Source organism: Heterocephalus glaber, unplaced genomic scaffold, assembly GCF_053883595.1.
Source record: "Heterocephalus glaber isolate CG9 unplaced genomic scaffold, H.glaber_assembly_v1.0 deba00001068, whole genome shotgun sequence".
Taxonomy (NCBI): Eukaryota; Metazoa; Chordata; class Mammalia; order Rodentia; family Bathyergidae; genus Heterocephalus; species Heterocephalus glaber.
Genome location: NW_028258188.1, coordinates 205,376 through 277,464, shown reverse-complemented (window position 1 = coordinate 277,464; position 72,089 = coordinate 205,376). Strand labels below are relative to the sequence as shown.

General features: G+C 36.7%; 2 pseudogenes; one reads left to right on the top strand and one right to left on the bottom strand.

Moving 5' to 3' along the window:
- Nucleotides 1-23,962: 23,962 nt before the first annotated feature.
- On the bottom strand, nucleotides 23,963-31,459 carry LOC147828463 (thymosin beta-4-like; annotated as a pseudogene).
- A 13,214-nt stretch (nucleotides 31,460-44,673) lies between these two features.
- LOC106008487 (DCN1-like protein 1 pseudogene) lies at nucleotides 44,674-45,571 on the top strand (annotated as a pseudogene).
- Nucleotides 45,572-72,089: the final 26,518 nt, after the last annotated feature.

Here is a 72,089-nt window from a genome sequence, read left to right as displayed (position 1 = left end):
CCTGCTTGGTTGCCATAGAGATGGCACATGTTCTGGCCCAGGAAGTTGCCTTACCCGAGGGGCATGACACCATCCAGTCCACTAAGTCCAGACAGACATCAGTCACCCAGGTGGGTGACCAGAGCATCCAGACCCATCCTTTCCCAAAAATGTCCTGCTTCCCTATTGAATTAATATTAGCTAAGGAGCTATATTTGTAATCTTATTGGGTGATTATAATTTGACTCACATTTTACTCGCCTTATGATTCTGTACCCACTTCATGATTTTGCTCTATAAAACATTAGAGAAATGACCTCAGGGGCCAGGGATTTAGCTCAGAGGTTTCGCCGCCTGCTGCGCAAGCTCAAGGACCCGAGTTCGATCCCCGGTACCAAAAATAAATAAATAAATAAAAATGACCTCCATGGCAACCCACTTTTGTGTCCCCTCCTGTCTCTGAGGAGCTATCTCTCAACAAATCCTTCCTACTCTTTTTTTGTTTTTGTATTTGTTTTTGGTACTGGGGATTGAACTCTGAATCTTGCACTTGCGAGGCAGGCGGCGGCACCACCGAGCTAAATCCCGGCCCTCCTTCCTACTCTTAACCTCTATTGTTCCTTAGAATTCATTCTTCAATTTCAGAGGACATGAACTCAGTGTACCTGACATCTTGCAGGCTGGGAGTTATATATTCTCCTATGGCACTTGATCTTGTGGTGATCCTCCTGCCTCAGCCTCCCAAATCCTGGAATTACAGGTGTGCACCACCACACTTGGCTGATAAAAGTTTTAAATTAAGCTTATTTTTGAAAAAAGGAAGAAAATAAATTTTACTAAACATAGTAGAATTAATGAAGTATATTTTTTCTCACAAGAGAATGGGTTTTCAGTATCTGGAGCGGCGGCGGTGCTCACGGGGATCCAGCGCAGCCTCCCTGCCCCTCTGAAAAGAAAGGCCGTGTGCGGGCGAGCTCACCACGCCCCACGCCCCGCGCCCCGCCCCGGCCCGCCCCGGCCCGCCCCGGCTCGGCTCGGAGCTCTCTCTGTTCGGTCACCCGGGCTTCAGAGCAGTCAAGCGCAGGCAGAGGAGGACGCTGGCCAAGTCGCATGCGCGCAGGGCCTCTCTCGCCGCCACTCCCTCCAAGCTTGGGGCCCATGAGGCTGCGTTTCTGCCCCAACCACGGGCCTCGGTGCGCGGGGCGCTCGGGCCGCGCTGTTCCTGGGGGCGCTGCAGGTGCTGGCGCTCGCGGGGGCCGCCCAGCCGCCGGCATCTCCAAATACAAAAATTCCTGTGCCTCTGCACGACTCCAGTGGTAACCTATCGGAGACTATGCCTTTCAGCAACGCAAGCACATCTAACAGCAGCAGCACCGTGAAACCATTAACTGCAGTTTCCTTGGTCTCAATCAACGTGACAGCTGTCACCATGAAATCTACTTCTAAAATGGCAACACCAGGAGTCTCAACCAATACAACAACTCCCACCACCTCAAAGTCTACAACTAAAGTAACGAGTATTTCACAAAACGTATCCCAGATGTCAACACCCATGATGACCACAACCCACAGTAGTTTGGTGACACTGCTAACCACAACTGTTCATTCTAAAGAAAATAGAGGATCAAAATTTGATACTGGCAGCTTTGTTGGTGGTATTGTATTGACACTGGGAGTTTTATCTATTCTTTACATTGGATGCAAAATGTATTATTCAAGAAGAGGCATTCGGTATAGAACCATTGATGAACATGATGCCATCATTTAAGGAAATCCAAGAACCAAGGAAAGAAGATTGATGCAGCTCTATAATTTTGGTTTATTGGTTCATAACAATGTTCTCTTAAAAGTAGTATAAAAAGACCATGTATATGATGTATTGCATAAAAATATGAAGATTCCTCATCATTACTAAAGGTAAAAATGTCTTAAACATTTAAATGAATATTTGAAGCTTACAAATAATTTATACAGTGATTATATTCACATTTAGCAAATACATCATGGTAAGACAACTACTATCTCATGGTTTTGTGGCATTGGTCACACAGGACCAGTAATTGAATCATATCACTGAAGGGCAAGATGCCATCTGTGTTTACAATTAAGGAGCTCAGTACAGCACTCGGAATTTTGAGTGTTTGTTGGTCACACAAAGAACTTCAGTGCTTTTCAGAGCTGGATATACCCTAATTACTAATGCCATAAGTAGAAATTACATAATTGAGTAAACTAGGTCTGAAGCATAATTTAAGAAAGCTTCAACATTTTATATATTGAAGTACGGTATTTGGTCTAGACACAGAATCTTCCAAATAAAACCCCAACCAGTACGTGTCCTTTTCTGTAATAGAGACCCAGTGGAGCATTTGAAAAGCTTGTATTTTTATTAATAACTTCTTTTAAGATTTCAATGTTAGTTGATATAATTTTCTTTCTTTATATAATTAAGGCAAACTGCAATGTTAAAAATGGTGTTTTAAGAATGCAACTGTAGATACGGAGAAGAAGTGGAATCAGCCCACTGCAGACAAGCAGGTCTGTGCATGCCCTACTGAGGTCCCAAGTCTCACAGAACACACAGAATCAGCCCTCACCCTGGCAAAAATCCACTGGACCCCCACCCCCGCTCCTCTGTAAAGCCACCTGGTTCCACATTACAAAGACACAGAGGACACCAGACCACCAGACCATGGTACTGAGTCCCGCTGCTCCCGGCCCAGAAGTAGGGGCTTCTGAGCAGCCATCCCACTGCTCCTGGTCCAGAGGAAGGGGCTTCCTGGCCACCATCCCTCCCACTGCTCCCAGCCTTGAGGATAGGGCTTTTGGGTCACCTTCTGTCCCACCGCTCCTGGCCCAGAGGAAGGGGCTTCTGGGCCACCAGCCCTCCCACCACTCTGGCCCAGAGGTAGGGGCTGCTGAGCTGCCATCCCACTGCTCCTGGACCAGAGGAAGGGGCTTCCCATCCACCATCCCTCCCGCTGCTCCCAGCCCACAGGAAAGGGCTTTTGGGCCACCATCCCTACTGCTGCTCCTGGCCCCTGTCCCACCTCACCCAGCTCAGAGGAGGGAATCCGTGCAGGAGCTAACAGCCCCCCACCCAGTCGAAATGAGAAAACACATAAATAAATTTCAAAACCAGACTTCCAGATCACCTACAGCAACCCCAAAGAGAAATGAGATGGAACACTCTGATGCTCAACCACCTGGACCCACTGAACTGGCAACAAAAGGGGATCTGGAAAAAATGAAATCAGAAATAATTTCTCAGATAACAGGAGAAATTGTGCCCCTAGTGCAAGACATGATTAATAAATCTAGAGAGGAGCTGAGGAACATGATGGAATTCCAACATAGGAAACAAACGGAATCCATGGAACAGATGCAAATAGATTTCCAGGACATGAAAAACTCCACTGAAAGTCTACACAGCAGAATGAGCCAATGTGAGGACAGAATTTCAGATATAGTAGATAAGATTGCAATTAGGGACAAGGAAAAGAAAAATTGCTTCAAAATTATAAGGGAACAGGAGAAATCAATCCAGCAGCTCCTAGATGATACAAAAAAGAATAACATAAGACTGATTGCGCTCAATGAAGAAACAGGAGAGAGTTCAGATGACATAAAATATCTCTTCACAGAAATAATGGCAGAAAACTTCCCAAGCAGGGGAAAAGAGCTGGACATACAGATAAGTGAGGCATATAGGACTCCAAATAGCCTTGATCAAAAAAAATCTACACATAGGCATATAATTGTTAAGATTGCAGAAACTCAACAGAAGAACAAAGTTCTCCAAGCACTCAGAGAAAAGAAACAAATCACATACAAAGGAAAGCCCATCAGAATCACAGCAGACTTCTCAACAAAAACCATCAAGGCAAGAAGAGCTTGGAGTGACATATTCCAAGCCCTAAAAGAAAACAGCCTCCAACCCAGATTGATGTACCCTGCAAAACTATCTTTCAAAATGGATGGAGAAATAAGATACTTTCATGACAAAGACCACCTTAGGAACTTTGTGAATACCAAAACAGCACTCCAAAGAACTTTACACAATATCCTAGGAATAGACATTGAGGATCACAACCCCAGGAAGCAAAGAAGAATGAACCCATCTGGCATGACAAGAAATTAAATGTAAAGGGGGAGAACCCAACAAAAAGAAAAAGTCATGGCAATGACAAGTCAATATGTTTCAGTTATAACCACCAATGTTAATGGTCTCAATTCACCAATCAAAAGAAATAGACTGGCAGAATGGGTCAAGAAGCAAAATCCAACAATATGCTGCATACAAGAAACACACTTCATTCAAAAGGAAACTCATAGACTGAAAGTTAAAGGGTGGAAAACAATACTCCATGCAACAGAAACCCGAAAAAAAGCAGGAGTAGCTATCCTCTTTGCAGATCAAGTAGATTTCAAACCAACACTGATTAAGAGAGATGAAGAAGGACACTACATCCTTGTAAAGGGAAGAATCCAAGAGAAAGAGATGACAATCATAAATATCTATGCACCAAACACTAGTGTACCCAACAATATAAAACAAATACTAACGGACATGAAAAGTCATATATGCACTAATACAATTGTAGTAGGGAACCTCAACACCCCACTGACACAAATAGATAGATCAACTAGACAAAAAATAAGTAATGAAATACTAGAACTCAATCGAACTCTTGAACAAATGAACTTAACAGATGTTTACAGAGTCTTCCACCCCACAAAATCAGAATACACATTCTTCTCAGCTGCACATGGGTCATTCTCCAAAATAGACCACATACTCACACATAGAACATGTTTAAGTAAGTGCAAAGGAATTGAAGCTATCCCCTGTATATTATCAGACCATAGTGTGATGAAATTGGAGATCCATAGCAAAAGAAACTCAAAAAATTTCATAAACACGTGGAAATTGAACAACACACTTCTGAATAACCAATGGTTCACAGAGGAAATTAAAGAAGAAATCAGACAGTTCCTTCAATTAAATGACAATGACAATACAACATATCGGAATCTATGGGACACAATGAAAGCAGTCTTATGAGGGAAATTCATAGCAGTGAATATGCATATTAGGAAAACAGAACGAGCCCAATTAAACAACCTGATGCTGAACCTCAAGCTTCTAGAAAAAGAACAGGACAACCCCAGAGCTCATACAAGGGAGGAAATTATAAAGATCAGAGGAGAAATCAATGCAATGGAGACTAAGAGAATGATACAAAAAATCAATGAAGCCAAGAGTTGGTTCTTCGAAAGAATCAACAAAATTGATAAACCCTTAGCCAACCTTGTCAGAAAAAGGAAAGAAAAGGCTCAAATGCATGCAATTAGGAATGAAAAGGGTGAAATTACAACAGACCCAGCAGAAATCCAGAGGATCATCAATACCTACTTCCAGAACCTATATGCCAATAAGATGGACAACACAGAAAAAATGGACAGATTCCTAGATACATATGAATTATCAAAGTTGAACGAAGAAGACCTAAAAATTCTGAACAACCCAATATCAACCAATGAAATTGAAAACATAATTAAAAACTTATCACCTAAGAAAAGCCCAGGACCTGATGGCTTCACTGCTGAATTCTACAAGACATTTAGAGAGGAACTGCTGCCACTACTGTTTAAAGTCTTCAATGAAATTGAAAGGGAAGCAATACTCCCAAATTCATTCCAGGAAGCAAGCATCACCTTGATCCCCAAAGCAGAGCAAGGCCCAACCAAAAAGGAGAATTATAGGCCAATCTCACTAATGAACATAGATGCAAAAATCCTTAATAAGATACTGGCAAACAGAATGCAGAAGATCATCAAGAAGATCATACACCCTGATCAAGTGGGATTCATCCCAGGGATGCAGGGATGGTTCAACATATGCAAATCAATCAATGTAATACACTATATCAATAGAGCCAAGGACAAAAACCATATGATTATTTCCATAGATGCAGAAAAAGCATTTGACAAATTCCAATATGCATTTATGATAAAAAAAAAAAACCCTACAAAAAATTGGAATAGATGGTCTCTACCTCAAACTGATAGAAGCCATCTATGAAAAACCAACAGCCAATATCATACTAAATGGTCAAAAACTGAAATCCTTCACACTCAAATCAAGAACAAGACAAGGATGTCCACTATCACCACTCTTGTTCAATATAGTTCTGGAAACATTAGCCACAGCAATTAGACAAGAGACAGAAATAAAAGGAATAAAGATAGGAAATGAAGAAGTCAAATTGTCATTATTTGCAGATGACATGATACTCTATGTAGAAGACCCCAAGAACTCCACCAAAAATCTTCTAGACTTAATAACCAAATTCAGTCAAGTAGCTGGTTACAAGGTCAACACACAAAAATCAATAACTTTCCTCTACACCAATGACAGACTCACTGAGAGAGAAATAGAGCAAATAATTCCTTTCACAATAGCATCCAAAAAGCTGAAATACCTAGGAATCATCCTAACGAAAGAAATCAAAGACCTCTTCTCTGAAAACTATGGCACTCTGAAAAGAGAGATTGAAGATGATATCAGAAAATGGACAGACATCCCCTGCTCCTGGGTAGGAAGGATTAATATAGTGAAAATGGCCATACTTCCAAAACTGCTATATATAGATTCAATGCAATTCCAATTGAGATCCCAGCAGCATACTGCATGGACCTTGAGAAAACAATCCAAAAATTCATTTGGAATAAGAAGAGACCCAGAATAGCAAAAGCAATTCTAGGTAACAGAGACATGGCAGGGGGTATCACAATCCCCAACCTGCAACTCTACTACAAAGCTACTGTGATAAAAACAGCATGGTACTGGCAAAGAAACAGACCTGAGAACCAGTGGAACAGATTAGAAGATGCAGAAACAACGCCAGACACACTCAGCCATCTCATCTTTGATAAAGGAGCCAAACACCCTCACTGGAGGAAAGATAGCCTCTTTAATAAATGGTGCTGGAAAAATTGGGCTTCAACTTGCCAAACATTAAAACTAGACCTGTATCTCTCACCATGCACTAAACTAAAATCAAAATGGATTAAAGATCTAAATATTAAAATAGAAACTCTGAACCAGTTGGAACAGAGGTTAGGTAGAACCCTTGAAGACATCAGTGTAGGAAAAGATTTTATGAACAAAACCTCAGTTGCCCATGAACTAGCACAAACTATCAACAAATGGGATCTCTTCTTATTAAAAGGCTTCTGCACAGCAAGAGAAACCACCAGCAGTGTGAAGAGACAACCCACAATGTGGGAAAAAATCTTCACCTGCTCTTCCTCAGACAAAGGTCTACTATCTCGAACCTATAAAGAACTTAAAAAGATCAGACCTCCCAAATTTAAAGACCCAATCCAAAAATGGGCATCTGAAATGAACAGACATTTCTCAGACAAAGAAGTAGAAATAGCAAATAAATATATGAAAAAATGTTCAACATCACTGGGCATTCGAGAGATGCAAATGAAAACAATGCTGAGATTCCACTTCACTCTAGAAAGAATGGCTGCTATCATGAAATCAACCAATAACAAATGCTGTCAGGGCTGTGGGGAAAGAGGAACCCTGCTCCACTGCTGGTGGGAGTGTAGACTGGTGCAACCATTGTGGAAATCAGTATGGAGATACCTCAAAGAACTAGGACTGGAAGTCCCATTTGACCCCGCTATTCCACTGCTGGGGATCTTCCCCAAAGAATTAAAAGAATCATACCACAGTGATATATGTGCAACTATGTTCATAGCAGCACAGTTTGTAATAGCTAAAAGTTGGAAGCAGCCCAAATGCCCATCAACTGGAGACTGGATAAAGAAAATGTGGTTTTTTAATAAAATGGAGTACTACTCAGCCATAAAAAATGAGAAATTAGAGACATTTATAGCTAAATGGATGCACATTGAGGCAATACTCTTAAGTGAAATAAATAGGACACACATGTATAAATACCGAATAGTTTCTCTGGTGTGAGAAACTGAAAGTGTAAATAAGGACTAAAATGTATAATAGGTAATGTGAAATAGGAAGAAAAGGGGCAAAGGGGAAGGAAGTGGGAGGGGGAGGGGAAAGGAAAGAAGGGTATGGAATTAATATGAGAAAATGGAAAAATAGGAACAAAATCTTTGTAAATAGGGAGGAATGGAGGAGTTGAAGGGAGGGCTGGGCAAGGGTGAAAAATAAGAACCAAGAGAGACTATGTAAAGGTGCAAATTTCCAATGATGAATGTCATTATATTGTATACCTAAAATGTACCAATGATTAGAATGAATAATCGATAACGTAAAATAGGAAGAAAAGGTCCAAAGGGGTAGGGGTAGTGGGAGGGGCAGGGAAAAGTAAAGAAAGGAAAGGAAATATGCTGAGAAATGGAACAAATGGAAATAAAGTCTTTGTAAATAGGGAAGGGTGGAGGGGGTGAAGGGAGGGCTAGGAATGGGGAAAGAATAAGAATCAAGACGCATCATGTAAAGGTACAATTTCCAATGAGAAATGTAATTGTGTTGTATACCTACAATGTACCAATAAAAGAATTTAAAAAAAAAATAAAGAATTCATCTGTAAGACTGGCATAGGAAAAACTAGATACTAGATTATTTGCTACTGTGAGCATATTTGTTACTACTGGAAATGGCTTTTATTTCCTATTCACTTATTAATTTTATATTTAGTGAATATTTTTAAAGAATGTAGAGCTGCTTTCAATATCTAGAAATTTAAAAAAAAAGATTTCCAAAACAATTCTTAGAACTGTATTGTCAGAATTATACATTTTTGCTGTTTATTAAACCAGGGATTATGGGTGTTTCCACCTCAAGCTATTCTACCTGCAGGGTGAAAATGCTGCACTTCATACACTGTCAATTTTAAGAGAACTAGGGAAATGACATTTTTATACTTTAAATAAATGTATTTTGGAGTAAATGCTTACTTTAGACAGGACATTTCCTGCTTCCTTATATTGGGTATTCTAGACCACTTGTCTTACTCCATTGTTGAAGGGGGGCTACTTTCAAATGCACTATGGTAATGAAGAGAAAAGCACAGTATTATACAAACACCAATATAAGGCAGTGTATTTTGGAGTGGTTTTAGTTTTACTGTTTATATTCTAGAACTCAAATATCAGGGTCAAGTTTTAACAAAAGAGGCATTCAGTCATTAAATACCAAGATATTTTTATCTTACAGGGCCAAAGTAAATTACACCAGTTTCCACAAATCTAAAAATGAGCTCAGATCTCCTAAGGAATGTGTACCAACACTTAATAGGAATAAAATAAAACTTTGTGGTCAGCTTTTGGTTTGCAGAGAATGCCAGGTATCAAGAATTCTGTTACAAAAGGATAATTTCTATTTGTTGTATGTTATGGACAACTGATGTGATATAGATGATATCCTCTAAAATATGGACATGATCAAATTTATATAGCACATGCAGTATGGAGGAAACTATGAAACATACATGGTTACTAGTTTGAAGAGAAATGTGGGCTGATGAGTAAGTTGCGTGTTACTAACTTGGCCTTAACTGGTTTTGCAACCAGTTCTGTTTTCACTTCTTTGTAAAATATAGTTAAAATAGACTTTATAGTGATGAGGGCTTTTACCTTCTTTTGTTTCTCATGTTCTTAGTATATCAGTACCAGCCTGAAGTTTTTCTTGAATACTTGCTTTGTTAGCACTTTGCAGCTAGAAAACCACTTTTAAATTACCATTGTCATTGCCTTGGAAGTTTCCTCTTCTTTTTGGGTTGGAAATAATACAGTTATGTCTTTTCTCTGTATGTAAGCAGTATAATTTGTTACTTTCAAATACTAGTACTTTGAATACAAGTTTTTTTAATCTACAGAAACAGTAATGCAAAACTATGTATTCCTTTGGGTACATTTCCTAAGCATAATCTTGCTAATTATGCTTATGCTTAAGTAAGCAAGTGCCCAATTTTCTTTGTATTTCTTGAGAATGTATTTACTTGAAGATAAAAGCAATCCAGATGTATGTCTAAATATCATGTAGAAGCCCCTGATTTTTAAATATCCTTGGATAATCCATGAAAGGAATAATTCCAATAAAACAAGTGAGAGTTGGCAGTATATTACGGTAGTTAATTCTGTATTTTCAGAAAAAAGTAAAGCAAACTCCTCTTACCTTTTGTTTTTCTATTATAACGACCAGCTTTTGGTATTTCATTGTTACTGAGATCTATTTTTAAAATAAAATTTTAAAGCATGTTTACTGGCTAAGGACAAGAATGCATGATGGAGATGGAAAGGCTGAAGAGATAAAAATAAGAGAAGACTTTCACGGCTGGGGATTTAGCTCAGTGGTTCCGCCCCCTGCCCCGCAAGCGCAAGGACCCGAGTTTGATTCCCAGTACCAAAAAAAAAAAAAGAAGAAGAAGAAGACTTTCATAGTATTGACCTAAACAGGTCCTTGTAGAGATGGAAGAATCCAGGACTCTGACCACAGGTAAAGAGATTACCCTTTCACAGAGGGAGGGAAACAGGATCAAGTGTACATACATATAAGTAAATTATGAGGTAGGGAACTGATATTTTGGCTTCAATTTCTTTAGGAAGGGGATACAAAGACATCTTCAAAATGGGACAGAACAAGGATGGAGCAGACAACCTGAGAAAACTGAAAGAATGTTTATAAGAACAGTTATATGCTGAGCTTGGTGGATTACACCTGTAATCCCAGCACTTGAGAGGCTGAACCAGGAGGATCACTGTGAGTTTGAGGCCAGCCTGGAATACAGAAGCAAAACCTTGTCTCAAAAAAATCAAACAGCCAGGGATTTAGCTCAGTGGTTTCACCACCTGCTGTGTAAGCCCAAGGACCTGAGTTCGATCCCAGGTACCAAAAAAAAAAAAAAAAAAAATCAAACAAATACAAAAGACCATCTATGGGGAATTGGAGGGAAAGCTGCCCGGTAATAATAAAAGAATTGCTTGAGTATTGTGTTTCCATTGTATTTCCAATGCGGAAGGAGGAGTCATGCATTTCTCCTATGGCTCCACATCTCCTAAGGGCCATTGTGTATTTCAGGGAAAGTTCTACTTAAGTCAAGGAAACCTTGTCACTTGAAGCCTGGCTGAAAAAGTTAGGTGCAGTAATCTTGAATAAAATGAACCTGAAAGGGGCAGACAAGAAAAGGGCCACAAAAAAATCAAATACGTGATGGCTTGCCAAATAAAAGAGAGCAGAATTAAGAAACTATCTAGCTCTAATGTTGTAAATTTTTTTCCACATAGACATTTAGCACTTCCTGACTCATGAATGAATGTGTATAAGGACTGAAAACCGATCACCACTGGAGTGAAGGGGCTCACAATGCAGTGCATTGAAGAGCAAATGGAGGAAAGGAAAGAAAGAGTAAATGCAGACTATTCTTGTGAGAAGTTGAGCTGTGAAGGAAAAGAGAAAATTAAATTTAGCTACAGACAATTGTAGAACTCAGCAAGAACATAATGACAATATCTGATAACATTTTGTGGATTCAAAGATGCATATTTCATGTTTTTAAACTTTTGAAAATTGAAACACGTTTTACAGTTAATGGAATTTCACAATTGCTGATGGCCTGGCAGAAGTTGTGATATAGTTGTCATTGCCTGACACCTTCTGGTAAAATCAAGAAAGCACTAGCATAAAAATTTGCTAAGTGGGTATCAGCAACATGGAAGAAAACAATAGAACACTCTTTTTCTCCCCTCAAAATCATCAATGTTCAGGCCAAGGATTTAGCTCAGTGGTTCCGCCACCTGCCTCGAAAGTGCAAGATTCCAAATTCGATCCCCGGTACCAAAAAAAAGTAATTCAGAGACATCAGATTCCAAGTGTGAAGAAGTCTTAGAAATATCTTAACCAATTTATTTTATTTCATTGTTCTTTGTAACATATGCACAAGAGTGATATATGATAAAAATCCATTTATAAATAAGCCTTAAAGAGAACCTTCAGTAATTGTAAAGTATAAATGCTAAAATTGTATTGTGTATAACACAAGATAATTATAAATTTAATTGGAAGTATTTTTTTCTTTCATGGTGACATACAAAATGAGGATGCATCTTCTAGTCAATGATGTTTCAGATAAGATAAAATACATTCTATATCCTGAACAGTATTTATCAGCATAGAAAAATGCTAATTTATTAGGTAATAACATATTTATTCACTAATTTTTTCAACAAATATTTACTGAGGGCCAGGGATTTAACTCAGCTGCACAGCGCCTGCCTTGCAAGCACAAGTTCCTGAGTTTGATCCCCAATACCAAAACAAAACAAATATTTACTGAGTATTTACTACATACCAGGTTCTGGAGGCTGGAGAGAGAGAGAGAGAGAGACACAGACACACAGAGAGACACAGAGAGAGACAGACTTCACTTTCAATGAGGTTAATTACTAAATAGGACAGAACTGGCCTTCAGAATTTGTTTCTGAAGAAACTCCAAGAAAAACTTTTCATAGACAATTAATTCACTTCTTCACAATATACACTACCACATTAAATTCTTTTAAAAATCACGGTTAAAGAAGATTACTTAGTTTTGTTTCATCCTATGTATTGCAAATTTATAATGCTATAAACCAAAAGTCAGAATTGTGATACACAATTTTAAAAAGACTCTTTCAAATCCATCATAAAAAGACAAATATGAGCAAAAGATATCAATAGGCAACTCATAGAAGAAATTGGTTAATGAAAAAATGCTCAACCTCATTCATAATTATGAAATACAAATTAAAGCAATGGGAAAGCAGATTTTTGCCCATATGATTGGCAAAGATAGAAAAAGATTAATATTTATTGATTGATTAATTGATACCAGGAATCAAACTCAGGGCCTCATGCTTGCCTTACATCGGCCAAAAAAAGATTAATTTTAAACAGTAATGGGAAGGTATGGAGAAGAAGATAAAGTACTCCTATTTACTGACGGTGGAATTGTGAAGTGGATCAATGTTTTAAGACTGATTTGGTAATATCTATCTATTTTACTTCTATACATCTATCCTACAGAATTTGCATTGGTGCCCAAAAATTTATGTACAAAGGATGCCCACTGCAGAATTGCTTGATTAGTGAAAAACTGGGGAAAAATCCAAATGTCCATCACTTGGGTGTTTAATAAGCTATATTACATCCACACAAGGGTCTACCATGAAGCCATTATAAAGATAAGAGAATTCTAATTGAAGATATCTGACTGACTAAAGATATGTGCTTATCTACCTCCCGTTTCACATCTCATTAAGATGGTGATAAAAGAATACACTCTTAACAGTGAAGAAAATGGGCTTAAACAAATTTCTGCAAGGTTGGAAATGTGTAAACTGATGAAACAGAGTGGAACAAGCCAATGTGTTTAGCAGGATCCTAGTGAGGCTTCTAGTTCAGAGCTAGCAAGTGCTCAAGGTCAAGAAGGGAGTCTGAAAACTACAGGGTGACTTGAAAGCCTCTCTATGAAACAAATGCCTCCATTTGGCTCTCTACTATCCCCCCAGCCAACATCCTCATATTTAGTATAGTAGACCAAATCTTTACCTCTAATGAAAGGAGGGAGGAGGAAGAGAGGAGGAGGAGGAGGAGGAGGAGAAGGAGAAGGGAAGGAGGAGGAAGAGGAGGAGGAGGAAGAAGAAGGGGGAGGAGAAAGAGGAGGAGCAAGAGAAGGAAACAAAACAAAACTGGAGAACACAGTAGAAACAGGGTAAACCATCAACTGCCTGGAGAAAAATAAAGGGTAGTGTAGGTGTTGTTGCCCCACAACAAAAGAAAAATTTTCTTAATCTGCTGATATTTGGAGGCTGTCACACTGAAGTCAGCTTCCCTAAACCAAGTGTAAAGAAAAAGTTGTTTGTCATAATCCCTGACCTGTCAACACAGATGTTATACAAATGTCTTAGACTCCCTATTCAAGGAGAGACCTAGTTAGAAAATGGGCCTACATACATAAAGTAGAAGAACTTATATCAACCATTTTTTCTTTCATTTTGAAATATAAAGAGACAGTCAAGGATCACCAGATATATGAAGATAAGATGCATCATGAAACTAAAAGCCAAGAGCAAGTAGAATTAACATGACAGAGAACAGAGATACCTCAAAGAAGAGAAGATTATAAAGGACTAAGATGAAAGTGGGGGAAAGTCCTATACTTAGACGCTATATCATCTTGCACTATCAAGAAAAGAGAAACTTGAAAATTGTAAGTATTTCTAGTCAGAAAAAGTAGGTTACCCATGAAGAAACAAAAATCAGACTTCTTATTAGCAAAACTGGATGTTAGAAGACTTTAACATTTTTTCATAGTGCTGAGAAATGAACCAAGGACCTCACACATGCTAAAACCACTGAGCTACACCACCAGCCTAAACAACACCTTAAAATTCTTTCTCTCTCTCCCTCTCTCTCTCTTTTTGTGGGTTTTTTTGGTACTGGGGATTGAGCCACTGAGCTACACCCTCAGCATGTTTATCTGTTTTTTGAGACAGTGTTTCACTATGTAGCCCAGGCTGGCCTCAGAGATCATCCTGCCTCAGCCTCCCGAGTGCTGGGATTACAGGTGTGCACCACTACACCCAGCAACACTTTAAAATTGTGAGGAAATTATTTTGAATTTAGGATTTAAAATCCAGCCAACTTATCAATCAATATTATTTTCTATGAATAGAAAAAAATATTTTTGAAATGTAAAAACTCAAAAGAAAATGTCCTGCATACTCATTCTTAGTATGTTAACTAAAGATATAGTCTAACAAAACTCAGGTAAATCTCAAAAAGAAAAAGACATGGGAAACAAGAAATAGTAGATTTATCAGTGAGGAAAACAAAATTCCAGAATGACAACTATGAAGTAGCCATACAAAACAATTAGAAAAAAAGTGTCTTTAAGAAGAAAGAAATAGATTCCAACCAGTAGGTAAAATGAAAAAGAATCTAGCTTGGCGTAGTGGCACATGCCTGTAATCCCAAAACTCTAGGAGGCTGAGGCAGGAGGATCACAAGTTCAGGCCCAGTCTGGGCAATTTAGCAAGATCCTGTCTCAAAATAAAAAATAAAAAGGGTAAGGGTTGTATCTCAGTGGGAAGACCCTGAGTTCAATCTCCAATACTACACAGACACACACACACTATCTAAAAAAATTGATGATTTAGAGAAACCATTTCTCTTTCCTCAAAAAGAAAATACAAAAGGCAACTAACAACTCCAGGAAAAAAGAATAAATAAAAACTATACAAGAAAATAATATCAGAAATATGAAGCTAGATTTCCATTCCTGATAACATGATGGACTAGGTACTTGAACAAACCCTCTCACCACTTCAGGGATTGAATAAAACAGAAAACATCTAAAGTATTAGAGGACTTATTAAGGATTAATTAAGAAAAATAAAATGAATTCATTATGGTATACTTAAACTGCTTTTGCCCTGAGAGGATTTGCAAAACCTGGTAATCTTCAGCTAAAATATTTAAGAACCCCTGCATCCATTCAAAGTATATCTAAAAGAGATGAGTCCATCCAAATTGAGTTTAAATAGAGGCCCTCTGTTTTGTTTGTTTGTTTGTTTGTTAATTCATTTGTTTTGGTTTCTTTTTGACCCAGGGTTTCACTATGTAGTCCAGGCTAACCTTGAAGTCCCGACAATTCTCCTCCCAAGTACTGGGTTTACACTCAGTTTAGAAGCTCTCTTTCTATACCTTCAGGTCTTCTCTGGATCCTGAGTTACCAATTTAAATCAGAGTAGATCAGAAAATAATCCCACCCAAAAAAAGAGAAAATAACCCCACCCAACTCTAATCCCAACCCAAGGGCACTGGAGGAAAGGTTGCCTTGGCTCTGAACAGAGTAGAGGAGAGAAATGTATCCCTGAGAAATTGAAAAATAAGCTGGTCTTTGCACAAATTTATAGTTAAACTACACACCATCATCTGGTAATCTAAAAACCTTTACTTAGTTTGTATAGTCTGAAGCTAGTGTTGCCTGTACATAGCCATTTTTCTGAAGAAATACTCTTTACCTTAGGCTTCAAAACATTCCAACAAATACTTTTGCAAGAAAAAATAGCTGTCAAAAATTAGTAAAATACACTTCTTTCTTGTCAGAAAGGTTACATTTTTTAAAAAATATTGAAAATGCGAATTTTGGCAAGTATGTGGAACAACTTGAGCTCTTTTTAAACTTTTTATTAGTATATGTTTGTAATACTTGATAAATATATTCATCATGGGGTATTGATACATATACATCTTACATCTTGATCCTTTTTATTTCCCCTTTCTCATCCCTCTCTCCCATTTGAAATCTCATAATTACTGACAGGAGTGCAAATTGATATGACTACTTTGAAAAATTAATAGAGCTAAACATACCCTATGACCCAGAAATTCTATTCCTGGGTAAACACTCAAAAAAATGAGTGTGTATACCCATCACAAGACATGTACGAGAATATTCTTTTTTATTCATAACTCCCAGCTTTATAAACTATTCAAATATCTATCAAAAGAAGAATAAATCAATAAGTGGTGGCATATCTATACAAAGAAATACTACTTGGTGTTTTAAAAGAACCAACTTTTGATATAGGCAACAAGATGAATGAATCGCAAAAACATTATACTGAACAGAGGAATCCAGACACAGAAAGCACATACTGTTTGATTCCATTTAAATGACATTCTAGAAAACACATGAATTAGATGAATGGTTGCCAAGGACCATCTTAGGGAAGGACTGACTGAGAAGGGGGCACAAGTGAAGTTTCTGGAGTGATAGAAATATTCTCTCTTGATAGTGATGATGGTTATACAGGTGTATTCATCTGGCAAAACCCATAAAACTGTACCTGTGAAATAAGTACATTTTATTTTATGTAAATAATACTTCAAAAGTTTGTTTAAAATTATTTTTTAAATATGTAAGAATAAGAAATATAATATTGCAATAGCAACTTAATAGATAGGATTCTTGGGAAATGATGGAGATGGCATAGTTTTTTTAATTCTTCCTCCAATTCTCCTATAAAACAGAGAAAATGTTAGAGCAAAAGCAAAACTTATGAACAATACCTGTAAGAGAGCTAGATAGTAAGACATTCCCATTAACTCCAAATATGAGGAAGGGGAACAAATTATCAATAACGATAAGAAATGTGGCATTGTATGAAAGGAAACCAAGGGAAGCGATAAGGCATGAGACAGACCCCTAAAGAGAATCCCTAAAGAGCCAAAGTTGTTGATGGAAAACTCAGAGGGCCAATCTGAGGACAGCAGGTGAAAGAGGGGGAGGTTTTGAGTGTTTCAATAGCAAGTAAGACCTAAAGAGATTGCAACAATTTGGGTCTGGAGCATTGTCAGCCTCATAAACTCTCAAAACTAGCCAGCTTAAACTCCATTCAAGGATAAAGCTCCACACTGAGAAGAAACTATTAGAAATAGAATCCAAACTAAGCAGCCAACTAGAGAAGGTCCCAGTGAAAGTGGAAGGAGAAGACAGCACTGGAACATCAGAGAAAGGAAGCTACCACATTTTTTGAAAACTACACAAAAGCAACAGAAGAGGGAGCTAAAACCCATGAAATTAGGAAGTTATTCTGAATCCAGCCTAAAATTTAAAAAGAATCATGTAAAAATGAACAGAAAGAATCAAGTTTACATTTATTACAAGAAAAAAACAGAATAAAGGAGAATGAGAACCCTTGACAGTGACAGCATGGCAAAAATAGATGAAAACAAAACATGAAAACCATTGCCATTTCAAAACAAATACAAAAAAATTGTAAAGGAACATGAGAAATCAATTCAGCAGCTGCTAGACGATGCAAAGAAGACTATCATAAGACTGATTGGAGTCAATGAAGAAAGAGGAGAGAATGCAGATGACATAAAAAAAACTGTTCACAGAAGTGATGGCAGAAAACTTCCCAAGGAGGGGAAAAGAACTTGACATACAGATAAGGGAGGCATATAGGATTCCAAATAGCCTTGATCAAAAGAAATCTACACATAGGCATATAATAGTTAAGATTCCAGAAACCCAACAGAAGAACAAAATTCTACCAGCAGTGAGAGAAAAGAAACAAATCACATACAAAGGAAAGCCCATCAGAATCACAGCAGACTTCTCAATGCAAACCCTCAAGACAAGAAGAGCTTAGAGTGATGGATTTCAAGCCCTAAAGGAAAACAGCCTCCAACCCAGAGTGATGTACCCTGCAAAACTATCTTTCAAAATTGATGGAGAAATAAGATACTTTCATGATAAAGAGCACCTCAGGAACTTCATGAATATCAAACCAGCACTCCAAAAAATTTTATACAATACCCTAGGAAAAGACAATGAGGATCACAACCCCAGAAAGCCCAGCAGAATGAATCCATTGGGCGTGACAAATTAAACGCAAAGGGGGAGAATCCAACAAAAAGAAAAAGTCATGACAAGCTTTTAAAACTTTTAACTTCATCTCCCTAATGAGTGTATAATTCAGTCTTGTTATTATACTGATTAGTATTTTTCTGATTCTAGAGTTGCACACCATTCCTTGTGCTATACTGGCTATTTATCATCTTCTTATGTCTACATTTCAATTGGGTTGTCTATTAATGAGCTCTAAGTATTCTTTATATATTCTGGTCATAGGTTATATGCATTGGAAATATGGTCTGTTTAAGGACTACTTTTCATTTTAATGATGTCATTTAAAGTTCTAAATTTTGATGGAATCTCATTTATCAATTTTTTTCTTTTATACATCATGTCTTTTGTATACTAGGTAGTTTTTGCCTACCCTGAATTCATAAACATTTTCCCTTATAATTTCTTCTTAAAGTTTTATACTTTTACGCTTTCTTATTTAGGTTCATAGATTCCTTCAAGTTATTTTCATGTATGGAAATAAAGAATTGAGGTTAATTTTTTATATACAGATACCAGGTGTTCTAGTGCCGTTTGCTGAAAACAGTTTCTTCCTCAGCTCTTGAATTGAGTTTATATTCTATAAAATGCTAATGTTCAATAATCTTTCAAAACTCAGTGGACCATATATGTGTGGTTCTATTTCTAGATTCTCTGTTTTATTCAAATGATCTATATGTCTTTCCTTACACCAACACCACCTTGATTACTGTAGCTTTAGAAGAAGTCTTAAAATTAGGTACTAAACATCTTCCAATACTGTTTTGTTTTGTTTTTTAACTTTTCTAGTTCCTTTGTACTCCTACATAACTTTTAAATTTCAATATCCAATTCTTCATTTATAGCAAGTATACATAGACCTGAATTTTTATATACACCTTGTGTTTTCTAATCCTGCTAAATTCAAATACAAGTTCTAGGGGCTCCTAGAGATTTCTTAGTATTTTCTCTGTAGATGATCATTTCATCTACATATAAAGATTTTGCTTCTACCTTGCCAATCCTATCCTAATTGTGTCATTTTATTGCCAGACTATTTTGGTAGGGACTAGGTTTCAAAGTTTAATGGACAGATAAAGAGTAAGCATATCTGCCCTTGTTCCCCACCTTACAGAGAAAGCATTGTATCTTCTCCATTCATATAAGGCATTCTCACTGGAAGTATGGAGTACATGTCTTTAATCTGTTGAGAAGGTTCTGTTCTACTTCTAGTCTCCTGATAGCTTTTACCATGAACAGCTGTAGAATTTAGTCCAATACTCTTTCTCCAACTAGTGACAGGATCATATGGCTTTTTCCTTTCCTCTGTTAAAATGATGACTTTTGGGGGTGGATCTTCCAATGCTGAACCAACACTGCCATCCCTATAATAAAACCACTTTCTACATACTGCCAGATCTGACTTCTAATAGTTTGTGTTGTTAAACAAATTTCTACCTATGTTCATACTTTTTTCTTCTATTATCTTTATCCAGTTTTAGGATTAGCACAATGTTGATTTCCTAAAATGAGGGGAGAAATGTTCCTTCTTTTTTATGCTTTAAATGTTTGATATAATTTATCAGTTAAAATGTGTATGAGCCTGCTGTTGTCATATAGGTAGGTTTTCAAGCTAGGAATATACTTTCTTTAATAAGTGCTATTCAAATTTTATATTTCCTCCAGAGTTAGCTTCATTAATTTGTCTTCCAAGGTACTTCTTAGAAGTTGTCAAATTTATTTCAAAAAAGATTTTTGTAATATGCTTTCTATATACTTTTAAATTCTGTAAAATCTGTGGTAATGTCTCCTAGATCTTGATATTATAATTTTATAAATGTATAATTGATATTGTGTAACAGGAAGAAGTCTTAAGGAGCAGGGGAAGTGAGAGGGGTAGGGGAAAGGAAAAAAGGGAAAAGAAAAAATATGAGAAGAGGAAAACAATGGAAACAAAGTCTTTGCAAATAGGGAAGTGTGGAGGGGGTGAAGGGAGGGCAAGGGAAGGGGAAAAAAATAAGAAGCAAGATACTCATGTAATGGTACAAGATCCCAATGATGAATGTAACTGTATTTTATACCTAAAATGTACCAATAAACTTAATGGGAAAAATAAATAAATAATAAATAAATAAATAAACAAACCAAACAAGTAAAAAAGACATTAAGAAAATGATATAAGGCCAAGGATTTAGCTCAGTGGTTCCGCTGCCTGCCTTGCAACCATAAGGACCCGAGTTCAATCCCTGGTCCCCCCCCAAAAAAATGATATAAGATATGAAAGAATAGCATAAATCAGAATTTGAAAAAACTCAAAAATTAGGAAATAGAACCAAGGAAAGAACTGGAAAAAACAGAAATGAATTCTATTTTTTTTTTTGGTACCGGGGATCGAACTCAGCAAACTCAAGTCCTTGCGCCTGCAAGGCAGGCGGCGGAACCACGGAGCTAAATTTCTGGCCCAAGAAATGAATTCTAAACTAGGAACATAAGAGCAAATGAACACAAAGTATAAAATGCCTTCACAGAGAATTAGAAGTTGAAAAGAAGAGAATTTTTTAAATCCAAAAGGAAAATAATAAAGAAATAAAAAGAATTTCAGAGAAAGTGATACATTTATAAGATAAAGAAAATCCAGCACACATCGAAGAAAACAAAAACAAGAGAACAGAATACAACAAATAATACAGACTACAATAAAGTTTTCCTGAAATAACAAAGACTTAAAACAACATATTGAAAAGACAATTTATGAGAAAATCAACCCCAAATGACCACTACTGAGATATATCCTAGTAAAATTACTGAATTTTTTGGGCTGGGATGGAATCCATTACCTCATACATGCTAGACAAGTGCTTTACTACTGAGCTACATCCTCAGCTCTTTTTAGTTTTTATTTTGAGACAGGGTGTTACTAAGTTGTCAAGGCTGGCCTAGAACTTAAGATCCTGCATCAGCCTCCGGAGTAGTTCAATCACCACAACTGGCCAAAGTTACTGCATTTTTAAGAAAAATCATATGTATCCAGGCAAAGATTACAAGGGAAAATCAGCTAGTCATCATATTTATTGACAGTAATGCTTTATGCTAAAAAAAAACCAAAGTAACACATTCATGATACGCGAGAAAGAACATATAAGGCAAAGATTTTTATATAGCTAGACTGTTATGAGCTGAATTGTGTCCACACTTCCAAAAAGGTCATATGTTTAAGGCCTAATTCTCAGTTCAGTATGACTGGTGTCTAACAAGAGGAGGGCTGGAGGTGTAGATCAGTGGTAGATCACTTGCCTAGCATTTCTTAGGCCCCAGGGGTGTTGTGGGGGGGGGGTGACAGAGAGAGAGGGGTTGGGGGGGGAGAATTTAGACACAAAAAGATACCAGAGGAAAGACCATGTGAGGTCAGAGCAAGAAGCAGCCATCTGCAAGCCAAATCTGTCAACACCTTGACCTTGGGCTTCTAGCCTCTAGAACTGCAAGAAAACACATTTTTGTCATTTAAGTCACGCAGTCTGTGGTTTTTTATGTCAGCCTTAGCAAACTAATATTTCAAGAATAGAGGTTACAAGCTATTTTCAACATGCTATCACTCAAAAAATACTACTCTTGTGACCCCTTCTAAGGAATCTGCTACAGAACAAATTCCAGAAAAACAAAATCTAGAAATACATTGACATAAAAATTTTTGTATTAAATAAACTAAATAAATATACATACTTGTAGAACTAAGATTCAATGAAGGTTCTAAGTAAGAGAGTATATTATAATCACTAAAAATGGGGAAAGAGTGGAGAGATTAGCAAAACATGTTTTTTGTAATCATATTAGTGGTGGTAGTCTTGATATTACTATTTATTTTGCTATTCTGAGACAGTTATGTATGTTGTATAAAGCAAATGAGTAAACATGTGATATTCCAAATCTACTATTTCCTATATCCTAGATTCGAATGTGAGATAGTTAAGAAAAACCCTATAACTCTAAATTTGAAAAAAGTTCAATATGAACTCTGCCACATTTCTCTCCTCAAAAGGTTTAGAAAAAAATTATCAGCCTAGTAGCTATGAGTATTGCTAGCATCCAAAAAATGGTCTTGAAATGCTATTTCTTACTATAAAGAAAACAGGGCTTTTTAGACAAGTTGCTGGTTCCAGGTCTGGACTAGAAAATGTACAAGATAAAACTGAAGTATCAATTATGTTTAAATCCATGAGTACATAATAATTATGTTTCTTAAAATGCTGACATTATTAGAAAAATGGAGAACCAAATCATTACTTTGAAAATGGTAAAGAGAAAAAACAAGCATTTATACTGCTTTCCCTTAACAAACTATACCACTGGGCAACCAAATAATAGGTGGAAGAATGTTTCTCTTTATTCCAGCAAATGAATGATGAATAACAGAATTAAAGTATCAATATTTTACAAAATTCAATGAATAAATGGGTCTAGGCTTTGAGCATCAAATGATTGTTAACATCACAAGAGACAACTAGACATTATGTGCCTCCTGATGGGAAAATACAAAATCATCCAGGAAATGATCTCCTAAAAAACCTCAAACCTGGGGCAGGGGATTTAGCTCAGTGGTTCCACCGCCTGCCTAGAAAGCACAAGGTCCTGAGTTTGATCCCCAGTATCAAAAAAAAAAAAAAACCTCAAACCTGGGCCCAATCAAGCCCATAGATCCAACTACTAATATGCAGTACAGACAACATGGTAGATTATACCATGGTGATACAATCAGCAAATTCTATGCTAGGAAACTACAAGTCAAACTTCTCAAATTCTTCAATAAATAAGTTGCATGAGAAGAAAAATAATGGAAATGGGCTGGGGTATAGCTCAGTGGTAGAGTACTTGCCTAGCATGCATAATACCCTGGTTTCAATCCCCAGTAGCACAAGGGAGGGAGAGAGAGAGGAGAGAAAAAGAAAAAATATATTATCAGCATGTGCCACCATGCCCAACTTGTATTAGTTTCCTTTTAAAAATATTTTAACTTAACAGCCCAAGTGCCCATCAACTGGAGACTGGATAAAGATGTGGGGTTTTTTTTTTATAAGATGGAGTACTACTCAGCCATAAAGAATGAGAAACTAGAGACATTTATAGCTAAATGGATACACATTGAGATGATACTCATAACTGAAATAAATAGGACACACGTGTACATACTGAATAGTTTCTCTGGTGTGAGAAACTGAAAGTGTAAATAAGGATTAAAATGAATAATTGACAATGTGAAATAGGAAGAAAAGGTCCAAAGGGGTAGGGGAAGTGGAGGGGTAGGAAAAGGAAAAAATTTGAGAAAAAATAGAAACAAAGTCTTTGTAAATAGGGAGGGGTGGATGAGTTGAAGGGAGGGCAGGGGAATGGGGAAAAAATAAGAACCAACATACAGTATGTAAAAGTACAAGTTCCCAATGATAAATGTAAATGTATTATATACCTAAAATGTACCAATAAAAGAATTTAAGAAAAAATATTTTAATTTAAAATAAATTAGATCTACATATACTTGTATGGGAAGATGTCCAAATCCTACGGTGAAACAACAACAAAAAAAGTTTCAGATTGGTATGTTTAGCATGATTCAATTTTTGTTAAAAAAATAAATAAAACTGTACATATTAGCACTGTGCAAAGGACCTCTATATAAATATACACCAACCAATCAACAGATCTCATTGCTTGGTGGTATGATTACAGAGAATTTTTCTTTCAAAGTCATAACTTTCTACAATATTTATTTGAGATTCAGTGAGGATATATTGTTTTTATAATTCGCAAAAACACTAAAAGAAGCACAAGGACCCAAGTTCAACCCCTGGTACCAAAAAAAAAAACCTGAAAGAAACAGGAAGGAAGGAGGGAAAGGAAGGAAGGGAAGAAGGAAAGAAGGAAGGAAGAAAGGAAAAGATTATGATAATCTCATTATTCTTAAGAATCCTTCAGTTTATAAACTAAAACATTCTTATGACTTAAACAAAACTAAACCATGACTAACCCTAGGCTTTGGTAAATGGTAAGAATAGTTTCCTAAACTGACTAGCAGACTATACTTTTTATTACTGTTCAACATTCATAGTTTTGAATAAAAATTCACACACCTTCACACATGGATTGGGGGTTCAGTACTTTAAAAAAATGAACCTTTGCTTTAAGTTATAGCCATTTTCTTCCCTTCTGCTTTGAGAAAAAGCTTCTAAGAGGCAATATCCTTGTCTTTTACTATTTAACCTACGTGCCAGTGTCTCTCAAAAGTGTGCTCCTTGAAGCAGCATACACAAATTCTCAAGTTACATCCAGAACTATGGAATGAGAATCTCTGGGGGTAAGGGCCCAGACATCTATGCTTTAATAAGCCCCCAGGTAGGGTTGCCAGATGAAACACACTCATTTAAATTTGAATGTAGATAAACAATTAATACATTTTAGTATAAATATTTCTGGTGTTTTGGACATATTTATATTTAAATTTAATTTAATACCCTAGGTTTTAAATTTTTTGTGGGTTTTTTGAGGAGATTGGTTGTTTCCTAAATCTGGCAATCCCCATTCCATAGAATTCTGATCCTTGCTAGTTTAAGAGCTACTGTGTTAGAGGTAAAACACCAGGCTTCCAGGCTGGCTTCAGTAGACATGACTCTGACATAGTTCTCTAACCAGGATGGAATTTAACAAGTATGACTGGCATCTCCTTATGACAAAGAAGGCCATAACAGGGAAGCAGACATGTGGGGAGAGAGCCGATCAGCCTCAGGGCCTAGAGTAAAGTTTAGTAGCAGAAAAGGCCCAGATTTCACCAGAATATTCAAACACACTCAATGCCTGCAACTCTAGAGCTCATACACAGAGTGCTGTTGCCATACAAGGCACAGCTTTGAATGATAGGGGAGAGAGGGCTGGAGTGGGTGGAGGATGCAAGTGAGAGGAAGACAGAAATCCCTAACAGAGAGAAAAGAGTACAAAGGACACAAGAAAGGGACTATGACTTAGTCATAGTCATGGCCACAGTCAATTTGTGTTCACATTAGGTTGGCTCCTACTGACTTTGCAAGGAGACAAAACTGGGGAAGCAACATTCTCTGAATTTAAAGAGGCTCCTGGGCAGTACTAGCCCTGTCCTGTGAGCCTCTAGAGCAGTGTTCTCAGTCAGGGGTGATTTTAACCCCTGGCAATATCTGAAGACATTTTTGGCTGTCAAAACATGGCCACCAGGACAAGGTGCAAGGGCATGCTACTGACATCTAGTAAATAGAAGCCAGAGATACTGCTGAACTACAGTGCAAGACATCTCCCCACAACAAAGAATTATCCAGCTGCAGAAGTCAAGTTCCAAGGCCCAGAAACTCTGCTATAAAGCAGGTCAGTACAGAGGCCTTATTTCCCACAGCTTCCTCCTTTATCACAAACCACTGACTCCTCTAGAATGAGGATATTTTATGCATGCACATTCAAAATCTAGCAGATCTTCAAACGAAGGCTAATTTCTTCACACACATACCCCCACTCATACTCTTCCTCTTCCTTATTAGACCTAATCCTCTTTCTTCCTTACAGGAGAACTGGGGGAAAAAAGATCAGGATTAATAGCTGTTATGAAGAACTAACTACATATACCTCCAGTATCAGTTTGTGCTATTTTGCCGATGCTTCTTGTCATTAATTCCAAATACAGCACTGAAGCCAACATATTGTGGTTTTTTTCCCAAGATTTAAAACTTTATTTATGGGCCAGGGATTTAGCTCAGTGGCACCATACCTGCCTCGCAAGCACAAGATCCTGAGTTTGATCCCCAGTACAAAAAAAACCCCAAAAAACCAAACAAACAAACCCCACAAAGCTTTATTTGCATATTTTAAAATTGTGCGTTCCAATAATTAAAATCATTTGAACAAAAAAAAATGGCACTTTGATTAAACTGCATTGTACAGCCTGCAGGACATCTTGGACCATCTTGGATTTTTCTCTACGTTTCACCATCCTCCCACCCAGCTTCTTCCTTCACCAACATGCAATCTCTTTTCCTTCCCTGCCAGCCACACAGGCAGATGGGAGAGGCATGCTCTGCCTTTATCAGTAGTTCTTGGATGTGAAAGGGATAGCACAGTCATTTAAACTTGATCCAACCTCTTTGTATCTTAAAAAGTTAAACAGCTAAAAGCAGTAAAATAAGAATGGAAATGCTTGTGGAATGTACGCCTCCAATGCATATTGGAGGCGTAATGCCTCATTATGATTTGCCTACTTGCTTCTCTTGTTCAACCATTTCTTTCTAAAGTAGAGGATTTTTCTCTTGCATTTCTGTCTTCTTCAATTTTGACTTATCGAACTTGATCTCACCCATATGGGGTTTTTCAGACATGGTCTCAAGTAAGCAGAGCAAGGTGTGTGCAAATGAGCGAAGTCTGATCAGCTCAGTTGCCAACGCCAAGTTCCAACATTTGGTTTTTAATCATTAGAAGTTCCAGGCTGAGAATGTGTCTCAGTGGTAGGGCTCTTGGGCTTGGGTTTTATCCTCAGCCCTGCAGGGGAAAAATAATTTAAAAACAACAACAAAAGAACAACTTTGGGAAAAAAACAAGTAGTTTAGTTGGCTATTTATGGCTGGCATCTGCTCTGTTATCAAAATTGACTTTACCCTTGAACATGTTTACATGCTTACATGGCTCCTAAAATCCTGCTCTAGGAGGGCTTCAGAAAGTAAAGTAAGGTGCTTACATCATTAGAATATGTAGGTATTCTCCCAAGATTCCCATTTGTTCCTGAAATGGAATGAGATAAAAGGAATAAAAAGAAGGACTAAACAATGATATCCAGATTTGGGGTTTCAGCAACTGAATAATAGTAGTGTCACTTATTGAGATTGGAAAGACATAGGAAGAAATGAATTTAGCAAGGAAATCAGGAGCTTTATTTCCCACATTAAAAAAAAAAGAGGGCCAGGGATTTAGCTCAGTGGTTCCACCACCTGCCTCTCAAGTGCAAGGTCCTGAGTTCAATCCCCGGTGCCAAAAAAAAAAAAAAAGAAACTCCCTTCATCTTGTGTCTCTGACCTCTCCTCTCAGCCTGTACAACTGGGTCTTTTCTTTCTTTTTTTATTGCATTAAGTTTATTGGTACATTTTAGGTAAAAAAAATACAGTTACATTCATCATTGGGATCTTGTATCTTTACATGATGTATCTTGGTTCTTATTTTTTCCCCTTCCCCGAGTCTCCCTTCACCCCCTCCACCCTTCCCTATTTGCAAAGACTTTGTTTCCACTTTTTTCCTTTTCTCCATATTTTTTCTTTTCCCTTCTTTCCTTTTCATACCCCTCCCACTTCCACTACTCTTTTAGACCTTTTCCTCCTATTATACAATATCAATTATACATTTTTAAAATTACAATATCAAAATTTAGAGGGCATTACCACAGATTTTAAAGAATTTAAAAGGATATAGAAAGCATATTACAAAAATCCTTTCTGTAATAAATTTGACAATTTCTAAGAAGTACCTTGGAAGACTACTGAAAATGACTCTGGAGGAAATATAAAATTTGAATAGCACCTATTGAAGAAAGTATATTCCTAGCTTGAAAACCTACCCATATGACAACAGGCTCATATATATTTTAACTGATAAATTATATCAAACGTTTAAAGCAGAAGAAAGAAGTAACACTTCTCCCCTCATTTTAGGAAATCAACATTGTGCTAATAATAAAACTGGATAAAGATAATAGAAAACACTATGAACATAGATAAAAGTTTGTTTAACAAAACAAACAATTACAAGTCAGATCTGGTAGTATGTAGAAAGTGGTTTTATTATAGGGATGGCAGTGTTGGTTCAGCATTGGAAGATCCACCCCCAAAAGTCATCATTTTAACAGAGGAAAGGAAAAAGACATATGATCCTGTCACTAGTTGGAGAAAAAGTATTGGACTAAATTCTACAGCTGTTCATGGTAAAAGCTATCAGGAGACTAGAAGTAGAACAGAACTTCACAACAGATAAGCCATGTACTCTATATTTCCATCAAAAATGCCTTATATGATTGGAAAAGATACAATGCTTTCTCCCTAAGGTGGGGAACAAGGGCAGATATGCCTTCTCTTCATCAGTCCATTAAACTTTGAAACATAGGCCCAAACCAAAATAGCTTGGCGATAAAATGACACAATTAGGATAGGATTGGCAAGGTAGAAGTAAAATATTTATATGTAGATGAAATGATGATCTACAGAGAAAATGCTAAGAAATCTCTAGGAGCCCATAGAACTTGTATTTGAATGTAGCAGGATTAGAAAACACAAGGTATATATAAAAATTCAGGTCTATGTATACTTGCTGTAAATGAAGAATTGGATATTGAAACTTAAAAGTTATGTAGGAGTACAAAGGACATAGAAAAGTAAAAACAAAAAAACAGTGCTGGAAGAAATTTATTACCTAATTTTAAGACTTCCTCTAAAGCTACAGTAATCAAGGCAGTGTTGGTGTAAGGAAAGACATATAGATCATTTGAATAAAACAGAGAATCTAGAAATAGAACCACACATATGGTCCACTGAGTTTTGAAAGATTATTTAACATTAAATAACATAGAACATAAACTCAACTCAAGAGCAGAGGAAAAGATAGTGTTTTCAGCAAATGGTACTAGAACACCTATCATCTGTATGTAAAAAATTAACCTCAACCCTTTATTTCCATACAAAAAGATAACTTGAAAGGATCTATGAACCTAAATATGAAAGGCTAAAACTATATAACTTTAAGAAGAAATTATAAGGGAAAATGTTTATGATTTTAGGGGAGGCAAGAATTTCCTAGGATACAAAAAACATGATGCATAAAAGAAAAACTGATAAATGAGATTCCATCAAAATTTAGAACTTTAAATGACATTATTAAGAAAATGAAAAGTAGTCCTTAAACAGAACATATTTATAATACATATAACCTATGACCAGAATATATAAAGAACACTTACAGCTCAGCAATAGTCAACCCAATTAAAAAGCAGACACAAGGATATGATAAATAGCCAGTACAGCACAAGGAAATGTGTAGAACACTAGAATCAGAAAAATACTAATCACTACAATAACAAGATCATATTATACACTCATTAGGGAGATGAAGTTAAAAGTTTTAAAAGAATAAATGTCAGCTTAGGTGTGAACCAGTTAGAACTTTCTATTACTGCTAATGTGAATGAAAAATGATAAAACCATTTTGGAAAACAATATAGAAATTTCTTGCATTACTGTTAAGAACCAACAGTTCTGTTCTTAAGTTTTTACTTAAAAGGGATGAAAACACATGTTCACAATAGATTTGTACATACAAGTTGACTATCCCTTATCTGAAATTCTTGGGACCAGAAGTGTTTCAGATTTTGGTTTGAAATCCACTTGATCTGCCAAGAGGATAGCTACTCCTGCTTTTTTTCGAGTTCATGTCACATGGAGTATTCTTTTCCACCCTTTAACATTCACCCTATGAGTTTCTTTTTGAATTAAATGTGTTTCTTGTATGCAGGATATTGTTGGATCTTGCTTCTTGACCGATTCTGCCAGTCTATTTCTTTTGATTGGTGAGTTGAGACCATTAACATTGATGGTTATAACCGATACATATTGACTTATAACTGTCATGACTTTTTCTTTTTGTTGGATTCTCCCTCTTTGCATTAAATTTCTTGTTGCGCCTGACAGATTCATTCTGCTGGGCTTCCTGGGGTTGTGATTCTCCTTGTCTTTTCCTAGGATATTGTCTAAAACCTTTTGGAGTGCTGGTTTAGTACTCATGAAGTTCCTAAGGTACTCTTTGTCATGAAAGTATCTTATTTCTCCATCAATTTTGAAAGATAGTTTTGCAGGGTACATCACTCTGGGTTGGAGGCTGTTTTCCTTTAGGGCTTGAAATACAACACTCCAAGCTCTTCTTGCCTTGAGGGTTTGCATTGAGAAGTCTGCTGTGATTCTGATGGGCTTTCCTTTGTATGTGATTTGTTTCTTTTCTCTCACTGCTTGTAGAATTTTGTTCTTCTGCTGGGTTTGTGGAGTCTTAACTATTATATGCCTATGTATAGATTTTTTTTTATCAAGGCTAGTTGGAGTCCTATATGCCTCACTTATCTGTATGTCAAGTTCTTTTCCCCTATTTGGGAGGTTTTCTGCCATTACTTCTGTGAACAGCTTTTTTATGTCATCTGCACTCTCCTGTTTCTTCGTTGACTCCAATCAGTCTTATGTTATTCTTCTTTGCATCGTCTAGCAGCTGCTGGATTGATTTCTCGTGGTCCCTTACTATTTTAAAGCAATTTTTCTTTTCCTGGTCACTAATTGCAATCTTATCTTCTATATCTGAAATTCTGTCCTCACATTGGCTCATTCTGCTGCATAGACTTTCAATGGAATTTTTAATCTCCTGGAAATCTGTTTGAACCTGTTTTATGGATTCCATTTATTTCCTATGTTGGGATTCCTCTATTGCAGGAATAGCTCCTCTATTTTTTTATTTGTGTCCTTTCTAGATTTATTAATCATGTCTTGCACTATGGGCACAATCTCTGCTGTTGTCTGAGAAATTATTTCTGATTTTCTTTTTTTCATATCCTTTTTTGTTGCCAGTTCAGGGAGTCCAGGTGGTTGAGTATCAGAGTGTTCCATCTCATTTCCTTTTGTGGTTGCTTTAGGTGATCTGGAAGTCTGGTTTTGAGACTTTTGTGTTTTCTCATTTTGATGGGGGGGGGTGGTTGTTGGCCTCTACACAGTTCACCTCCTCTGTGCTGGCAGGGGCTGATGGTACAGCAGCCCAGAAGCCTCCTCCTGGGCTCTGAGAGCAGCTCACCTCCTCTGCTGTCTTTTCTTTCTTAAAACAAATAAATAAATCAAACCCTTCCCAAACTTTATAATCCCTCTAATTGTTTCTCTTTCCTCCTCTTTATATCCTTTAAAGTATCACTATGTGGATAGAAGTCTCTATACATTTAGGACTTCCAGTAGATACCTGAAACTGCAAATAGTTCTAAATCCTACATATACTATGTTTTCTCATATATATATATATATATATATATGAGAAAAGTTAATGACTTAAAAATTAGGAACAGTAAGAGATTAATAATAACTAATAATAAAACAGAACAATTAAAATAATATACTATAATAAAAGTTGTGTGAATGTAGTCTCTCTCCATAAAGATGTTATTATACTGTACTTAAATTAACCCTTTTGTGATAATGCGAAATGATACCTAAAGGAATTACTTCATGATTTCATGACTTCTCATTGGCATATATGAATTATCAGCATCACTACTCTTGCATTTTAGAGCTATTATTAAGTGAAATAAAGATTACTTGAACCTAGGCTCTTCAATACTGTAACAGTTGATCTAACAACCAAAACAGCTACTGAGAGACTAATGGGTGGGTAGTGTATATAATGTGGGTACTCTGGGCAAAGCGATGATTCACACCGCAGGTGGGTTGGAATGGGACGGTACAATATTTCAGTGCTTTCATCACAATACTCAGAAGTGTACAATTTAAAGCTTGTGGCCTGGCATGGTGGTGCACACCTGTATTCTCAGCACTCAGGAGGCTAGGGCAGGAGGATCACCACAAGTTTAAGTCAGTGTGGGCTACATAGTGAGATCAAGGCCAGCCTTCACTACAAAGCAAGACCCTGTCTCAAAAAAACAAAACAAAACAAAAAACAAAAAACCTTGTGAACTGTTTATTTCTGGAATTTTCCATTTAATATTTTCAAACCAAGGTTGACCACAGTTAGCTGAAATTTTCAAGAGTATCATTTGGAAGCCTGGCTAGACCAGACATTCCTGCAATCCCAGCACTCTGGGAGGCTGAAGCAGAGGGCTTGCAATTTCCAGCCCAGCCCAGGCAATTTACTAACTTAGAGAAACATGGTCTCACATTTTTAAAAAAATTTAAAAGGCTAGGAAGTAGGCCAGTGAAAAGGCCCTGGGCTCAATTCCCAGTACTACACACACACACAAAAAAATTATTGTATGGAAAGGGGAGAAAAGAGTGACTGAACTGTGGAGAAATCTGACAAACACCTCAGCCAAGGATAAAGATCAACATCAAGTCATTTTGATAGTATTTGTCCTTGACATAATATGATGAAAGTTTTTTACCTCTCTAATCTTCCTCTCCCAAACCCATAAATTCATTTTAATTATAAGAAACAGGCAAATTCCAATATTTTACAAAACAATTGAGAGTACTCCTCAAAATCATCAAGGTCATCAAAACAATTAATGTCTGAGAAATTGTCACACTCCTGAGAAGCCCAAAGGAACATGATGACTAAATGTAACATGTTATTCTGGATGGTATATTAGAAAAGATAAAGGTCATTAGATTAAAACTAATCTAAGGAACCCTGCATAAAGTATGAACTTTAATAATAATATACCAGTATTGCTTCACTAATTGTAACAAATGTACAATAATGATATAAATTTTAATAATTAGAGAAACCGGATGTAGGATATATGGGAACTCTACATTATGTAAATTTTCTTTACATCTAAAACTATTCTAAAAATAAATGTTGTAATTATTGTTGTTGCTATTAATTTTGTGGTACTGGGGATTGCACTCAAGGCACATGCTAAGCAAGTGCTCTACTACTGAGTCACATCCCAAGCTGTTCCTTTAATAAATGTTACTTTAAAAAAAAAACTGTTTGCCAAATTCTATAGTTGGCAAAATGATCCTTCAGATAAAGGGAAATTGAGAGAATTTCTTGCTAGCAAACCTACCCGTATAAAATGGCTAAATGGAAAACAAATAAGAGAAACCCTGGAACTTCAAGAAGAAAAGAACACTGCAATGGTTTTTTTCTTTTCTTTTTTCTTTTTTTTTTCTTTGCAACCAGGGATGGAACTAGGGACCTTGCGCTTGCGAGGCAGGCAGTAGAACCACTGAGATAAATCCCCAGCCCCCTGTACTATCTGTTCTTATGTTCAGGTATAAACAATGAAGCACGGGGCAGAGAAGCTCAGCAGATCCCAGCACCCAGAAGGAAGCTCCCCCACTGCCATCCCAAGCTCCTAGGGCAGGGAAGCTGACCCAGTCCCAGCACCCAGAAGGAAGCTCCCCACCACCATCCCAGGCTCCTAGGGCAGAGAAGCTGAGCCGGTCCCAGAACCTGGAAGGAAGCTCCCCCACTGCCATCCCCGACTCCTAGGAGAGAGAAGGTGAGCCAGTCCCAGCACCCAGAAGGAAGCTCCCCCACTGCCATCCCAAGCTCCTAGGGCAGAGAAAGTGAACTGCATGGGTGGCAAAGGCACACACCCCCACCTGTGGAAATGAGAAGACACATAAACCAGACTCAGAAACAGACTTCCAGATCACCTACAGCAATCCCAAAGGGAAATGAGATGGAACAATCTGATACTCAACCACTTGTACTCTCTGAACTGCCAACAAAAGAGGATCTGGGAAAAATGAAATCAGAAATAATTACTTAAATAGCAGCAAAGATTTTGCTCATGGTGCAAGACATGATTAATAAATCTAGAGAGGACACAGATTAAAAAAATAGAGGATCTGAGGAACATGATGGAATCCCAACATAGGAAACAAATGGAATCCATAAAACAGATGCAAATAGATTTCCAGGAGATTAAAAACATCATCAAAAGTATGTACAGCAGAATGAGCCAATGTGAGGATAGAATCTCAGATATAGAAGAAAAGATTGCAATTAGTGACCAGGAAAAGAAAAATTGCTTTAAGATAGTAAGGGAACATGAGAAATCAATCCAGCAGCTGCTAGACGATGCAAAGAAGAATAACATAAGACTGATTGGAGTCAATGAAGAAAGAGAAGAGAGTGGAGATGACATAAAAACACTGTTCACAGAAGTGATGGCAGAAAACTTCCCAAATAGGGGAAAAGAACTTGACATACAGATAAGTGAGGCATATAGGACACCAAATAGCCTTGATCAAAACAAATCTACACATAGGCATATAATTGTTAGGATTCCAGAAATCCAACAGAAGAACAAAATTCTACCAGCAGTGAGAGAAAAGAAACAAATCACATACAAAGGAAAGCCCATCAGAATCACAGCAGACTTCTCAATGCAAACCCTCAAGGCAAGAAGAGCTTGGAGTGATGGATTTCAAGCCCTAAAGGAAAACAGCCTCCAACCCAGAGTGATGTACCCTGCAAAACTATCTTTCAAAATTGATGGAGAAATAAGATACTTTCATGATAAAGAGCACCTCAGGAACTTCATGAATACCAAACCAGCACTCCAAAAGGTTTTAGACAATATCCTAGGAAAAGACAAGGAGAATCACAACCCCAGGAAGCCCAGCAGAATGAATCTGTCAGGCGCAACAAGAAATTTAATGCAAAGACGGAGAATCCAACAAAAAGAAAAAGTCATGACAAGGCTTTTAAAATTTTTAACTTCATCTCCCTAATGAGTGTATAACTCAATCTTGTTATTGTACTGATTAGTATTTTTCTGATTCTAGAGTTGTACACCATTCCTTGCGCTATACTAGCTATTTATCATCTTATGTCTACGTTTTAATTGGGTTGTCTATTAATGAGCTCTAAGAATTTTTATACATTCTGGTCATAGGTTATATGCATTGGAAATATGGTCTGTTTAAGGACTACTTTTCATTTTAATGATGTCATTTAAAGTTCTAAATTTTGATGGAATCTCATTTATCAATTTTTTTCCTTTATACATCATGTCTTTTGTATCCTAGGTAGTTCTTGCCTACCCTGAATTCATAAATATATTCCCTTATAATTTCTTCTTAAAGTTTTATTCTTTTAGGCTTTCTTATTTAGGTTCATAGATCCATTCAAGTTATTTTCATGTATGGAAATAAAGGGTTGAGGTTAATTTTTTATATACAGATACCAGGTGTTCTAGTGCCGTTTGCTGAAAACACTATCTCTTCCTCAGCTCTTGAATTGAGTTTATATTCTATAAAATGCTAATGTTAAATAATCTTTCAAAACTCAGTGGACCATATATGTGTGCTTCTATTACTAGATCCTCTGTTTCATTCAAATGATCTATATGTCTTTCCTTACACCAACACTGCCTTGATTACTGTAGCTTTAGAAGTCTTAAAATTAGGTACTAAACGTCTTCCAACACTGTTTTTGTTTTTGTTTTTGTTTTTGACTTTTCTAGGTCCTTTGTACTCCTACATAACTTTTAAATTTCAATATCCAATTCTTCATTTATAGCAAGTATACACAAACCTGAATTTTCACATATACCTTGTGTTTTCTAATCCTGCTAAATTCAAATACAAGTTCTAGGGGATCCTAGAGATTTCTTAGTATTTTCTCTGTAGATGATCATTTCATCTACATATAAAGATTTTGCTTCTGCCATGCCAGTCTTATCCTGGTTGTGTCATTTTATTGCCAGACTATTTTGGTGGGGACTAGGTTTCAAAGTTTAATGGACAGATAAAAAGTAATCATATCTGCCCTTGTTCCCCACCTTAAAGAAAAAGCATTGTATCTTCTCCAGTCATACAAGGTGTACTAGTTGGAAGTATAGAGTACATGTCTTTAATCTGTTGAGAAGGTTCTGTTCTACTTCTAGTCTCCTGATAGCTTTTACCATGAACAGCTGTAGAATTTATTCCAATACTCTTTCTCCAACTAGTGACAGGACCATATGGCTTTTTCCTTTCCTCTGTTAAAATGATGACTTTTGGGGGTGGATCTTCCAATGCTGAACCAACACTGCCATCCCTATAACAAAACCACTTTCTACATACTGCCAGATCTGACTTCCAATAGTTTGTTTTGTTAAATAAATTTCTATCTAAGTTCATACTTTTTTCTTCTATTATCTTTATCCAGTTTTAGGATTAGCACAATGTTGAGTTCCTAAAATGAGGGGAGAAGTGTTCCTTCTTTTTTCTGCTTTAATTGTTTGATATAATTTATCAGTTAAAATATGTATGAGCCTGCTGTTTTCATATAGGTAGGTTTTCAAGCTAGGAATATACTTTCTTTAATAGGTCCTATTCAAATTTTACATTTCCTCCAGAGTTAGCTTCATTAATTTGTCTTCCAAGGTACTTCTTAGAAGTTGTCAAATTTATTTCAAAAAAGATTTTTGTAATATGCTTTCTAAATCCTTTTAAATTCTGTAAAATCTGTGGTAATGTCTCCTAGATCTTAATATTGTAATTTTAAAAATGTATAACTGATATTGTGTAACAGGAAGAAAAGTTCTAAAAGAGCAGGGGAATTGGGAGGGGGAGGGGAAACGAAAAAAAGAAAAAGAAAAAATATGAGAAAAGGAAAACAATGGAAACAAAGTTTTTGCAAATAGGGAAGGGTGGAGGGGGTGAAGGGAGGGCAAGGAAAGGAGAAAAAAAATAAGAACCAAGAGACTCATGCAATGGTACAAGATCCCAATGATGAATGTAACTGTATTTTATACCTAAAATGTACCAATAATGTTAATGGGGGAAAAAACAAACAAACAAGAAAAGAACACTGGAATTGACAAAAATACAGATACACTATCCTCTTCATGGGTTTCTTAAATCTTATTTAATAGCTAAAGCAAAAATGTAATACCATCTGATATGTAGAGGTATATAGCGGAAATATATGTATATAGAGGAAATATTTAAGACAATCATATATATATTTTTTATTTATATATATATTTATTAGTACATTTTAGGTATAAAATACATTTACATTTATCATTGGGTTTTTGTACCTGAACATGATGTATCTTAGTTTTTATTCCTTCTCCCATTACCTGTGCTCCCTTCACCCCCTCCACCCTTCCCTATTTACACAGAGTTTGATTTCATTTTTTTCTCTTTCTCATAATTTTTCCTTTCCCTTCTTTGCTTTCCCCTTCCCCTCCTGCCATCCCCAAACCCTTGGACCTTTTCCTATTTCAAATTATCAATTATTCATTTTAATCATTTTCATCCTTATTTACACTTTCAATTTCTCACACTAGAGAAACTATTCATTACTTACACGTGTGTCCTATTTATTTCACTTAAGAGTATGGCCTCACTATGCATCCATTTGGCTATAAATGTCTCTAGTTTCTCATTCTTTATGGCTGAGTAGTACTCCACTTTATAAAAAAACCACATCTTCTTTATCCAGTTTCCAGTTGATGGGCACTTGGGCTGCTTCCAAGCTTTAGCTATTACAAACTGTGCCGCTATAAACATAGGTGCACATATATCACTGTGGTATGATTCTTTTAATTCTTTGGGGTAGATTCCCAGTAGGGGAATAGCTCGGTCAAATCGGACCTGTAGTCCTAGTTCTTTGAGGTATCTCCATACTGACTTCCACAGTGGTTGCACCAATCTACATTCCCACCAACAATGGAGGAGGGTTCCTTTCTCTCCACACTCCCGCCAGCATTTGTTATTGGTTGATTTCTTGATAGCAGCCATTCTTTGTGGGGTGAGGTGGAATCTCAGTGTTGTTTTCATCTGTATCTCTCAAATGACCAGTGATGTTGAACATTTTTTCATATATATATTTGCTGTTTTTATTTCTTTGTCTGATAAATGTCTGTTCATTTCGGATGCCCATTTTTGAATTAGGTCTTTGAATTGTGGGGGTCTGATTTTTTTCAATTCTTTATATATTCTCCATAGTAGACATTTGTCTGAGGTACAGCTGCTAAAAATTTCTTCCCACATTGTAGGTTGTCTCTTAGCTCTGTTGGTAGTTTCTCTTTCAGTGAAGAAGCTTTTTAATATGATGAGATCCCAGTTGTTGATTCTTTGTGCTAGCTCCCGTGCTCCTGAGGATTTGTTCATAAAGTCTTTTCCTATGCTAATGTCATCAAGAGCTCTACCTAACTTATCTTCCAACAAGTTTAGTGTTTCTGTCTTAATATTTAGATCTTTAATCCACTTTGAGCTTAGTTTAGTGCATGGTGATAGGTATGGGTCTACTTTTAATCTTTGGCAGGTTGAAATCCAGTTTTTCCAAAACCATTTATTAAATAGGCTATCTTTCCTCCAATGAAGGTAGTTGGCTCCTTTGTCAAAGATGAGGTGGCTGAGTGTATCTGGCATTGTTTCTGCATCTTCTAATCTATTTCACTGATCTTTGGGTCTGTTTCTTTGCCAGTACCATGCTGTTTTTATCACAGTAGCTTTGTAGTACAGCTTCAAGTTGGGGATTGTGATACCCACAGCCATGTCTCTGTTGCCTAGAAGTGCTTTTGCTATTCTAGGTTTCTTCTGCTTCCAAATGAATTTTTGGATTGTTTTCTCTAGTTCTGTGAAGTATATTGTTAGGATTTCAATCAGCATTGCATTAAATCTATATAGTAGTTTTGGAACTATGGTCATTTTCACTATATTGGTTCTTCCTACCCAGGAACAAGGGATATCTTTCCATTTTCTTATATCCTCTTCGATCTCCTTCTTCAGAGAGCTGTAGTTTTCAGTGTAGAGGTCTTTTGTTTCCTTTGTTAGGTTGATTCCTAGATATTTCATTTTTTTAGATGCTATTGTAAAAGGAATTGTTTCCCAAATTTCTCTCTCAATGGCTCTGCTATTTGCGTATAAGAAGGCTATTGTTTTTTGAGTGTTGAGCTTGTATCCAGCTACTCTACTGAATCTGTCAATTAGGTCTAGAAGACTTTTGACTGAGTTTTTTGGATCTTCTATGTAAAGTATCATATCATCAGCAAATAATGACAGTTTAACTTCTTCCTTTCCTATCTCTATTCCTTTTATTTCTTTCTCTTTTCTAATTGCTATGGCTAATGTTTCCAGAACAATATTGAACAGGAGTGGTGAGAGTGGGCATCCTTGTCATGTTCCTGATTTTAGCATGAAAGTTTTCAGTTTTTGACCATTTAGTATGATGTTGGCTGTTGGCTTTTCATAAATAGCCTTAATCAGGTTGAGATAAAGACCTTCTATTCCAATTTTTATAGCATTTTTATCATGAATGGGTGCTGGATTTTGTCAAATGCTTTTTCTGCATCTATTGAGATGATCATGTGGTTTTTGTCCTTGACTCTGTTAATATAGTGTATTACATTTATTGATTTATGGATGTTGAACCATCCTTGCATTACTGGGATAAATCCACCTTGGTCAGGGTGTATGATCTTCTTGATGACACTCTATATTCTGTTTGCCAGTATCTTGTTGAGGATTTTTGCATCTATGTTCATTAGGGAGATTGGTCTGTAGTTGTCTTTTTGGGTTGGGTCTTTCCATGGTTTTGGAATCAAAGTAACACTTGCTTTCAGGAATGAATTTGGAAGCATTGCTTCCCTTTCAATTTCCTTGATGAGTTTAAAGAGTAATGGTCATAGTTCTTCTTTAAATGTCTTGTGGATTTCAACAGTGAAGCCATCAGGACCTGGGCTTTTCTTTGTTGCTAAGTTTTTTTATTGCATTTTCAATTTCACTCATTGTAATTGGGGTGTTTAGAATTTCTATATCTTCTTCATTTAATTTTGGCAATTCGTATGTATCCAGGAATCTGTCCATTTCTTCTGTGTTTTCCATTTTATTAGAGTACAGATTCTCAAAGTAGGTATTGATGATTCTCTGGATTTCTGCTGGATTTGTTGTGGCTTCACCTTTTTCATTCTTAATTGCATGGATTTGAACCTTTTCTTTCCTTTTTTTAATAAGGTTGGCTAAAGGTTTATCGATTTTATTTATTCTTTCAAAAAACCAACTCTTTGATTCATTGATTTTTTTGTATCACTCTCTTAGTCTCCATTGCATTGATTTCTGCTCAGATCTTTATAATTTCCTTTCTTGTATGAGCTTCGGGTTTGTTATGCTCTTCTTTTTCTAGCAGCTTGAGGTTCTGCATTAGGTTATTTAACTGAGCTCTCTCTGTTGTCCTAGTATGGGCATTCACTGCTATGAATTTCACAAGAAGAACTGCTTTCATTGTGTCCCACAGATTCCTGTATGTTGTACTGGCATTATCATTTACTTGTAGAAACTGTCTAATTTCTTCTTCAATTTCCTCTGTCATCCATTGGTTGTTCAGGAGGATGTTGTTCAATTTCCATGTGTTTGTGGGAGTTTTGCTATTTCTTATGTTATTGATCTCCAATTGTATTGCACTATGGTCTGATAATACACAGGGGATAACTTTGATTCTTTTACATTGACTTAGACATGTTCTATGAGCTAGCATGTGATCTATTCTGGAGAATGACCCGTGTGCAGCTGAAAAGAATGTGCATTCTGATTTTGTGGGGTGGAACACTGTAAACATTTATTAAGTCCATTTGTTCAATAGCTTGGTTCAGTTCTAGAATTTCATTGTTAATTTTTTTTCTAGATGATCTGTCTATTTGTGATAGAGGGGTGTTGAGGTCCCCCACTACAATTGTATTAGTGCTTATTTGGTTTTTCATGTCCATTAATATTTGTTTTGTATAGTTGAGGGCATTTGTATTTGGTGCATATATATCTAGGATTGTCATCTCTTCCTCTTGGATTGTTCCCTTTACAAGTATGTATTGACCATCTTTGTCTCTCTTAATTAGTTTTGGTTTGAAATCAACTTTGTATGCAAATAAGATTGCTACCCCTGCTTTTTTCTGGGTTCCTGTCACATGGAGAACTGTTTTCCATCCTTTTACTTTCAGTCTATGGATTTCCTTTTGAGTTAGGTGTGTTTCTTGTATACAACATATTTCTGGGTTTTGTTTCTTAATCCATTCTGTCAATCTATTTATTTTGATTGGTGAATTGAGGCCGTTAACATTGATAGTTATAATTGAGAGATATTGACTCATCCTTGTCATGATGTTTTACTGTTGTTGGCTCTTTTATTTCTTATTTTATGCCCTTTCACTTTAGTGTCTTACCTTGCATGGTGCCTTCTCTCTGCTGGGGATCATGGAGTTGTGATCTTCATTGTCTTTTTCTAGGATATTGCTTAAAATTATTTGGAGTGCTGGTTTGGCATTCACGAAATTTCTCAGGTGTTCTTTGTCGTGAAAGTTATCTAATTTCCCCACTGATTTTGAAAGATAATTTTGCCAGATACAACCGTCTAGGTTGGAAGTTATTTTCTTTTAGGGCTTGAAATACTTCTCTCCAGGCTCTCCTTCGTTTGAACGTTTGTGTTGAGAAATCTGCCGTGATTCTGAAGGGCTTTCCTTTTAGGTGATTTGATTCTTTTCTCTAACGGCCTGTAGAATTTTGTTCTTCTGTTGGGTTTCTAGGATCTTGATTATTATATGTCTAGGTGTAGATTTTTGGGGCGCGTGGCTGGTTGGAGTTCTATATGCCTCACTTATCTGTATGTCCAGTTCTCTACCTCTGTCTGGGAAGTTTTCTACTATTACTTCTGTGAACAGTTTTTTTATGTCAATTGTACTTTCTCCTGTTTTTTCATGGAGTCCTATGAGTCTTATGTTATTCTTCTTTGCATCATCTACCCGCTGTTGGATTGATTTCTCATGGTCCCTTACTATCTTTAAGAAATCTCTGTTTTCGTGGTCCTTAACCACAATCCTGCCTTCTATATCCAATACTCTGTCTTCAGATTCTCTTAGTCTGCTTTGCATGCTTTCAATGGAGTTTTTAATCTCCTGAATATCTGTTTGAATCTGTTTCATGGATTACATTTCTTTCTTATGCTGGACATTCATGGCTTCCAGAATATTTCTTATCTCATCTATTTTCTTAACTGTTTCTGCTCTAGAGCTTCTAATCATGTCTTTCACTCTGCTCACCATGTCTGTATTTATCTGGGAGACTATTTCTGTTTTGAATTTTTCTAGAGCCTCGTGCATCTGCTTTGTTACTTCCTGTGCTATCAGTTCAGGGTGTCCAAGTGGTTGCTTATCAGACTTTTCCACCTCATTTCCCCCAGAATTTCCTTTTTGTGGTGTGGAAGCCTGAGTTCGTGCCTTGCTTAAGTGTCTTCTCAGTTTTGTTTTTGGTACTGTGCTTGGTTTAATTCCTGGGTTGATATTTCAAATTGCTTAATATAGGTATCTTTGTTGCTTGTGTTTAAAACCCTTGTGGAATGATTGCTTTTCAGAGGTGTCTTCCAGATATAGCTTGTGTTTGGGTTTTGAGACTCTAATGACTCTGAGGCTATTTTATTTTCCTTATACCAGGAAGGAAAACTAATTAGATCAATCACAACATGTTAGCCCAAATGACATAGTCAGCAATACTATAGCATCAAGCACAGCTTAGAAAATGATGATTTGTGGTAGTTACTAATCTATCACATTTAACTATGTGAGTTAAATTAAAACCAAGGACCAACTCAACATAAGTTTATAATGAATAAACTCTTCAATATAGCATCTTTCCCTTTTGGGGTGGAGAGTTAAAAGGAGTTGGGGAGGGAGGGACAGGTAGAAAGAACAGGTAAGAGTAGTGGTGAGGCCAGAAGACACAGAAAGGTCACACAAACTCTAAGAAGTTGTTAAAAGCAAGAGAAAAAGGCAGAATGAAAGAACAAAGATGTGAATAGAATCACCTAACAGCAACAGGGAGGCTAGATACTGAATTTGCTTTCCTTTAAACCTAATAATAAGAGAAGGAAAAAGAGAATAAAAGAACAATAAGTGAGAAATCCGAATTCAGTGCAGAAAGGAACAAATGTGGAGATGAGGAGCAATGTGGGAGAGCGAGAGAAAGAGTGAGAGAGAGAGAGAAAAGATAAAAGAAAGAAAAGAGAAAAGTAAAAATTTGAAAAGTAAAAATTAAGAATTAAAAATAAGAGAAAAAATTTTTTTTCTTTTTTGCAAATAGCAATAAAAATTATGGGCCTCCTTCAGGGTATGTCTCTGCTGTCCCAGTAGGTTACGTAGGAATCCATGTGCATATACGAGTCAATGAGTCTCAGCAATCCAGCAGCAGACCAAGTACAGTGGTTTGATATGCCTTTATTGTAGAGATTCTCTTTATTTTTCCACTGAGCTTCAGTTTTCATTGAGGAGCCTGAGAAGCCCTCTTTCTGTTACTAACTTCTGCTCTATCTTGTGGCGCTCAGGACAAGGGTCTTTATAATCTCCTGTGCTTCTGTAGTGTGGTACCAGGTAGCAAAAAAGCCAGAATCCCAGAGGCGCGGGGCGGGGATATCTTGGAGGTGCCCCTGCGGCTAAGCGGACCCCACCGTGGCATGGGCGGGGCCCGGGACTGCAGTGGAACTTCAAGCTCCTAAAACAATCATATATTTTTAAGTGGAGAAGAAAAAAGGATTCAAATGTAAGTAAAGTTTCTACACTTCACTCAAAGTGGTAAAACAGAGATACCAAAAGACTTTAATAAGTTACCTACTGTACTATCTAGAGCAACCACTATGATTAGTCTATACAGTGGTATACTTTAAAATGCCATAAATAAATCAAGATAAAACCCTAAAAACTGTTCAAGCAAGCCCCAGGAAAGCAAGAAAAGAGACATAAAGCAACAGAAGAAACGAACAGAAAATAAATAATAAAATGTCAGACTCAAGTTTTAACATATAGATAATTACTGTTAGGGATTGAACTGTGTTCCCTAAAAATATATTTTGAAGTTCTAATACTCAGTACCTTTAAAGGTGACCTTATTTAGAAATAGGATCTTTGTGGCTGCAATCAAGTTAAAATGAGGTCATTAAGGTGAGTCTTAATCCAATATAACTATTGTCCTTATAAAAAGAGAAAATTTAGTCCAGCACTCGGGAGGCTGAGACAGGAGGATCACAGCAAGTTCAAGGCCAGCCTGAACTACATAGCAAGACCTTGTCTCAAAAAACCCAAAATAAATAAATAGGAAAATTTAGATAAAGATGTAGAGAAAGGAGAATACCCTGTGAAGATACAGATGCAGAGGAGAGATACTCAAATGAAAATGGAGGCAAGGATTAGGGTTATGCCAAGGACTGCCTGAGGCCATGCCACTAGAACCCGGAAGAGGCACAGAAAGATCCTCTCTTGGACGGAGTGTAATCCTGACAACACCAGCTTCCAGAACTGTGAGAGAATGAATTTTCGTCATTTTAAGCCACCCAGCTAATGTTACTTTGTTACAGCAAGCTTAGGAAACTAATACAATCATGTAAGCTATAAATGGTCTAAATGTAGTAAATTAAAAGAGACTGGGACTGGGGAAGCCCCGTGCCACAGCCACTGCCTGTCTCAGTCCCTCCACCTCCTGAGGCCCGGTGCTGCCTCATCTGGCCTCGGGGTGGGATAGAGGGTGTGGGGGGTAGGTGGTGAACTACGCATGAGAGGGAGTCTATCAAAGCCAGGAGAGGAGCTGCTGCCAGGCAGTCCTTTTGCTACAGAGCCAGAGAAGGGGGGTAGAAGCCTGGAGGACACCAATGTGAACAAGTTGAAATCATCACAGAATGATAAAGTTTGACAGTTTATGATCTTCACACAATCTAGTGAAAAAACTGCAGTAAGTTGTCTTTTTCAAAATGGCTAGAAGTTAGATGTTACAACAGATAATCTTTTGCAAAATCCTGAGCTTTATATATGAGAGTGTAAAAGAATCATTGGACAGTAAGAAGTTAGAACAACTATACAATAGATAACAAAGATCTTCAAGATGAAAATAAAATTGGAATAGATGATATACAGCAGTTCTGTGATGACCTGGCACTTGATCTAACCAGCATTAATGTTTTGATCATTGCATGAAAGTTCAGAGCAGCAACACAGTGTGAGTTCTCCAAGCAGGAGTTCATGGATGGCATGACAGAATTAGGATGCAACAGCATAGAAAAGCTAAAGGATCAAATACCTAAGATGGAACAAGGATTGAAAGAACCAGGACAATTTAAGAATTTTATCAGTTTAATTTTAATTTTGCAAAGAATCCAGGACAAAAAGGATTAGATTTAGAAATGGACATTGCCTACTGGAACTTAATACTTAATGGAAGATTTAACTTCTTAGATTTATGGAATAAATTTTTGTTGGAACATCAGAAATGATCAATACCAAAAGATATTTGGAATCTTCTTTTAGACTTCAGTACAATGACTGCAGATGACATGTCTAGTTGTGATGAAGAAGCACAGCTGTTCTCATTGATGACTTTGTGAAGTTTGCACGCCCTCATATTACTGGGACTAAAAGTGCAGCAGTGCAGCACTAAAAGAGTCTTCTAGAATGTGCATAGTCTGTACCACAAATACAATGGAAAATTACACAATTTCTGCTGGCTGGACTGCACTGAAGATGAATCTTCACTATTCAGACTGAGAGTTGAGACAAAATCATTCTTCTAATAGTGATTTGGGCTTGTCTTCTAGTCTGGGCTGCTCTAAACATTTATAATTCCAACATTGTAGATTTCATCTTAATATCTGTGGACCATCCTAGTTTATTCTCCTATAAGTCTTAGAAGCTTTATGGTTATTATTTTGAGGCTTCCATTCTTGCATAAAGCACAATGCTGTCTTCATCAGATAACAGTTTGGCTTAAGAAATAAACATAATGACATAAACAATTTTAAAACACAATTTTAAAAACACATTAACACAAACAATTTTTTAAAAATACTTAAATATATGCTTTGGTCTAGTTGCAAACACTATGCTGATAGTACTTTCAATGAAAGTGACACATGTAAGTGTATCAGATCTGAAATGGTGTTTTGGTTTGGGGAGATTTTTTTTCCCAAAAAATCACATGTATTGTTGATGTAAGTAGAGTATCTGATGAAAGAAATGTCAAAACAACCATCATGAAACGTTTTTAGGATAACTTGGTGCCTACTTGAAAAATGTATGTGTTTTAGACTCTCAATTTCAAAAAGGTTCCACGGAATTAGTCTGCGCTCACCTTACCCATGTTTATATGTAATGGCACTACAGGGAGCTTTTATTTAGCAAATGTCTGCATAATGTTAGATTCCACTTTCGCCTACATTATGCACTACATAGTTGGATTTCATTATGCTTTTGAAATGCTTATACACCTATCAAATAAGTTAAACTCGTCAATGTTTTTTTTTTTTTTGGTACCAGAGGTCGAACTCAAGTTCTTGAGCTTTCAAGGCAGGCGGCAAAACCACTGAGCTAAATCATCAATGTTTTTAATTGCTATACATTACAATATCCTAAATTTAGGCATGAGGGTTTTTTTGTTGTTTTTTTTCTTCCTTTTTGATCATTGCACTGTGGAACACAAATGAAATTCTCCTTAATTGGGTCAGGGATTTAGCTCAGTGGTTCCAGCACCTGCCTCGCAAGCGCAAGGTCCCAAGTTTGATCCCCAGTACCAAAAAAAAAATTAAAATTCCCCTTAATTTATAAAAGGATAGTGTGAATTAAATTCGGAAATGGTTATGAAGTTCAATCTATATAATATAGGTACTGCTCTTTCAGACAAGTAGTCCATTTTTTTTTAAGTAGTCCATTTTAATGACTTATTTTGTTGAATTTGCTTTAACTGACAATCACTGTAATTGTCAAATATTTACTTCAGGAGCTAAAATTTTCAAATAAGCATATACTTCATGAAAAATACCAATCTGGCTTCTATTTTTATAAATCATTTAGTCTCTTTACTGTTTTTGTTTTACTCATATTAGCTCAGTTTTCACATCAAAGCAGAGTACTATCTTGTATAGAACCCTCCCCCCTTTTTTTTTTCTGGTTACAAGACCCATGAATAGCTTTCCTGCCTAAATTGCTCATTTTTGTTTACTTACTGTCCTGTGGAGAAGGGTTCATTGCTTGCTTAAACATTTCTGTAAGTCAGGTTAAAAATGTTGAACTTCAAATTTTAGATGACTATGGTCTTTACTAGGAACAGATTTTGCTTGGTATATACAGATACTCTCTAAGGCCTAGTATTGATATTAATAAAGGAATGTACTTCAAAATAGCAATACATTTTATGCAGATGCAGAAGTGACTTAAAGAAACAATGACTTATTAAAACTTCTTTTTAGTTACATAATTTTGAAATTGATAAGATATTTTATTAATATTTTAGTCACAACTTTAGTTTAAGTGTGTAATTTTACCAAAATAAAAATTTGAAAATTTCTATTCTGGTTATTAGAATTAGTTATTAAAAGAAAAAGAAAAAAGAAGAAGAATCTTGCTGTTTTCAGTGTTTCCTGATTTCATTTTTATAAATACGAAGAGGAATTTCAATTATGAAAAAATTTTAAGAGATATAAATATATGTACTAGCCAGGCATGGTGGTGCATGCCTGTAATCCTAGCACTGGGGAGGCTGAGGCAGGAGGATTGCTGTGAGTTTGAGGCCAGCCTGGGATACATAGTGAGTTCACCATCAGCCTGAACTATATAGTGAGACCTTGTCTCAAAAACAAATAAATAAATGTACTTTTATGTCTTATCTTGAAGATTTTGAATTACAATATTATTTTCAAATTGATTAATTCAAGTACGCTGTGTTTTGAAATGAGGTCCCCATATATTATTTCCCCTATAGTATCCCCAATATAAATTATTTTTCATAAAAACGTGATACTGGTTGTAGCCTCGTGCCTTGGGTTTTCCAAATTTTTCTTTTCAACAAAATAGTGTTTGTCATCAGTTTGGTACTAAATATTGATAATTACTGTATAATTATAAACAAAAATACATAAAGCTTTGAATATAATATGTAGCATAAAAGTTAAAGTTGTTATGATGGCATCTTAGAATTAAACAAAACTGTTACTAGGGCTGAAAAGAAAAAAAAGACTGGCAGAATAGATGAAAAAATGAACTAAATATATGCTGTCTACAAGAAATTCACTTGAAACATGATAAGTAGGTTGAAAATAAAAGGATGTAGATATACTATACAAACATTCTTCAAAAAAATTGTGGGTTAGATTGTTATATATTGACCTAGGGCAGTGATGCTGAACCTTTTAGAGCTTTCAATGATACAAAAAAATTTTTCATTTTACAAGGTTTTATGTATAAATTGGCTTTTATTCAGGGTATAACCTCTTTTTATAAAAATAAGATAACCATTATCAAAATCACATATATGTATATATTTATATATGCATACACACACACACTCAAGATGATGGCATGAAATCCTACACCTATTGGTTCCCTCAGTGTCATAAGGGGAGGATAGAAGGGTATGAAGAGGGATAGATTATTATTTTCTTGCAATCAACAGTGTGCTAGCAAGATTTTATTACTGTTATAAATTCTCAATAGCTCATATTAGGACACATAAGCATAACATAGTACCAGTGGAAAACACACAGAATTAAAGAATACATTTTATGAGCTGCTGCTGTGCTGAAATTTTGGTGAAATACACTCACTGTCCTTGTCCAGGTATTTAAAATTTTCAGTTAGGAATTAAAGTTAGACAAAATGCCTATTTCGTGGGATTCTGAGATTTTTTTTTCTTGGTGATATGTAAAAAAGTAAATAGCTCGTCTGAGTTAGGCACCATGATTACTTACATATTTTTCCAATTTCTATAGCTATCTCTTTTCTACATTAAAAAAGATAATTAGGGAAAATATTTCACATGTAATCTCTCTTTTACAAATGTCTTATTCTGTATATAAGAAAGGGGAGAGATTATTAACCTTACTGTCTTGTATCTTTGGGTTGCTTCACTTATTACAATGAAAATATACTGTTCTTTTTCATTTAAAAGAAAATTGAAATGAAAAAAAAATCTTTTGAGGAGGAAACAACTTTTCCCACAAATCTACTGTTGCTTTTGTTCTCTACCATTATTCATTCCCAGGATAGAGATCTGTAGGAATCTTTCTGTAATCTTTTTCCCTTTCTCCTAATTCATCAGCAAATCCAGATTTAATTCATAAATGTCCCTACTTTCCTCTAATTAATCCTAAATCCTATCCTTTCTTGTTCCTAATTATGTTTTTAAATCCCTTCCCTTCTTCACCTTCCTTCCCAATAAGGCTTTTTTTAGTTCAGGACTTTATCATCTCTCAGTATTTGAATAGCTTTCAAAGTAAACCCTTATCTTATTCTTTACATGACTATACTCTGAAACAATGTTCTTGGAATTAGCTTTCTCAACAGTTGCAGTGTACACTGATGGTACATGACATGATTACAGATGGTAAAAAAATTAATATATTTTTATTTTAATAGGTATACTTTCATATATAAGAAATACAACATAAAGTTCATGACATCAAAAATATTACCTAAATTTAAGATACTAAGTAATGAAGGTAAAATATGAGTAAGTGAACTTCAGAAAACATTGGCTTATATGATAAAACTCAATCATAAATCTTTATAATCTAGTCCCATTCTATCTAATTTCATCGTGATAAACATGCCATTCTAATTAGAAAAAACATTCTGAAGGTTCTCAAACATTCTGTGTTCATCCAGTCTTCTCTGTCCTTCCTCATACTGTCCCAATGTCTGCCTAGTAAGCTTTTCTTTATGAGTCAATATTTAAATCAAATATTTCTTCTGTTGGGATTACTTTTTGTTTGTTTGTTTATACTCTCAGGTTCTCATACTGCATTCCCATAGTATCTCTATTCTAGTACTTATACTTTATAGTATGGTAATCATTTGTTTATATTTGTATCCCCTACAAAATTATGTACTTTCTCTGGATAGGGACTAGATCTCACTCAACGCTTATCCTAAAGTATCACAAAATACTTGGCATAAGTAAATACCACCATATACCACATAATGAAGTTTTAGTCAACAATGGACCACATGTATGATGATATATGCTATATATCCTAGATATGTAGTAGGCTATCCTATACAAGCTTGTGTAAATATACTCTATGATGATCAGATAATAATGAAATTACCCAATGATATATTTTTCTCAGAATGTATTGTCATTGTTAAATGACACATGACTGTACTCATAAAATGTTAAGTTGAATGAAAAGATTGAAGAGAGGAATCTAGAGCAAAGGAGAGCATTCCCTAAAAGCAGATCTGCTTTGGTTGATACTAAGCTTTGTTTCTTCTTTAATACTTCACTCTGGTCACCAGGAAAAGAACACAAAGCCCATAGACATGAAGTTTTCAGGATAGGAACAGAACAGACTACAAGGGTCTGATTTATTTCACTTAGCATAATGTCCTCAAGGTTCATCCATGTTGTAGCATATATCAGAATTTCGTTCCTTCTTAAGGTTGAATATATATATATATAAAATATATTATAAATATGGTCATATTTTATTTATCCATTCATGAACATTTGGGTAGCTTCCACCTTTTGGCTACTTTGAATGATGTTACTATTCAAGTCCTTGGTTTAGATATTTTAAGTATCTACTCAGAAGTGGAATTACAGTTTTATGCTTTTAATCATATTTTACATTTTGTTTCTCAACTTGCACTTTCCCAAATATGTTATTTAATTAGTTTTAAAAGCTTACATTACAAATACACAATGCTACACACATTCAAGAATTGTTAACCAAAAAATAGAATAAAATATTTGCAAATCATATATACTAAAAGTGTCCAGTATCTAGAATATATGAAAAATACCTACAACTCAACAGCAAAAAGATAAATTACTTGTTTAAAGGGCTAAGATTTTAGTAGATATTTATCCAGAGCAGTACAAATGGCAACAAATCCATGAAAAAATGCTCAACATCATTAGCCATCAGGAAAATGAAAAAATCTAAACCACAATTAGATATTACTTCATATCTACCAGGATGGCTATGATGAAAAAGATAGATTAAAAACATGTATTAGTGAGGATGTAGATAAATTGGAACCCCCAGACAATGAAGCAACACCCCATGAATTAGGGAGTCACGTGTTGGCCCCGAACCAACTCTGCACTGATGGATGGATGCCCTGACTGTGGTCAACCATAAACTCGGAGCTGGCTCCGCATTTTTGTATCCCCTTGGCACAGGGCACCATAGGCATCAGCCAATCAACTGACCTGATCAGGAATGAGGCAAACTTGGGGAGATAAAGTAAATCCAGAGGGTTGGCAGGTCCAGGGACAAATTACAGATCTGGCCAGCAGCACTAGTCCCAAGAAAAGCCTACAGCTCTTGTAAACTACAAAGGAACAGCATGGGGTTTTACTCTGAAAGTGACTCCTTCGTGGCAAGTTAGTTTGAGAAGAAATACAGTGCAGCACCTGCCATATTGCCAGTGAGTGTTTAATCAGGTGCCATTTTAGGAAAAGTTTAATTGTTTAAGACTGAGCCACACAATAACTATAGAACAACTCCACTTCAGGGTTTCCAGTGTTACCCTCCCACAGTGACTGAGTGAGAGACAGCCATGGGGGATAGCCACGGAGAGGGTAGAGGGTGTGGCCTAGACATAGACACCCTGAGAAATTTAAACTCAGGCTGGGAAGGACACATTCAATGCCCTCCATGGTGAGAAATCTTGCCTGGCAAGAATCCCTTTCAGAGGCAGCTGGATCTCAAAGTGCTAGCATTAAGACCATCTGTCTGCTTAAAGCTCCACCATGCTGCCTACATCCAGCAGAGACCAGCGGTCTGATTGTTTCCCCATCTACCAATGTGAGCAAGGACATGCCTCAACTTGGACAGTGGCCACACTTTGAAGTATAAAGATAGAAGGGCCTCTGGAGCAGGGGGCAGGTGTGCCTCACAAACCCACATGACCTTAGACCTAGGTAGGAAAAATGGTGACTTGCTGGATTCCAAGACTGCAGATCCTGGAAAGAAACCATTCATTCAAAATTATGAAGGAGTTTTTATGGACTCAATTTTTTTCATTTTCTTCCTTTGTTGGTTTTTGGGGGGTGTTATGGCTTGTGTCTAGATGTCTTGCCAAAGCTTCATGTTGTCATAGGTGGAGTTTTTCAGAGGTGGCTGGATCTAGAGTGTGTGATGCTGGGATCAAGGGTGTGTCATTACTGAGTTAGTCCATTGATTGGTTTGGCATAGTTCTAGGTGTAGATAAAGGGAAGGCCCACCCTGGGTATGAGTGCTATCCATGCTAAGGGTGTATAGCCTGGATAAAATATAAGGAACAGGAAGAGGGCTACTTTGGTTAGGTGCTTGCTGCTTTTTCACTACTTTGCTGCTTTGCTCCCTTCTGCCTGATATGAACTGTCTCTCCTCTATGATGCCCCTCTTCCATGCCACTTTGCTTTGGAGCCAGCCAACTATGAATTAAAACCTCTACAAACTGTGAGCTACAATAAACCTTTCCTCCTTTAACTTTGGGTGTTATGTATTTTGTCTCAGCAATGAGGAAATTAACTAAGACATGGGGTGTAGGGATTTTTCATTTTTTTTTCATTTTTCCTTTTAACCTTTTTTTTTTTTTTTGGTACCGGGGATTGAACTCAGATCCTTGCACTTGTGCAGTGGGTGGCAAAACCACTGAGCTAAATCCCTGGCCCTCCTTTTAAACTTTTCATCTTTCTTAATTTTCTTTTTTCTCTTTATTTTGATCTTACTTTTTTCATTTTTGTTACTTTTCTCTAATACTATTAATTTCCATTTACTCCTCTGAGGGATCCTTTACCTCACTTTTTTAACCTCCTTTTCATTTTACATTAATAAATTTTTCAAATGTACATTTTTGTTCTCCAGTTTCCCACACCCTCCATATTTACTACCATAACCATTAAGATTTTTAAATCTTTTGATAATTAACTCCATGCTATTATTGTTGAATACTGTTCTATTGTTAGTGGAGATATAGTTGTTGCATTTAGTAGATATTTGCTGTGTGCCAATATTTGGGTTGTCTTACTATTCATACTACAATTATAAATCTCATTTTATGGTTAAGGGTGGTATATTATTGGTTCTTAGAATATGTCAATATCTAAGTCTTTATCTTCAATTCTACTATAGTTGCTGATTTTACTGCTATTTCCAAGGCCCAATACTTGTTGCTATTAATTGGTTTTCTCTATATGCCAATATCTGGGTTGGCTTTGTGTCATTAACAATATTGTGGCACATTCCTAGAGAATTAGATGCTGGGGCAAATACATGGAGCCTCACCTCCCAAATGAATGGAGGTAGTTGGATCTCAGGACAGAGACAAAGGTCTATAGATAGCCATGCCCAGAGTGCATCACAGAAAAGTAGACACAAACTAAAGGGGTCTCCAAACTAACAACACAGTCTTACACTATAATGAACCTTCAAATTTCAGGACAACAAAAACAACAATAGAAACATGAGAAGAAAAGGCAAGAAAATGCCTCCCAAAACTCCCAACTCCCCCAAAGCTGATACATGGGGCATTGAGGGGGAGTAAATCAAAAGCAACACAGTTGAATTATTCAAAAGGATATCAGAAGGTATTTGAGAAAACAGATCTACAAGGTGCTTGGCAAGCTTAAAGATGATATAACCAAATAGATAAATGACCTAATAAACAAAACAATCAGAAAATCTATGGAACATCATATAAAAAACTAGCTAAGTTACACAAAATGATACAAAAGATGAACACCCAGCATCCAAAGAATCAGAAATTCAGATTTAAAATTCTACTGAAATTATGGGTGGCAGAAGTGACCAATGTAAGGACAAAGTGGCAGAAATAGAAGACAGGGTGGGTGTCACTGATCAATGAATGAGAGATATCTTAAAAATGAAAAGAGAACACAAAAAATGGATCCAACAACTGCTAGATGATGCAAAGACTAATTTAAGATTAATTGGAATTAGTCAATAATCAGAAGATAGCACAAATAGCATTAAAAAATCTGTTTACTGAAATAAAAGCAAGAAATCAACCAATAACAAATGCTTGTGGGGTTGTGGGAAGAAAGGAGCCCTTCTCCATTGTTGGTGGGAGGGCAGACTGGTGCAAGCACTATGGAAATCAGTATGGAGATACCTCAAAAAACTAGGATTGGAGGTCCCATTTGACCCAGCTATTCCCCTGCTGGGTATCTTCCCAAAAGAATTAAAAGAATCATACCACAGTGATATATGTATACCTATGTTTATAACAGCACAGTTTGTAATAGCTAAAACTTGGAAACAGAACCAATTGCCCATTAACTGGAGACTGGATAAAGAAAATGTGGGGGTTTTCTTATAAAAAGGACTATTACTCAGCCATAGAGACATTTATAGCTAAATGGATGCACATTGAGGCCATACTCTTAAGTGAAATAAATAGGACACATGTGTAAATACTGAATAGTTTCTCTGGTGTGAGAAACTGAAAGTGTAAATAAGGGTCAAAATGTAGAAAAGATAATGTGAAATAGGAATAAAAGGTCTAAAGGGGAAGGGGAAGTGGGAGGGGTAGGGAAAAGGAAAGAAGGGAAAGGAAAAAGTATGAGAAAAGAAAAGTATGAGAAAAGGAAAAAATGGAAACAAAGTCTTTGTAAATAGGGAGGGGTGAAGGGATTGAAGGGAGGGAAGGGAAATGGGGAAAAAATAAGAACCAAGATATATCATATAAAGGTACAAATTCCCAATGATGAATGCCATCATATTTTATACCTAAAAATACCAATAAACTTAATGAATTTTTAAAAATAACTTATCTACAGAAGAACAAAGAAATTACTCAAACTATTCCTCAGAAATCATACAAGTAAGAAAAGAATGGAGTAGCATATTTAAACTATTGAGAGACTAAAACCCACCAACCAAGAATTTAGAGAAATTATCCTTTGAAAATGACGATCAATGACAAGAAACAATCAAATTTAAAAGGCAAGGGATTTAAATAAATATTTCTTCAGAGAAGATATACAAACAACCAATAAGCACATGAAAAGGTGCTCAACACAGCTAATCAAATTCGGGGCCAACCTGGGAAATTTAGTGAGACTCTGTCTTAAAATAAAATAAAAAGGACTGAAGATGTAGCTTGTGGTAAAGCATTTGCCTGGTCTGCATGAGACCCTGGATTCAATCTCCAGTGCTAAAAGCAAACAATAAAAACACAGGTTGTTGGGCCAGGGATTTAGCTCAGTGGCACCACACCGGCCTCGCAAGCACAAGGTCCTGAGTTCAATCCCTGGTACCAAAAAATAAAAATAAAAATAAAAACACAAGACAACAACCACTTCATACCCATTAGGATGGCTATTATTTTTAAACACACAAAAAAATAGAATATAATAACTATTGGCAAGGAAGTGGAGAAATTGGAACCCCTGTTCATTGCTGATGAGAAGGTAAAATGGTGCAGCTGTTATGGAAAATAGAATGGCATTCCTCAAAACATTAAAAAGATTGAAGGGAGGGAAGGGGAATGAAAAGAAAAAGAAGAAGTAAGATATATTATGTACTGGTCCATATTTGCTATGATGAATGTGGTCAATATATATGACAAATATGTACTAAAAAAAAGGTAAAAAAGTTAGAGCCAGGTGCATTGGTGGTGACCATCTATAATCTCAACTACTCAAGAGGCTGAGGCAGAATAGCCTAGTTTGGGGCCATCCTGGGTAACTTAGCTACACTTTGTCTCAAAATGAAGATAAAGATCAAAAGAGATACGGATGTGATCCAATCCCAGTGCTCCAGAGGAGGCTCAATGGCCGCCATTCCACTGCTCACAGGGCAGAGGAGGTGAGCCAATCCCAGGGCCCAGGAGGAGGCTCCCCAGCCACCATTCCATGGCTCCCAGGGCAGAAGAGGTGAGCTGCCTGGGCACCAGCAACAACCCCCCTTCCGGTGGAAATGAGAAGACACGTAAACAAGTCTCAAAAACAGACTTCCAGATCACCTACAACAACCCCAAAGGGAAATGATATGCAACAATCTGATACTCAACCATCTGGAGTCCCTGACCTGGCAAAAAAAGAGGATCTGGAAAAAATGAAATCAGAAATAATTTCTCACATAACACCAGAGAATGATCCCATAGGGCAAGACATGATTAATAAATCTAAAGAACACACAGATAAAAAATAGAGGAGCTGAGGAACATGATGGAATCCCAAAATAGGAAACAAATGGAATCCATAAAACAGATGCAAATAGATTTCCAGAAGATTAAAAACTCCACTGAAAGTCTACACAGCAGAATAAGCGCATGTGAGGACAGAATTTCAGATATAGAAGATAAGATTGCAATTAGTGACCAGGAAAAGAAAAATTGCTTTAAAAGTGTAAGGGACCATGAGAAATCAATCCAGCAGCTGCTAGATGATGCAAAGAATAACATAAGACTGATTGGAGTCAATGAAGAAACAGGAGAGAGTGCAGATGACATAAAAAAAACTGTGCACAGAAGTGATGGCAGAAAACAACCCAAGGAGGGGAAAAGAACTTGACATACAGATAAGGGAAGCATATAGGACTCTAACTAGCTTTGATCAAAAAAATCTACACATAGGCATATAATAATTAAGATTCCAGAAACAAAGCAAAAGAACAAACTTCTACTAGCAGTTAGAGAAAAGAAACAAATCACATAGGAAAGGAAGCCCATCGGAATCATAGCAGACTTCTCAATGCAAACCCTCAAGGCAAGAACAGCTTGGAGTGATGTATTGCAAGCCCTAAAGGAAAACAGCCTCCAACCCAGAGTGATGTACCCTGCAAAACTATCTTTCAAAATTGATGGAGAAATGAGATACTTTCATGATAAAGAGCACCTCAGGAACTTCATGAATACCAAACCAGCACTCCAAAAAGTTTAGATAATATCCTAGGAAAAGACAATGAGGATCACAACCCAGAAAGCCTAGCAGAATGAATCCATTGGGCATAACAAATTAAATCCAAACAGGGAGAATCCAACAAAAAGAAAAAGTCATGACAAGGCTTTTAAAACTTTTAACTTCATCTCCCTAATGAGTGTATAATTCAATCTTGTTATTGTACTGACTAGTATTTTTCTGATTCTACTGTTACACACCTTTCCTTGGGCTGTACTGGCTATTTAGCATCTTGTGTCTACTTTTTAATGGAGTTGTCTACTAATGAGCTGTAAGAGTTCTTCATATATTCTGGTCATAGGTTATACACATTGTAAATATGGTCTGTTTAAGGACTACTTTTCATTTTAACGATGTCATTTAAAGTTTTAAATTTTTTTAAATTAAATTATTTTATTGGTACATTGTAGTTATACAACACAATTACATTTCTCATTGGGAATTGTACCTTCACATGATGCATCTTGGTTCTTATTTTTTCCCCATTCCTAGCCCTCCCTTCACACCCTCCACCCTTCCCTATTTACAAAGACTTTATTTCCACTTCTTCCATTTCTCATCATTTTTCCTTTCCCTTCTTTCCTTTCCCCTGCCCCTCCCACTAGCCCTACCCCTTTGGACCTTTTCTTCCTATTTTACATTATCGATTATTCATTCTAATCATTGGTACATTTTAGGTATACAATATAATGACATTCATCATTGGAAATTTGCACCTTTACATAGTCTCTCTTGGTTCTTATTTTTCACCCTTGCCCAGCCCTCCCTTCAACTCCTCCATTCCTCCCTATTTACAAAGATTTTGTTCCTGTTTTTCCATTTCCTCATATTAATCCCATTCCCTTTTATCCTTTCCCCTAGCCCTCCCACTTCCTTCCCCTTGGTCCCTTTTCTTCCTATTTCACATGACCTATTATACATTTAGTCCTTATTTACACTTTCAGTTTCTCACACCAGAGAAACTATTCGGTATTTACACATCTGTGTCCTATTTATTTCACTTAAGAGTACTGCCTCAATGTGCATCCACTTAGCTATAAATGTCTCTAATTTCTCATTTTTTATGGCTGAGTAGTATTCCATTTTATTAAAAAACCACATTTTCTTTATCCAGTCTCCAGTTGATGGGCATTTGGCCTGTTTCCAAGTTTTAGCTATTACAAACTGTGCTGTTATGAATGGGCGCACATATATCACTGTGGTATGATTCTTTTAATTCTTTGGGGAAGATCCCCAGCAGTGGAATAGCGGGGTCAAATGGGATTTTCAGTCCTAGTTCTTTGAGGTATCTCCATACTGATTTCCACAGTGGTTGCGCCAGTCTACACTCTCACCAGCAGTGGAGCAGGCTTCCTCTTTCCCCACAGCCCCGCCAGCATTTGTTATTGGTTGATTTCATGATAGCAGCCATTCTTTCTGGACTGAAGTGGAATCTCAGCATTGTTTTCATTTGCATCTCTCGAATGCCCAGTGATGTTGAACATTTTTTCATATATTTATTTGCTATTTCTACTTCCTTGTCTGAGAAATGTCTGTTCATTTCAGATGCCCATTTTTGGATTGGGTCTTTAAATTTGGGAGGTCTGATCTTTTTAAGTTCTTTATAGATTTGAGATAGTAGACCTTTGTCTGAGGAAGAGCAGGTGAAGATTTTTTCCCACATTGTGGGTTGTCTCTTCACACTGCTGGTGGTTTCTCTTGCTGTGCAGAAGCCTTTTAATAAGAAGAGATCCCATTTGTTGATTGTTTGTGCTAGTTCATGGGCAACTGAGGTTTTGTTCATAAAATCTTTTCCTACACTGATGTCTTCAAGGGTTCTACCTAACCTCTGTTCCAACTGGTTCAGAGTTTCTATTTTAATATTTAGATCTTTAATCCATTTTGATTTTAGTTTACTGCATGGTGAGAGATACAGGTCTAGTTTTAATGTTTGGCAAGTTGAAGCCCAATTTTTCCAGCACCATTTATTAAAGAGGCTATCTTTCCTCCAGTGAGGGTGTTTGGCTCCTTTGTCGAAGATGAGATGGCTGAGTGTGTCTGGCATTGTTTCTGCATCTTCTAATCTGTTCCCCTGGTCCTCAAGCCTGTTTCTTGGCCAGTACCATGCTGTTTTTATCACAGTAGCTTTGTAGTAGAGTTGCAGGTTGGGGATTGTGATACCCCCTGCCATGTCTCTGTTACCTAGAATTGCTTTTGCTATTCTGGGTCTCTTCTTATTCCAAATGAATTTTTGGATTGTTTTCTCCAGGTCCATGATATATGCTGCTGGGATCTCAACCGGAATTGCATTAAGTCTATATATAGCAGTTTTGGAAATATGGCCATTTTCACTATATTAATCCTTCCTACCCAGGAGCAAGGGATGTCTGTCCATTTTCTGATATCATCTTCAATCTCTCTTTGCAGAGTGCCATCGTTTTCAGAGAAGAGGTCTTTGATTTCTTTCGTTAGGTTGATTCCTAGGTATTTCAGTTTTTTGGAGGCTATTGTGAAAGGAGTTATTTGTGCTATTTCTCTCTCAGTGAGTCTGTCATTGGTGTAGAGGAAAGCTTTTGATTTTTGTGTGTTGACCTTGTAACCAGCTACTTGACTGACTTTGGTTATTAAGTCTAGAAGACTTTTGGTGGAGTTCTTGGGGTCTTCTATATAGAGTATCATGTCATCTGCAAATAATGGCAATTTGACTTCTTCATTTCCTATCTTTATTCCTTTTATTTCTTTCTCTTGTCTAATTGTCGTGGCTAATGTTTCCAGAACTATATTGAACAAGAGTGGTGATAGTGGACATCCTTGTCTTGTTCCTGATTTTAATGTGAAGGATTTCAGTTTTTGACCATTTAGTATGATATTGGCTGTTGGTTTTTCAAAGATGGCTTCTATCAGTTTGAAGTAGCGACCATCTATTCCAATTTTTTGTAGGGTTTTTATCATAAATGCATGTTGGATTTTGTCAAATGCTTTTTCTGTGTCTATGGAGATAATCATATGGTTTTTGTCCTTGGCTCTATTGATATAGTGTATTACATTGATTGATTTGCATATGTTGAACCATCCCTGCATCCCTGGGATGAATCCCACTTGATCAGGGTGTATGATCTTCTTGATGATCTTCTGCATTCTGTTTGCCAGTATCTAATTAAGGATTTTTGCATCTATGTTCATTAGTGAGATTGGCCTATAGTTCTCCTTTTCGGTTGGGTCTTCCTCTGCTTTGGGGATCAAGGTGATGCTTGCTTCCTGGAATGAATTTGGGAGTATTACTTCCCTTTCAATTTCATTGAAGAGTTTAAACAGTAGTGGCAGCAGTTCCTCTCTAAATGTCTTGTAGAATTCAGCAGTGAAGCCATCAGGGCCCGGGATTTTCTTAGGTGATAAGTTTTTAATTATGTTTTCAATTTCATTGGTTGATATTGGGTTGTTCAGAATTTTTAGGTCTTCTTCATTCAACTTTGGTAATTCATATGTATCTAGGAATCTGTCCATTTCTTCTGTGTTGTCCATCTTATTGGCATATAGGTTCTGGAAGTAGGTATTGATGATCCTCTGGATTTCTGCTGGGTCTGTTGTAATTTCACCCTTTTCATTCCTAATTGCATGCATTTGGGCCTTTCCTTTCCTTTTTCTGACAAGGTTGGCTAAGGGTTTGTCAATTTTGTTGATTCTTTCGAAGAACAAACTCTTGGCTTCATTGATTTTTTTGTATTGTTCTCTTAGTCTCCATTGCATTGATTTCTCCTCTGATCTTTATGATTTCCTCCCTTGTATAAGCTCTGGGGTTGTCCTCTTCTTCTTTTTCTAGCAGCTTGAGGTTCAGCATCAGGCTGTTTAATTGGGCTCATTCTGTTTTCCTAATATGCATATTCACTGCTATGAATTTCCCTCATAAGACTGCTTTCATTGTGTCCCATTGATTCTGATATGTTGTATTGTCATTGTCATTTAATTGAAGGAACTGTCTGATTTCTTCTTTAATTTCCTCTGTGATCCATTGGTTATTCAGAAGTGTGTTGGTCAATTTCCACATGTTTATGAAATTTTTCCAGTTTCTTTTGCTATGGATCTCCAATTTCATGGCACTATGGTCTGATAATATACAGGGGATAACTTCAATTCCTTTGCACTTAAACATGTTCTATGTGTGAGTATGTGGTCTATTTTGGAGAATGACCCATGTGCAGCTGAGAAGAATGTGTATTCTGATTTTGTGGGGTGGAAGACTCTGTAAACATCTGTTAAGTTCATTTGTTCAAGAGTTCGATTGAGTTCTAGTATTTCATTACTTATTTTTAGTCTAGTTGATCTATCTATCTGTGACAGTGGGGTGTTGAGGTCCCCCACTACAATTGTATTAGTGCATATATGGCTTTTCATGTCCGTTAGTATTTGTTTTATATAGTTGGGTGCACTAGTGTTTGGTGCATAGATATTTATGATTGTCATCTCTTCCTCTTGGATTCTTCCCTTTACAAGGATGTAGTGTCCTTCTTCATCTCTCTTAATTAGTGTTGGTTTGAAATCTACTTGATCTGCCAAGAAGATAGCTACTCCTGCTTTTTTTCGGGTTCCTGTCACATGCAGTATTGTTTTCCACCCTTTAACTTTCAGTCTATGAGTTTCCTTTTGAATGAAGTGTGTTTCTTGTATGCAGCATATTGTTGGATTTTGCTTCTTGACCCATTCTGCCAGTCTATTTCTTTTGATTTGTGAATTGAGACCATTAACGTTGATGGTTATAACTGAAACATATTGACTTGTCATTGCCATGACTTTTTCTTTTTGTTGGGTTCTCCCCCTTTACATTTAATTTCTTGTCATGCCAGATGGGTTCATTCTGCTTTGCTTCCTGGGGTTGTGATCCTCAATGTCTGTCCCTAGGCTATTGTGTAAAATTCTTTGGAGTGCTGGTTTGGTATTCATGAAGTTCCTAAGGTGCTCTTTGTCATGAAAGTATCTTATTTCTCCATCCATTTTGAAAGATAGTTTTGCATGGTACGTCAATCTGGGTTGGAGGCTGTTTTCTTTTAGGGCTTGGAATATGTCACTCCAAGCTCTTCTTGCCTGATGGTTTGTGTTGAGAAGTCTGCTGTGATTCTGATGGGCTTTCCTTTGTATGTGATTTGTTTCTTTTCTCTGACTGCTTGGAGAACTTTGTTCTTCTGTTGTGTTTCTGGAATCTTAACAATTATATGCCTATGGGTAGATTTTTTTGATCAAGGCTATTTGGTGTCCTATATGCCTCACTTATCTGTATGTCAAGCTCTTTTCCCCTGCTTGGGAAATTTTCTGCCATTATTTCTGTGAAGAGATTTTTTATGTCATCTGCACTCTCTCCTGTTTCTTCATTGAGCCCAATCAGTCTTATGTTATTCTTCTTTGTATCATCTAGCAGCTGCTGGATTGATTTCTCATGTTCCCTTATACTTTGGAAGCAATTTTTCTTTTCCTGGTCACTAATTGCAATCTTATCTTCTATATCTGAAATTCTGTCCTCACACTGGCTCATTCTGCTGTGTAGACTTTCAATGGAGTTTTTCATGTCCTGGAAATCTATTTGCATCTGTTTTATGGATTCCATTTGTTTCTTATGTTGGGATTCCGTCATGTTCCTCAGTTCCTCTCTAATTTTATTAATCATGTCTTGCACTAAGGGCACAATTTCTCCTGTTATCTGAGAAATTATTTCTGATTTCATTTTTTCCAGATCCCCTTTTGTTGCCAGTTCAGTGGGTCCAGGTGGTTGAGTATCAGAGGGTTCCATCTCATTTCCCTTTGGGGTTGCTGTAGGTGATCTGGAAGTCTGGTTTTGAGACTTATTTATATGTTTTCTCATTTCAACTGGGGCGGGGGGCTGTTAGCTCCTGCACAGATTACCTCCTCTGAGCTGGGTGAGGTGGGACAAGGGCCGGGAGCAGCGGTAGGGATGGTGACCCAAAAGCCCTTTCCTGTGGGCTGGGAGCAGCCAGACGGATGTTGGCCGGGAAATCCCTTCCTCTGAACCAGGAGCAGTGGGATGGTGGCTCAGAAGCCCCTCCTTCTGGGCCAGAGTGGTGGGAGGGATGGTGGCCCAGAAGCCCCTTCCTCTGGGCCAGGAGCAGCGGGACAGAAGGTGGCCCAAAAGCCCTTTCCTCTGGGCTGGGAGCAGCGGGAGGGATGATGACCCAAAAGCCCCTTCCTGTGGCCTGAAGCAGTGGGAGGCATGGTGGCTGGGAAGCCCCTTCCTCTGATCCAGGAGCAGTGCGATGGTGGCTCAGCTGCCCCTACCTCTGGGCCAGGAGCAGTGGGAGGGATGGTGGCCCAGAAGCCCCTTCCTCTGGCCCAGGAGTGGCAGGACAGGAGGTGGCCCAAAAGCCCTATCCTCGGGGCTGGGTGCATCGGGAAGGATGGTGGCCGGGAAGCCCCTTCCTCTGGACCAGGAGCAGTGGGATGGAGGCTCAGAAGCTCCTACCTCTGGGCTAGGAGCAGCGCAATTCAGTACCATGTGGTCTGGTGGTCTGGTGTCCTCTGCAACTTTGCAGTGTGGAACCAGGTGGCTGTACAGAGGAGTGTGGTTGGGGTTCCAATGGATTGTTGCCGAGGCGCGGGCTGATTCTGCATGTTCTGCGAGACTCGCGACCTTGGTAGGGCGTGCGCAGACCTGCCTGTCTGCAGTGGGCTGATTCAGCATCTTCTGTGTGACTCGGGACCTCGGTAGGGCTAAAGTTCTAAATTTTGATGAAATCTCATTAACAATTTTTTTCTTTTATACATCATGTTTTTTGTATCTTAGAAAGTTCTTTCCTACCCTAAATTCATAAACATTTTCCCTTATAATTTCTTTTTAAAGTTTTATAGTTTTAGACTTTCATATTTAGGTTCATAGATCCTTTCAAGTTATTTTTATGTATGGAAATAAAGTGTTGAGGTTAATTTTTTTATATACGGATACCAGGTGTTCTAGTGCCATTTGCTGAAAACACTCTCTTTTCCTCTGCTCTTGAATTGAGTTTATATTCTATAACATGTTAATGTTAAATAATCTTTCAAAACTCAGTGGACCATATATGTGTGGTTCTATTTCTAGATTCTGTTTTATTCCAATGATCTATACATCTTTCCTTACCCCAACACTGCCTTGATTACTGTAGCTTTAGAAGAAGTCTTAAAATCAGGTAGTAAACATCTTCCGACACTGTTTTTTTTTTCTTTTTCTTTTTACTTTTCTAGGTCCTTTCTACTCCTACATGACTTTTAAATTTCAATGTCCAATTCTTCATTTATATCAAGTATACATAGACCTGAATTTTTATATATACCTTGTGTTTTCTAAGCCTGCTAAATTCAAATGCATGTTCTAGGGGGTCCTAGAGATTTCTTAGTATTTTCTCTGTAGATGATCATTTCATCTACATATAAAGATTTTGCTTCTACCTTGCCAATCCTATGCTAATTGTGTCATTTTATTGCCAGACTATTTTGGTTTGGGCCTATGTTTCAAAGTTTAATGGACAGATGAGGAGTACACATATCTGCCCTTGTTCCCCACCTTGGGGAGAAAGCATTGTATCTTCTCCATTCATATAAGGCATTTTTTCTGGAAGTATGGAGTACATGTCTTTGATCTGTTGAGAAGGTTCTGTTCTACTTCTAGTCTCCTGATTGCTTTTACCATGAACAGCTGTAGAATTTAGTCCAATACTTTTTCTCCAACTAGTGACAGGATCATATGGCTTTTTTCTTTCCTCTGTTAAAATGACTTTTGGGGGTGGATCTTCCAGTGCTGAACCAACACTGCCATCCCTATAACAAAACCACTTTCTACATACTGCCAGATCTGACTTCTAATAGTTTGTTCTGTTAAACAAATTTCTACCTATGTTCATACTTTTTTCTTCTATTATCTTTATCCAGTTTTAGGATTAGCACAATGTTGATTTCCTAAAATGAGGGGAGAAGTGTTCCTTCTTTTTTCTGCTTTAAATATTTGATATAATTTATCAGTTAAAATGTATATGAGCCTGTTGTTGTCATATAGGTAGGTTTTCAAGCTAGGAATATACTTTAATAGGTGTTATTCAAATTTTATATTTCCTCCAGAGTTAGCTTCATTAATTTGTCTTCCAAGGTACTTCTTAGAAGTTGTCAAATTTATTTCAAAAAAGATTTTTGTAATATGCTTTCTATATCCTTTAAAATTCTGTAAAATCTGTGGTAATGTCTCCTAGATCTTGATATTGTAATTTTTAAAATGTATAATTGATATTGTGTAATAGGAAGAAAAGGTCTAAAGGAACAGGGGAAGTGGGAGGGGTAGGGGAAAGGAAAAAAGGGAAAAGAAAAAATATGGAGAAAAGGAAAAAAATGGAAACAAGGTCTTTGCAAATAGGGAAGGGTGGAGGGGGTGAAGGGAGGGCAGGGGGAGGGGAAAATAAAAATAAGAATCAAGATACTCATGTAATGGTACAAGATCCCAATGATGAATATAAGTGTATTTTATACCTAAAATACCAATAAACAATGGGGAAAAAAATAAAAAATTTAAAAAAATTTAAAAAAGGGCTGCGGATGTACCTCAGCACTCCCTGGTTTAATCTCCAGTATAACAATCACAGCAAAAACTAATCAGAATTATCATGCAATACAGCAATTCCACTTCTAGATATATACTGTATCCAGAAGAATTTATTATACAGCACTTTCACAGCAGCATTATTCACAATAATCAAAAGTTAGAAACAACTGAAATGTCTATTGACAATGAATGAATTAATGAAACATGTTATATCTATACAGTGGAATATTATTCAGCTTTAAAAAGAAATGCAGCGAGGCATGGTAGCACACACCTGGAACCCCAGCACTCTTGAAAGCTGATTTCTGAAGATGGGTGATAGTGACAGTTTACAGCAATGTGAATATGCTTAAATGCTATTAAACTGTACACTTTTTTAAATCTGTTAAAAGGGTAGATCTCATGTTAAATGTTCTTTCCACAGGAACCAAAAAAAAAAATCTAAAAATTGTCAAATCGGTCAATTTTACCACAATAAAAAAGTGAAAAAGAGACATCTGTATATAATGACTTGGAAATATTTCTATACATGTTCTGTTGTTAAGAAAACTAAAAATCATGAAGACATATTGTAAATTTTTTTTGTTGTTTGTTTGTTTTTTGGTACTGGGGATCAAACTCGGGACCTTGCGCTTGCGAGGCAGGCGGCGGAACCACTGAGCTAAATCCCTGGTCCAAATATTGTAATTTTAAAGCCTATAAAAATGTTTACCCAAATGCCCTTTAAAGTTGCCTCCCATTTCTAAAGTTGCACTTTGATTAACTTGATTGCTTCTCATGTCTCTATTAACAACACTTGTAAACCACTTCTACAGATAGCTAATCTCATCTCTTAGATGACAATTGTTATTAAATTTCAATGAGTAATCCCTTTTCCAAGTTAGATTCTTAATACCCATTATGCTACTAATCATTTTATCTCACAATATCTACTTCCTAATCAATTTCAGTAAGAATTATCAGACACATCCAATAACAGGAAAGAAAAAAATTAGAATCCTTGCAACAGTTTGTTAGGACTATGCTTTGAAATGTAAGATTTTGGGAAAATGAAAATGTGAGACTCCTTGGTGATTTCCAGAGGAAATAACCTTAACAAAAATCAATCCACTGTGCAGCATACCAAATAAGCTCAAGACTTGTGAAGTGGTTTGATGGGGGTTGTCTAGAAAGAAAGTCTAGGAGAACCAATATCAATATGTTAATAACTTATTTCTGGAAAGTAGGGATACCAGGTTTTTCTTTTTTTTTTTTTTTTTTTTTTTTTTTTTGTACTCTGTATTTCCTAAAATTTCCAAAATAAATGTGGTAACAAGAAAAGTCCAAACATACAAGTTATCAAAAAGATAGTTGGGGACCAGGGATTTAGCTCAGTGCTTCCACCGCCTGCCTTACAAGCTCAAGGATCTGAGTTCGATCCCCAGTACCAAAAAACAAACAAACAAACAAAAAGATAGTTGGTTTTAATAGTAATTGAGCTGAAGTGAGGGAAATGAACAGAATCTTCTACCCCAAAGTAACAGGGTATAGGGGGACTCAGAGAAAGACTAATTTACTCAATAATTATTAAGAGTACAAGTTGTGGGTTTTTTTGTATCAGAAATCGAACTCAGGACCTTACGCTTGCAAGGCAGGCATGGCAACACTGAGCTAAAATCCCCAGCCCAAGCTGTGTTCTTTTGTTACTTCCTCCCTCTTACCTCTTCTTTGGTTTCATTCTACACTCTGAACACCCTACATCAACTTACATGTCATGGTCACCAGAAGAATCTACCAGGAAGATTGTTTCTCTAGACTCTGGCTCTATCCATTATTCCCTTTCTCTTTGATTCTCCACATTTTCTTATCTACAGACATGTGTAACTTTTTCCCATTCTAAAACAATCTTAAAACACTGTTCCCATGCCATCTCATTTTTACTATCCATTCTCCCTCCTTCCCTTCATAGCCAGATTTCTAGAATGACTAGCCTACATCCACTGTCCTTTCTCCACTGTCTGACCTTTTTCCTTTTCCATTGAGTCAGTTCACTGCGGTCTGGCTTCTACCATGACTCCATCAAACCATAATGGAAAATTTCCTAGGTACTGAATTTTGTCGCCCACATTTATAAAGCTGTAAAAGTTCATTTCCTAAAAGTTCTTCTTGTCTTCCAGGTTACCAACATCTCCTCATTCTACCTTTTTTCCCTTTCCCTGTCAGAATTTCTTCTGTTCAATCCTTACTCATTGGGATTTGCCAGGATTATGTCCTAGTCTCTCTTATCTTTTTTTTTTTTCTTTTTGCAGTGCCAGGGATCAAATTCAGGAATTCAGGATCTTGTGCTTGCAAGGCAGGTGCAATGCCACTGAGCTAAACCCCTAAGCCCTCTTTTATCTTTTGTTTTTGTTTTTGTTTTTTTGGTACCAGGGATGGAACTTGGGACCTTGTGCTTGCGAGGCAGGCAGCAGAACCACTGAGCTAAATCCCTGGCCTCGTCTTTTATCTTCTTAAACCATGTGGGACAAAGTTCAACTGCTTACATGGCTTCAACTATCATCTAAACACTGATAGACTGCAAAACTTTAATACTAGCTCCAAACATCTACTTCCAAATTATTGTTAAGTGTCTTGACCTATGGGCTACAAAGGTACCTTAAGCTCCATTGGTTCAAAATCAGATTTATCTTCTTTACTGCCACAATCTATTGGATTCCAGGGTAATATTCACATTCTCAGTTGAAAGCCAGGTTCCCACACTAGAAACTTGGTTTTGCCTCAACTACCCCTTCTTCCTAACCCTGCACATGTAATCAATTAGTATACAGCCCTATTCATTTTAACTCATAAATAACATTCATCATGACTGGCTTTTCTCCTGTATTGTCACAGCTTTGGTTCAAATGCTTATAATATCTAGCTTGGATTACTACTACACCTGCTAACTAGCCAGTCCTATCACCATTCTTTTCCCATTCCAGACCAGTTCAACTCCCATACCATCTTCATAATAAACTTTATGAAACAAAACAAAATCAACTCTTCTGACTCCCCAGTGCCTACAGAATAAAATACAGACTCCTTGGTTTAGCATATTAGGATTTGATATTGCCTGTGAACTTCATTCTCTATTTCACTCCCAATTCTTGCATACCAAGCTTCTCACCATTCCACAAACATACCAGGCTCCTTTATGTCTCCATGACTTCATGCACTGTATTCCTTCCTTTTAGAATATTGTCTCTTTCTTCTTCATTCATCCTTTAGTATCTAACTTCTTGGGAAATATTGCTTATCATTTATTGAGCAGTTTTGCTAAGCAATTTATGTTCCTTAATTTATTTCAGTCCTCAGTCAGTTCTGTGAGGTAACCACTATTATCATTTTAAAGGTAAAAAATGATATTTAAAGGAGTTAAATAACTTTTCCACCTAGTAAATGAAGAGATTTTAAATAAAAGTTTTCAAAGCCCAAATCTCTAACCACTGTCATAGGCAGTATGTACTGTATACAGTTCACTGCTCTGTTCTCTATGTTCCCATAGCACTCTCTTCACTTCTCTGTTATGGAAGTTACCACACTAGAATGTAATACAGTGGTGCCTCAGTTCATGAACTTAATTTGTTTTACAATTTGGGGGAAGATGGCCACATTTGTGTTTGTGTGGGGGAGATGGCCACGGTTGTGTTTGTCACCTGATGTGGAGTTTGTGAACAGAAGCAAAATTCTTTCAAACACTTTTGTTTGAGGACTGAATTGTTTATGAATAGAAGCATTCATGAACCAAGGTATTACTGTATTTCTTTTTCTCTTCTTTTTCAGTGCTGGGGATTGAACCTAAGGCCTTGTGCATGCTGGGCAAGTGCTCTATCACTAAGTTACATTCATATCCCAGAATGCAGTATTTCTGTTTATACAATATCATCCCCTACTAGGCTGTAAGATCCATAGTAACAGGAACAAATATACTAATCTTTTTATCTTAATGTCTTCAGCACGTTGTACATTTCAATGTATGTTCACTGTATAAATGAATTCTAAAATCTCTCTAGCAGTAACCTTTTGTTTACTGCCTTGCTTTTTCTTCTTATGGCTTTATTCTTTCATTATTCATTCACGTACAAGCTTTAAATGCTAACAATTTGATAGTTTAATAAGGCTCTCCTTTTTATATATTAAGTGAAATATTATGAAGAGATTATCAGAGCAATGAATCAGGAGGCTCTCTTCTAGAATCTGGGTTCTTGAATTAACTTCCTATTTTAGCAGCTTACTGACACTGTATCTACAACTCATTAATGTTCTCAACTTTTGACCATTTTTTAATTAATTAAGTTTATTGGTATAATTTAGATATACATAATGATCACATCCATCATATGGAATTTGTACCTATGCATGATATATCTTGATTCTTATTTTTTCCCATTCCCCTCCTCTCCCTTCAATCTTTCTTCCCCTCCTTATTTACAAAAGCTTTGTTTCCATTTCATTTCATCTTTCTTTTATCATTTTTTCCCTTTTCCCTCCCTTCCTATCCCCTTCCCCCCTCCCAAGTGCCCTTTTCCTTTGAAGATTTTCTTTCTATTTCACATTATCTATTATGCATTTTGGTACTTATTTACACTTTCAGTTTCTCAAACCAGAAAAACAGTGTGATATTTACACATGTGTGTATGATTTATTTCACTTAAGAGTATAGTCTCAAGGTGCATCCATTCACCTAGAAATGTCTCCACTTTATCTTTCTTTATGGCTGAGTAGTATTCCATTGTATAAAAAAAAACTTCTCTATCCATTCATTGGCTAATGGACATTTAGACTCTTTCCAAGATTTAGCTATTACAAAATATGCTGCTATGAACATGGGTGTGCATTTATCAATGTGGTATGATTTTAATTCTTTCAGGAAGATACCAAGAAGGGAGATAACTGTGTCAAATGGAACCTCAAGTCCTAGTTTTTGAGGAATCTCCACACTGATTTCCACAGTGGTTGCATCAGTCCCACTAACAGTGGAAATGGGTTCCTTTTTTCTTGCAGTGTCACAGCATTTGTTATTGGTTGATTTCTTGATAACAGCCATTCTTTCTGGAGTGAGGTGGAATCTCAGCATTGTTTTAATTTGCATCTCTTCAATGACCAATGATGTTGAACATTTTTTCATATATTTATTTACCATTTGTATTTCTTCAACTGAGAAGTATATATTCATCTCAGATGCCCACTTTTGGGTTAAGTCTTTAAATTGGGGAGATTTGATTTTTTTTTCAGTTCTTTATATATTCTAGATGTTAGTCTTTTGTCTGAAGAACACCTGGCAAAATTTATTTCCCACTCTGTCGGTTGTCTTTCCATGCTGTTGGTGATTTCTTTCACTGTGCAGAAGCTTTTTAATAAAATGAAATCCCAGTTGTTGATTCTTTTATTATTTTCTGTGTGATCGGGATTTTGTTCATAAATTTTTGCCTACACTTATGTCTTCAAGAGTTCTACCTATTCTCTATTCCAACAGATGTAGTGTTTCTATTTTAATTTTTATATTTTTGATCCATTTTGATTTTAGTTTAGTGCATAGTGAGAGACATGGGTCCAGTTTTAGTCTTTGGCATGTAGAAAGCCAGTTTTTCCAGCACCATTTATTGAAGAGACTGTCTTTCTTCCAGTGAAGGTATTTGGCCCCTTTGTCAAAGACAATGTAGCTGAGTGCGTTTGGACTTGTTTTTCGTCTTCTAATCTGTTCCACAGATCCTGAGATCTAATTTTTAACCAGTACCATGCTGTTTTCATCACAGTAGCTCTGTGGTGTAATTTCAAGTCAGAGATTGTGATGATCCTTGCCTTGCCTTTGTTGCCAAGAATTGCTTATGCTATCTAGGTCTCTTCTGGTTCCAAATGAACTTTAGGAATGTTTTTCTAGTTCTGTGAGCTATGCTATTGGTATTTTCACTGAGATTGTATTAAATCTGTGTAAAAATTTTGGGAGTATGGTCATTTTCACTGTTTGTTCTTCCTACTCAGGAGCAAGGGATATCCTCCCATTTTTGATATCCTCTTCAATCTCCTTTTTCAGAGTACTGTAATTTTCTATGTAAAGATCTTTTACTTCCTTTATTAGATTGATTCCTATGTATTTCATTTTTAATGCTGTTTGAAAGGTATGCTTTCTCTAATTTCTCTCTCAGTAAGTTTATTTGAATACAAGAGTGCTACTGATTTTTGAGTGTTGACTTTGTATCCAGCTATGTTACTGAATTTGATTATTAAATCTAGAAGTCTTTTGGTGGAGTTCTTGGAGTCTTCATGTCATCTGCAAATAATGATAGTTTAATATCTTCCTTTCCTATTTTTATTTTTTTTATTTCTTTCACTTGTCTAATTGCTCTACCTATTTCAGAACTATATTGAATACGAGTGGGGATAGTGGACAACCTTCTTTTGTTCCTGATTTTAAAGTGAAGCTTTCAGATTTTAACCATATAATATGATGTTGCCTGTTGGTTTGTCATAGATAGCTTTTAT